Source organism: Triplophysa dalaica, chromosome 4 (assembly GCF_015846415.1).
Source record: "Triplophysa dalaica isolate WHDGS20190420 chromosome 4, ASM1584641v1, whole genome shotgun sequence".
NCBI lineage: Eukaryota > Metazoa > Chordata > Actinopteri > Cypriniformes > Nemacheilidae > Triplophysa > Triplophysa dalaica.
Window position 1 is genome coordinate 7,460,215 of NC_079545.1, and position 72,089 is coordinate 7,532,303.

Here is a 72,089-nt window from a genome sequence, read left to right on the forward strand (position 1 = left end):
AATTTAGATATGAAGTTATAATAGCAGTAATAGCAGACATATCATCAACAAGCCATAGAATTTGAGGTATCATTCATTGCATAGCACAGACATGTTGTGCACAGACATTTGATCCTTAGAGTTAGGGCTTTAAAAGAACAAGAGCCACTAATAGTTTTTCTTCACTTTCATCTATAGTGCCTCTGAGAGCAGCAGTGTTCGCCATCACATTCATGAGCATTATAACCATCATGACTCCAAAAGCAATCATCGTCATTCCTCTGCACACCATCAGGATAGACGTCAGGCTAAAAGGCACGCAGAGTTAAAGAAATGCCATTCTAAAACTTCTGTCAATTCTTCAAACTCCTCTGGGTCTTCCGCTAGTTCCTCATCTTCAATCTCATTGAGCTCATCCAGTACTGAGACTTTATCGTCATCCTCTAATTCCTCTTCTTCCTCTAAATCATATTCTTCTAGTTCTAGCTTTTCCTCTTCCTCTGGTTCATCTTCTTCTGGGTCATCTGAAACCAGTCTGGAAAATGTCCCTGCTGATTCCCAGTCCAGGCAACGTATTCAACGGCCACAGCACACACAGTCATGTATGGATATCCCCAGAGAAAGGAAAGCTTTTGAGGATGATGAAGACGAGGCAGACAGTATGCCATTATTAGAATCTGAAGGTAATTTCCAGAAATCCACAGCCATGGACAATAATTTGGCTGGAAAAGAAAAAAGAAGGGGTTCTGCAAGGAAAGCAAAACATTCTCACCAGCAATGTGAAAAGCGGGTTCAAAAGGAACAAAGTCGACTTAAAGGGCAGGTAATGGCTGCAAACATTAGAAAGACCAAGTCTATGGAAGTTCTGTCCAGACAGACTGATCATTCCGGTGTGGGAGCCTTGAATGAACAAGAGGTGGAGAAAAAGAAAAAAGAGGCCCATACAAACTTTATGAAGGAAAAGACAAAGTTTTCTGCCTTTTTAAATGAAATCACAAGGCAAGTGCTTAGCCCATCAAGACTTACATCCCTTGGGGTAACAAATGTCCATAGGCCATCCAGCCCTGGGCAGACCTCAGGAAAATCTCCAAAGCCTGAAAACAAACAAGCCAGGAAATCAAAAAGCACCACAAGCCGGCGTGGAAGCGGGGCCAGTTCTGTTTCATCGACTGCACATTCCCAAATCAGCAAGCACTCCCATTCCAGTAAGCGCTCTCATTCCCATAAGCAATCCCATTGCAGACGGCCCTCACATTCCAGCAAGATTTCCCGCTCACACAAGCGGTCTCATTCTGCAAAGGACTTTGTCATTGAACAACAGCACCAGGCTGTTCCAAAGCTTGACCACAACAGTGCTACAAGCAATAGCTCTTCCTCAAAAAGTCTTACATCTGGGACAGAGCAAGTTCACATGAGTCAGAAGAAGCAACACATTACACCCAATGAACAACATTTTCACTCATCAGCTCATAGACATTCGCATAACGCACACCTTCCATCAACACACTTTTGCAATGAAGATTCTCATAGTCCACCTTCAGGTCCTTGTTCTCCAGAAACAGAAAATGCCCATCATCATTTCCAATCAGAATCTCACCAACAACACACCGATCATGAATCACATCAACATCATTCACCATCATCTCTTCGCCACCATGGAACTTATCGTAGCCCATCTCCACCCCATCATTCTCTTCACTCAGATTCACTTCCACATTCCACTCCTCCATCAGATCATCATCATGGAACTTTTCGTAGCCCATCTCCAACCCATCATTCCCTTCATTCAGATTCCCATCAACATTCCCCCCTTCCATCACACAATCATCATGGAGGGCACCGCAGCCCATCTCCACACCATTATTCCCTTCATTCAGATTCTCATCAACAGTCCACTCCTCCATCACATCATCATCATGTAACTCATGGTAGCTCATCTCCACACCATCATTCCCTTCATTCAGATTCCCATCAACATTCCCCCCTTTCATCACATCACTGTCATGGAGCTCACCGCAGCCCATCTCCAAACCATCACCCAGGGACCCACCATCATTCTTCCCATGAAGATTCACACCATCTTCACTCCACCTCACCATCCCATCACCATAGAGATCACTACACATCACATCCTCACCACCATTTCACCCATTCAGAAACATCCCATCCAGAATCTCTCCAAAATTTCTCACCACCCATATCACCGAACCAATGTGAAAAACATGGCACCAGATCTCATCGTTCTTCCCACTCAGAAACTCACCATCATCATTCCTGTATAAAACAGCATCATTATCATTCTGAATGTGAATCCTCTCACCCTACACCCAGCCAACACTGTCAACTCCACCATGAGAATTCCCACCTTCATCATTCCCATCCAGAATCTTCTCATAATCACTCATCCCTCCTTGATTACAACCATCACACTTCACTTTCAGAAAAGCAGCACCATCATTTACATAATAACTCACACACTGAAACACACCAACTCTCTCAGTCTCATGACCCTACACCAGATCATCATTTTTCACAGACTGACACATACCATCATCGTCATCACCATCACAAGTCTGAGAGTTATCCAAAAAGCCATGCTAACACACAACTACCCCATCATAAAGAAATTCACTCTATTTTACACTCAGATTCCCAAGATCACAGCCCATCACATTCAAAAGGACACCCTCACCATTCCCATCCAAAATCCCACCACAATTCTGACCCACAGTCCCAACACAAAAATAATTCAGACCATCCAGAGTCTTATCATCATCACCACCACTCCCATTTTGAACCCGGACAACACAATGATCACGAGCCCCTGGAATCTAACCATTTCCATTCAGAATTTCATGATGATCACTGTGTTGAATCTGGTCATCACCATTTTCACAAGCCTCAAGATACACGTCATCATTGCCCTTCAGATTTCCATCAGCATTTAAATTCCGAATCTAATCGCCATTCCCCAAATCAACATTGTGACAATGATGATCCTGATACCCATAGTCAGTTTTCCCCTTCAGTTCACCACTCAGATTCTGAATTGAACCACTGTCATTCCCATTTTAAAGAAGAAATTCACAACAACAATCACCCAACCCCTCTCCGTCACTCTCCAGTTGGCCAGCGGTCTACTTCTCCACATTCTAATGAGTATGATTCATCTGATAGTTCCATTACTCATGGTGACCCATCCCCAGTGAGCTTACAACGATCATCCTCATTCCCAAAGGTGGGTATTTAAATATTATTATTTTAGAATCAAAATGGCAAAGACTTCATTAACAAATCGTATTGTAACCATTTCCATACAAAGGTTTTGGTACAACCTCATCTGTTAATGCAGTTACTCTTATTTGTATAGTTTCTTTATCTTTAGTCAGCACAATTAATCCTTATATTCTATGTTTTCTTATTATTTGTGTTTGCTTTCATTATTGCACAGAAAAAGGATTCAGAACTGGCCAGGTTAATGTGAGTTCTGTTTGCATGTTTTTTCTGTTTGTTTGTTTGTTTGTTTGTTGTTGTTGTGTGTATATTGGTATCCTTATGCTGGAAACATTTTTAAAGTTTTTAAAATATCGGTTAAGTTAGAATTCATTCAGGAGAAGCAATTTGTCAGCAGAAGTCTGCTGTTGTGCGTAAGTCTGCTATTTACCCTGTTTACCTTGTTTTTACTGACAAGACTGTTGCCTGTTGGTAGTTAAGATTATTTGACACTCTCTTTCGCTCAACACGTTTTGGTCTAGCTGTTGTTGAAACTAGGAACTTTGCATTGGGACCTATTGTATTATTGCTGCTGCATGACATATTGCTTTATTGCACGCTGAACTCTCTGTAAGTCACTTTCGATAAAAGCGTCTGCTGAATGACTAAATGTGAATTGCACAGATCTTTTACAAAGCTCATCGCTCTGTAGAGCGAGGTGTGCTATGATTGGCCGGTTAACCAGTGCGTAGTGATTGGTCAAATACTGCAAGCATGTGATGTAAATGTAACCCCTCTTACCATATTTGGAACATCAGGTTCCAAAGCAATTGTATTGACAGGTACGCCCACCTTACTTGCATAAACATTTGGTAGGTCTTAGTCAAATAACACGACAAACTGAAGTAGAATTGTGGGGGTGTGGTTACACAAGGCGTTTCAGCCAGGTCCACTAGGTGAGCATTTGGTTTTAGAAAGAATGCATGTTTTGTACCGACAATTCAATTTTTGCAATTTCACATGTCTAATACATGCATGGGCAACTTATAACACACCAAAGACACAGAAAAAAACACATATTGTGGCATATGACCCCTTTAAACAATTTTCTCAGAGATAATATCCATACAGGCTGGTATAGTGTTAAATATGTTCATAAATATTGTCGACTTAATAGATATCTATTTGTCTCACAACCGCTCCTGTCTAGGATGCTACAGGAACAGAATGAGGTTCTACACCATAGCTTGCTGAAGACCACTAAGAAAATGGAATGTATGGGAGCTGAGTTCAAAACTGGCCATCAGCTCCTTGACTCTGAGTTACAAAGAACACGCATAGAACTTACCAGCTTAATGGACCGGTTTACTAGGTAAAGCATTAGATCAGAATTATAATGTTTTAACTTAAACTAGAGTGTACCATGTATCATAATACATGCGCCATATAATACAGTATTAGCTAAATAAATTATTATTATTATTAGCTGATGAATTTCCATAATTTGCAGCATGGAAATTAAGGATTTCCTTATGTTTGAGATGCAATCAATTTTATACCGATAAATAATTTTGTTGGTGGGAACAATAGAAAGAAAACTACTTGCGCTTCTGACAGATGAATTTACAATTTATTTTATGGACAAAACAAAACATGTGTTCCCTCAGCTTGTCACATACAGTAACAACAACATTTATGATTAAAAGTGCTACATTGCAACATTAAATATTCAGATGAACTCAAATAGATATATAAACAAATCTTTACATTATGTGACCTTCTTTGATTCTATTTCAACAGACTTCAAGATAAGTGCTCCAGCACGCAACAAACCAACCATCTTCTGGAGAACGAATTGAATTGTGTGGTAAAGTTCACAAAGTCTGCATTGTTTTTTAACCTAAATAATTTATCCCATTTATTTGACAGGTCATTTTGAGCACATTTGAGCAAAAACGTTTCAGTTAAAGAAGACAAAGCTGATACATTGATTTACTTAAGTAAGACTTTTTTTCTTTCAAATTGTATTATTGTTGCTAATTCAGGCACGTATGGATGGAGAGCGTGAAAGACTGAACCAGCGAATCTCAGAGCTCACAGAACAGCTGTCTGATGCAAAGACAACCATCCAAAGTCTAGAGACTATTAATGTGAGAGAATTTCCTTTTAAACTAAATGAAAACATTACTTTTATTATTGCAATTGAACCCACAATTATTGTGCTCTTGGTTTTGGATTGTTCATGATTTCTAAGATTGTTGTTAATGAGGATCAGATTGTTAATTGCTTAATTCAGTGATGTTGCTCTATACCAGGTGACTTCAATACTACAAGACGCCCTGGTGAAACATTTGAAGTCTGATGCTCCTATAACTCCACTCCCAGCTGCACACCCACCAGCTCAGTTCATGGATAATGACCATTATGACAAAGTCTCAATGACAGGGGATGACCAATCATTGGGCACGCTTCCAGAAGAGGAGGAATCTGATTGGTCAGAAATGGGGGAGGATGCACAGACCAATTTACCGAGGGGCTCACATGGAATTCATGAAAATTCATCATACGTGCAGTGGTTGCAGAGGCAAGCCTGCTGGGAGGGGACCCATCAGTTTGAGAAGGGGAATGGTGACACAGAGAGCGAATCCGGTGGCGAGGAGAACAACGATCACAATCATTCACATCCCCTACGGATTCCACATCTCAAGTTTACTGTTCACCCCGAAACCCTACCAGTTCCTGTTGCAGACGTCAGCCTAGCTCGCTTTAGGCAGAGCCCAGATGGCCCAGCTTCGGAGGTCTACCAGATCGTAGATGTGTGTAATCTAGGCTCCCCCATTCGCGTCCTTTCTGCTAGTCTAGAAGAGATTCATTCGATAGGATTACTAAAGCAGCAGCATCAAGAAGATCATCATGGTCAGTTGAGGAGCAATAAATCCTTGATGGACCTCCACCAATCACAAGTTAGTACCAGACATGCCTCATATGAGGATAACATTGTTTGCAATTGGAAAGATGCCAATAGCCAGAGTTCTGGAGAAGATGTTAATTGTGTGGTAGGTCTGGAGTCTGCTCAAAAAATGCTGAACCACTTTATTCATGATGGAGAGAGTACACACTTGTAACACGAGCATATGGGGTCGTGGAACACTGGGGTTATGAAGCTGTTTCAGGTGAACAATATTGCAATGTTAGCTAGACAGCTTTGCTGTTCGCAGAAAATACATCACACCAATGTATTTTTTCAAGCAAAATTTATTCTTAAGTACATTGTAATTATTAATGATTAGCAAGGTTAAGCAGTAATGTCTGACCTTGCTTTTTTATGTATAACCATAACAAAAATAGTATGTAGGTGGCTTCATTTAAGGTCAAAAAAAATATTTTAAGAGATCATTTCAGAGACCCCTTATCTGATTTGAAAGTTTACTATTATAGGTCTGTGTTTAGGTAAAATTATAATTTTGTTTTATTCATCAGATGTTGATTTGAAATGAAAATTTAGAGTGGTCTCTTAATTTATTCCGCAGCTGTATATTTTATATACACAGTATATTATAAAATAATAACAATAAGATCCTTCTCCAGCACCGCAGGGAGATCTGCTTTAATCTATTCCAGAAGAACAGCAATGTTCTTGACATGTTTGCTTTCAAAAAACTATTCAGACATATATTTTGTAATAGAAAGACGAAATTCATAAATCAATCAAGTTTGCCCAGTATTACATCAATTTAGAATAGAAATAACTGAAGCTTGAGTAAACTCATATTTCTTCAACATTTAGTGTTATAATATTTTATTGCTTCGCTGTTGGCTGTCGTTATACTCTGTTCTAAATTCTAAAGCTTTATGCAGCATGCATGATTGTACAAAGGCAGTAATAAGGGATAAATATGAAACGCAAATTTTAGATAAAGAAGAGATAGTGAGTAACTACTGGAGGCGAAGATTTATGGAGTTAACTATTTACAAAAAACGTTAAGCACTGCCAAATATTGTATATATAACTGTTAGAAAAGCAAAATATTGATCTAATATCAGTTGTGTTTAATGTTAAATGTTAGGATGTCAGCTTCCGTAGGATGGCAACCTGTGTAAAATGTATTGCTATGTTAATTAATAATGGAACAATTCTAAACACTGAGAAAAGTAAACATTATGGAATAGTTTCCTGGTGTTGCAGTATGTTTAATTGAATAAAATGGTACACTAGTATTTATTACCTGTATAATGCCTCTTATAGTACATGTATTACCTGTTGGACTGTATTATTTTTTTTGTTTATATAAATAAAAGTAAAGGTCAAAAAACATATTTCTCATCTCCTTGACAATAAATAAAAGTACAACAAACCAATTTCAGTCATTTTTAATTAACCAAGTACTATTTTATCAAATGATTTAAATCTATGTTGGAAACACACACACAGGTAGCACAGTTTCTCTGGAAAAGGACATGTTGCCTTTTTCAATTTTCTATAAATTCTATTAATTATTAAATAATTCATTTAACAACGTCATTTAACAAAGTCACATGCATTTATATTCATGGTTGCTGCAGCCAACAAACTGGATGTTTCTGAAAAGATGTTCTCTTATCGATCACATAATAGAGTAATTTACCTTCAACCTCAGCAGTGACAACAGACACTAGGAAAAAACTGAACTTCCCTTGGGTTCCAATTCATTGTAATACAAGTGGTATGTATGTCTTATAAAGCTTTCTGGTCGAAATAAACCAATTCTTCACTGTGTTTCGAACCATTTTGCTTGATGGTGGAAAAGCACATCTATAGACGTATTTTGAGCAGACGTTACGATTACATCACTGCCTTAGCTGGAGGGAAAACAAGGGGAGAACTTGAGTCATAGAAAAATCAGCGTAGAGTCGGCTACAGGTGTTTATAATATCATCTTGCTGTGTTTTTTAGTACCAGAATCTACAGATTGAAGGCTCTTATCTGACATTTTATCACATACCATTGCCAAATAAACGACGACAGTTGTAGTTCAACACAATTTAACTAGGGGACTTCACAGAAACGATCACCAAAGATGCTTGCATTTACAGCGCACACATCAGTAGCGAACCGTGACGTTTGAGCCTTGGCCCTCTGTGTACGCGCACCACCCCGCACAAGGTATTTTACCTTACTGTGCTTTCCTATAGAAGTGTGAATATATTATTATACCATCACACGTACCAGATAATACATTTACAATGCTACTCCAGACTTGAAACTCAACAAGCCGAAAACAGCAAGACAGTTATCCTCAAAATAACATGCAATACAAATACAAATCATTATTAAACATGTGCCTTATGATCAAAGTGTCAAGTGTATGTGCTCTTCAACTGAATAATGGACCATATGACAGACACTGCCTCCCAGTCTGATCATAAAACCAACACAGACTAACGTGCAAAATGCCATTTTAAAAAGCGACACCTCATGAGAGCGCTCTCAGCAAAGAAAACCGGTACTACAATAGCAGACAGTAAACAGAGAACCAGCAAATAAACTATGATTATAATAAATCTAATTATTAAAGAGGCTACGTTACAGTGAACTAAATGTATCTGACCTTTAATTTACCTTTTATCTGATAAAACTGTTATGCAGTCTAACACAATTCACAATATGTTAAATTTAAGACGGACCACAGTCAAAATTACTTGTCTCAAATAAATCTAATGTTAAACAACATAAACAAATGTGCACATCAGCAACTAGAATGAATTTAGGCACGAGGCCTTATAAATCCTTAATAACTTAAAATTTGACGATCAAATTACTTACATTTACATTAATGCATTTGGCAGAAGTGACTTACATTGCATTATCCTATACATTTATACTTAGGTATGTGCAATCCCCTGGTATCGAACCCACAAACCTGCGTTGTTAACGCAATGCTCTTTTCACTGATCTACAGGAAAGCTTGTTACTTGATAACAAAGTTTATCTACATGCTGTTTTGAATGACCTTTTCCGCATTTCTGCTTATTTTGCAGTTCTTGGCGATGTGCGAAACCAACTTTGTGTGCTTCTTCCGCTTTACGAGACTGTTGGGGAACAACCCCCCAGATGGCGGAAAGTTAGAAAAAAATAAAGCGCCTATTTAGAAAATGATATGATTGGTCAGTTTTACAGTCACTCAAAATGAATCTAAATCAAAATTAATTTTACCCAAAGTTAAAGAGTGAAAACGTCTTGGTTACGTATGTAACCTCAGTTCCCTGATGGAGGGAACGAGACGTTGTGTCGAGAACGACAGATGGGGTTCGCCCTTGAGAACCAATCAACTCTGACTACTATAGAAAAGGCCAATGAAATTTGGCGAATGCAATTTGCATGCGGGACTCCGCCCCCGGAAATCCGGTATAAAAGGAGGCCGGCGTGCAGCATTCACTTACCTTTTGTTCTGAAGAGCCTGAGACCTCTCAAACTGCAGCAGAATACGATACGTGTTCGTGGCATAAGGGACACAACGTCTCGTTCCCTCCATCAGGGAACTGAGGTTACATACGTAACCAAGACGTTCCCTTTCTGTCGGTCTCTCGACGTTGTGTCGAGAAAGACAGATGGGGTTGCCTATGGAAAACGCCACAACGCTGTATCGCGTCACAATCTCTAGCGAAGCGACGGTAACAAGCCTGGGCTGTGTCATCTCGAAGCTTTCGTGAGACTGTAACCTTCCAGTGTGGTGGTCGGGGGGTTCCAGAGCTTTCTTGGAGAAAGATGGGTACAGCCCTGACCGGTAACTTTCACGGACGGGGCCTTAGCTCTCTATAGGCGAGAGGCCGTCCGGATCAGTTTACACCGGGTAAGCGCGACTCTTAATCAGAGAAGCGCTACAGAGGCCACCTCCTACCCGTGGGGAGGAATATGGTGGATAAAAGTATGGTCTCGTCCTTGGAGGAGAACGCATGGAATGTGCGGACTGGGTAGTTAACCGCGAGGTGGAGGTCCACCTGGGGAAGTTCATGGGTTACCATGTGTGGGAACCATAGTCATGAGAGTATAGCAGACGGAACAACCCACGGTGGGGGTGTTGCTGCGTCTGACAGCACCAGGCCGGTTAGAACTATCTGTGATAGGTCATATGGTATCCCAGCCTAAGGGAAAGGTTGCTCTGCCCAACCAATCCGCAGGGGGTGCTTTGCTTAGTGATGGATGGAATGCCTGTTCTTAACCAGAGTCTGGGTAAGAAGGGAGGCTGGTGAAGTACCAATTTCCTTAGCCATGTGATAGGGTAAGAAGAAAAGGTATATATAGCACACTGACCCAACCTGCTAGAGGGTGGGATGATGCTTTCGCAGGCATACGCCCTCCCAGATGCCAGTCCTACATGTCGCCACGTAGGACGTGGGCTGACACCGGGTTTACGCGAAGATTGTAAAACCTTGCGAAGGTGGTGGGCGTAGCCCAACCCGCAGCCCTACAAATGTCTGCTAGAGACGCGCCTCTGGCCCATGAGGAGGCCAGACCCCGTGTGGAGTGAGCCGTAACCGACAGTGGGCATGGGAGATTCTGTGATCGGTATGCCGTCGTAACGGCATCCACGATCCAGTGCGCTAATCTCTGCTTGGAGACAGCCTTCCCCTTCTGCTGTCCTCCAAAACAGACAAAGCGCTGGTCAGAGCTGCGGAAGCTCTGTGTGCGGTCTAAGTAGAGGCGGAGTGCGCGTACTGGACACAACACGGACCGGGTTGGGTCTTCCTCCCCGATGGGGAGCGCCTGCAAGTTCACCACTTGGTCCCGAAAGGGAGTAGTGGGAACTTTGGGCACGTATCCGAGCCTGGGTCTCAGGACAACGTGAGAGTTACCAGGCCCGAATTCAAGGCAATCCGGGGACACAGAGAATGCTTGGAGGTCCCCTACCCTCTTGAAGGAGGCGAGCGCCAACAGAAGGGCCGTCTTACTCGTCAGGTGAGGAAGATCGGAAGCTTCAAGGGGCTCGAAGGGAGGCCTGGATAGGCCCCCCAGGACCACGTTAAGGTCCCAAGAGGGTACGGAGCGGAGACGAGGCGGGTTCCGCCTTCTCGCGCCCCTTAGGAACCTGGTGATCAGGTCGTGTTGTCCTAGAGACCTTCCATCTACTGAGTCGTGATGAGAGGCAATTGCGGCTACATACACTTTCAGCGTGGAAGGGGAGATGTTAGTCTCCAATTTCTCTTGTAGGAAGGACAACACGATACCGATCGAGCATCTCTGTGGGTCTGCTCCTTGGGAGAGACACCAGGATGAGAAGAGGCGCCATTTGTAAGCGTATAACCGCCTAGTGGATGGCACTCTGGCCTGTGCAATGGTTTCAGCCACAGCGGGGTGTAACCTGCTCAGGATCTCCTCGTCCCGTCCAGAGACCAGACATGGAGGTTCCAGAGGTCTGGTCTGGGATGCCATAACGTGCCCATCCCCTGAGAGAGCAGGTCCTCTGTCAGGGGAATGGGCCAGGGGGGAGCTGTTGTCAAGAGCATCAGCTCCGAGAACCAAGTGCGGTTGGGCCAGTACGGCGCAACCATTAACACTTGTTGCTCCTCTTCCCTGACCTTGCACAGTGTGTGTGCAAGGAGGCTCACTGGGGGGAAGGCGTACTTCCGCTTGTCCCGCGGCCAGCTGTGCGCAAGGGCATCCGTGCCGAGGGGAGCCTCGGTCAGGGCGTACCAAAGCGGACAATGGGTGTTGTCTCGGGAGGCAAAGAGGTCTATCTGTGCCTGGCCGAACTGTACCCAAATGAGCTGAACTGCGCGGGGGTGGAGTCGCCACTCTCCGCAGGGCGTGTACTGGCGAGAGAGCGCGTCGGCTGTCTCGTTTAGTACGCCTGGGATGTGTGTGGCCCGCAGGGAGCGGATCACCTGCTGACTCCAGAGGAGGAGGCGTCGGGCAAGTTGTGTTAGCTGCCGAGAGCGTACGCCACCCTGGCGATTGATATACGCTACGGCTGCCGTACTGTCCAGGCGGACCAGTACGTGCTGGCCCTGCACCAGAGGCCGGAGCCTTCTCAGTGCAAGCAGCCCCGCCCACAACTCTAGGCAATTGATATGCCAGCGCAGCCGGGGGCCCGTCCAGCGCCCCGCTACTTCGTGCCCGTTGCACACTGCACCCCAACCCTGCAGCGAGGCATCTGTTGTCACCACAACGTGCCTCGTAATCTGCCCGAGGGGAACTCCCGCTCGGAGAAAGGTCATGGAAGACCATGGGTTTAGAGTGCGTCGGCAGACAGGAGTTACCACCATACGCCTGTTGCCGGTGTGCCACGCCGTCCTCGGAACTCGACTCTGTAGCCAATGCTGAAGCGGTCGCATGTGCATCAATCCGAGGGGTATTACCCCCGCGGAAGACGCCATGTGTCCCAGGAGCCTCTGAAATTGTTTCAGGGGGACCGCCGACTGCCTGAAGTGTTCCAGGCAGTTCAACATTGACTGGGCGCGTGCTGCGGACAGCTGCGCCGTCATGGTGACAGAGTTGAGTTCCATACCGAGAAAGAGGATGCTCTGCACTGGGGAGAGTTTGCTCTTTTCTCGGTTGACCTGAAAGCCCAATCGATCTAGGTGCCGGAGCACCATGTCCCTCTGCGTACACAACAGATCTCGCGAGTGCGCCAAGATAAGCCAGTCGTCGAGATAGTTGAGTATTCGCACGCCCCTCTCCCGGAGAGGAGAAAGGGCGGCCTCCACGATCTTCGTAAAGACTCGTGGAGACAGGGACAGACCGAAGGGGAGGACTCTGTACTGATATGCCCGACCCTCGAAAGCGAACCGTAGGAACGGTCGGTGTCGAGGAAGAATCGAGACATGAAAGTAAGCGTCCTTCAGGTCGATTGCCACAAACCAATCCTGACACCTGATAGATGTCAGGATGCGCCTCTGGGTTAGCATCCTGAAAGGCAGCTTGTGAAGGTGCCTGTTCAGGGTACGTAAGTCCAGAATGGGGCGCAACCCTCCGTCTTTCTTTGGAACGATGAAGTACGGGCTGTAAAACCCGCTGTACATCTCGGCTTGTGGGACGGACTCGATCGCCTGTTTCGCCAGGAGGGTGGAGACCTCTGCCCGAAGCACGGAGGCGTCTCTGCCTCTGAGAGAGGGGGAGATGATGCCCCGGAACTTGGGAGGGGCCCTGGCGAACTGGATCGAGTAGCCGAGACGGACCGTCCGCATTAGCCACCGAGACAGTGTGGGCAACTTTTGCCAAGCTCCCATGGACTGTGACAGGGGGACCAAGGGGACGGTCTGCTTCATCATTCCGACCGAGGGTGGTTCGTTGGCAGGCAGAGCCAACCGCATGTCGCGGAGGTTTCCCCGGAGGGATGGTTGACTCCGCCTTTTTGCCTGCCTGGCGGGACAACGGCACGCACTGTCGGTTTGAGAGTGGTGACAGTTGTCGCATGTGTACGGCCTCACACCTCGCCAGGGTGTGAGGTCGGTTCGCCGAGCACAGTCCGGTGGAGTGTGCGATCGGCTGGAATGAACGCCCGGGGAAAGCAACTCTCTTTGTGAGTAAGTGGGCGCCAGGCCCTGAAAAGGGGAGCAGGTGGTGCGCGGGAACTCGGAGGCCTGGGGGCGGCCGAGTCGCGACGCGGTAAGATATGGCTTATAGCCTCCGTCTGCTCCTTCACCGCCGAGAACTGCTGTGCGAAGCTCTCGACGGTGTCACCAAACAGCCCACCCTGCGAGATGGGTGCGTCGAGAAAGCGGACTTTCTCGGCGTCACTCATTCTCGCAAGGTTGAGCCAGAGGTGTCTCTCCTGGACCACCAGAGTGGACATCGTCCGACCCAGGGCCCGCGCCGTCACCTTAGTCGCCCGTAGAGCGAGGTCAGTGGCGGCACGGAGTTCCTGCATAACACCTGGGTCGGCCCTGCCCTCGTGGAGCTCTATCAACGCCTTAGCCTGGTGGACCTGCAGGATGGCCATGGCGTGGAGAGAGGAGGCGGCCTGGCCCGCAGCACTGTAAGCCTTCGCCACCAGGGATGCCGAAGTCTTACAGGCTTTGGACGGAAGGCGAGGCCGGGTCCTCCAGGTGGCGGCCGTCTGCGGGCACAGGTGCACCGCAATCGCCCGTTCCACCTGGGGGACATCGACGTAGCCCTTGGCCGCCCCACCATCGAGGGAGGTGAGGGAGGCGGAGCTGGACTGAGAGGAGCGAGCCGTGAGTGGGGCGCTCCATGTCCGACACAGCTCCTCATGCACCTCCGGGAAGAATGGAACCGGGGGTGGGCGTGGCTTGACACCACGATCCGACCCCAGAAACCATGTGTCCAACCGCGAGCGTTGGGGTAGAGGCAGTGTCGTACACTGCAACCCAATGCTCGCGGCAGCCCGGGTTAGCATGGCCGACATCTCAACGTCTGCTTCCTCCAGAGCTTGGCCCCCCGTAGGGGGAAGCTCGGATTCGTCATTGTCGGATGCCAGCAAATCTCCCTCCGATGCTGGGATAGACATCTCATCTTCGCCACGCCCCGTTTCCGAGTGCGTGGATGAGGATCCGGACGGTATGCCACCGCCGGTTGGGGAACGGTCAGAAGAGCGTGCTGGGGTGTGAACGGCCCGTGAGCGCTTGGCTGGCGGGTTGACGCTCACAGTAGCCCCCGAATCACTAACGCTGCTAACACGAGAGGACATCGGGGCCGTAGCCACAGATGCCACAACCCTGGTAGCAGACGAAATGTTGGCTGGTTCCCGGAGGAAGACAGCCAACCGTGACCGCAACTTCTGCATGACAATCTGCCCGCAGTGCGGGCAAGATGTGTCAACGAACGCTGCTTCAGCGTGCTGGACGCCCAGACACCTAACACAGCGATCGTGTCCATCCCCCTCCTCGATGAGGGTACCGCACCCAAGAGAACAGCGGGACATGCTGCGCTGTAGAGTGCCGAGTCCTGAAAAGGACTTTTTGGAAATAGCTCTGACACCACTGGAACCACCGAGACGCCCAGGGGAAGGTCGCTGCAGGAAGGGACGATCCGCTGCAACACGTCGAAGATCCGGTAGTGAAGTTTGAAGAGGATTTGAGAATCCTGAGATGTAATCATGAGCGATGGCTCTGAAGAACAAAAGGTAAGTGAATGCTGCACGCCGGCCTCCTTTTATACCGGATTTCCGGGGGCGGAGTCCCGCATGCAAATTGCATTCGCCAAATTTCATTGGCCTTTTCTATAGTAGTCAGAGTTGATTGGTTCTCAAGGGCGAACCCCATCTGTCGTTCTCGACACAACGTCGAGAGACCGACAGAAAGGGAACTGGGGAAGAAACAGAGCAAAAGAATTCATGAAATATCATAATGTTACACAGTGCATCAAAATGCAAAGTCATCAGTTTGTCTAAACGAATACTGAACGTTTGAATATTTTACGCACCATTTACACGTGGTAAGGAGCAGGTGCAAATGTCTTTGATACCAACTAACATTTTGAAAATACAAACATTTTCAGGACTCCGACAATTTACGTCAGAACAACTTCACGAACGATTTACACAATTTCTCAGATTCACTCAGAAATTTCTCAGAGTCTGGCTATCATAACCCTTGCAATAGCTTCCTTGTTGTTCATCGTCTTTTTCCTTAATTTCTGTGACGCAGTGCAAGGATGCTTGCTTTGCTGAGCAGACAGTGGCCTTGTTTCCCATTGGAGAGAGCAGTTGTAATAGGATAGGTTGGGATTACAGGTAAGATGTCCAAGACCTCAAACTTTGGCTAAATCCAGTGTGTCTCACCAAACCACGGAGATGGAGGTATAAGGGCACCATTCTCACCTTGAGTGGCCATCTGACTTTTATCATCTCTTTGGGAATCACCATTAAAACATCTGGACTGACCTTTGCTAACGGTTTTAGTGACCGCAAAATAAAACACAATAAAGACTGCGTTGTTTGGATGAAATCGTTCTGATCTCATATTCGCAAAAGGAAAGCCACGGACTGCACAACGTTATTTCCTTTGTCAAGGAACATCTGAAGCTCTGACAGTTTCAATTTCTTAACAAGCAGCCTAAATCTCAAGACATCTTTTACAGTCTGACCACATTTGAAGCCTTTGAGTTCTTCTTTCCCTCACTTTCAGAGGTTACTTTACTTCAACTGTCCTTCAAAATATTTTTTCAACATGGTCGTGGGCAAGATGAAGTTAACTTTCCAGAAAAGGGTAAAGCTGGTCCAGGGTTTGGGGTTGCTGTCATGGCTGGCAACACTGTGTGGAGCAATTACCTTCACTTTAGGATGCTTCCTAAAGACTGAGTTTCGAAGAAGAAGCGAGGTATTCTTTCACATTTACCTAAATTATAAGCATAAAATCTATATGTACTACAAATGCAATAAATGTTTTACAAGGGTTGTTATTATCTGTAGAAATATCTGAGTGGGATTAACCTATGTGAATATAAATATCATCTAAGTAGGTCATAATAGGCTTAAGGAATTGTTCTTTGGAACTGAGCTCCTCAACATTCTAGATGTGTCATTATCAACCTTCTGAATATATGCTGCTTTCCTGTAGCTCATTTGATAGAGCATTGTGTTAGAAACGCAAAGTTGTGAATTCAATCGCAGGAATCTACAAAGTGATAAAAGAGATGTATAGACTAAATACACTGTGTTTTTTTGAAGCAATACTGTTTGTTTTCACGTTTCAAGGAGGAAAAAACTCAGCCCGGTTCACATTACAAGCGACAAATCGAAATGATCCCGTTAATTTTAATGGAGAGCTGGTGACTTCCAGTGAGAGGAGTAGTAGCAAGTTAGCAATGACTGACCATATTGCCATATGACTGACAGGTAAAGCAACCAATCACGTTTCGTCTTGTGCCAAGTCATGTATAGATTTATTGTAATCTCTCCGAAGTAACACACAGGTGTAGATCTACAAATGTGTAAATGTTGATTAGAACTTTATGCCGTGAACCTCACATACATTTAAGATTTAATTGTTTAGTAGATCGTGATGAATTCTTATAGGAACCATTGTAAACACAACAGCTTTTTTCGTAGTTCAAACGGCTTCATGTTGTGTCCCGGCTGAGCGTTTAAGAATGCAACACGCATGTCTCCTTGAAATCCTGTGAAATTCAACCAATCAGAAGACGACTTTAAATGTGCTGAAGTGTTTCCAGAAAAGTGTGCCTTATGCATTAGACGTTTAGCCAACGCTCCGTGGGCGTCACGTCTGAGGCTGAGACTAAGCGACGCACAGTGACTAAGTCTCTGCAGGCTATCACTGCAAGTAAACGTTTTCTCTAGCTCTCAATGAGACTTTTGCACCTGTTATCAGGTAGTTTGGCCCAACTGCTCCAGCTGTCTCAGGTTTCATGGGTGCCTTCTCCAGACTGCAAGTTTCTGCTCTTTCCATAAATGTTCGATAGGATTCAGATCAGAAAGCTACTTCAGAATAGTCCAATGCTCTGTTCTTATCCATTCTTGGGTGATTTTAGCTGTGTGTTTTGGGTCATCACCCTGTTGGAGGACCCATGACCTGCGACTGAGACAGAGCTTTCTGACACTGGGCAGTACCCTTCACTTGAGAATGCCTTGATAGTCTTGAGATTTCATTGTGCCCTGCTCAGGCAACCTGTGCCAGATGCAGCAAAGCAGTCCTTAAACATAACCAAGCCTTTACTGCATTTATGGGTAACACTTTATAATAACTGCACGCTATGAATCATTAGTTAAGCATCAGTATATAGTTAATTAATCATTTATGAAGCATTGGCCCCACATTAATAGACATAAGTAAGCAGTTTATAAATACAGCTATAAATGCTTTGTTCTTGATTTATAAGCATGTATATAATATGCTTAATAATCAAATTTTCATACTTTATTAAGGATGAATTCATCATTTCTAAACTAAGGATTACATTACTTACAAACCAGTTAGTTAGGAGTTGTCAGTGGTTCATGAGATCATTTAGAAAGTGTAAGTAAATGATTAATAAACTCTTTGAATGCACATGTATACATCTTATTATTCTGACATATAGTAACAGTTATACTTAATTTGTTAATAAATGCTTTTTTAACACACATTCCTGCTGTAATTCATGATTAATTAAGATAGTTATAAAACATTTACTAGTTGTCAGTTAACTATTTTTGTGAGCTCATCTAAAGTGAGGACTATGTATGCCTTGTAGAGCATTTACAAATGACAGTTAAAGGCTCAGTTATCTTCTAAACAGAAATAGGAAAAACACAACACAGAGGGATTCAGAACATAGAAATATTTATTTCAAGATGCGAAAGAAATTAATCTGTACAACTGTAAATATTAATGAATATAAAACGATTTAATATAAAATAAAAAATAAACCTCTGCAAAATTAAAATTGTACAACCGAACATATAAATTAACATTAAATGAATTTATATAAGATGAAAAATAATCTTCTGAATTTTTTTTAATTCCTGCACACCTCCAGAAAAAATATAACCGTGAAGTGATATGCAACTCTCATTTGTAAACGCTTTACAAGGCATACATAGTCCTCACTTTAGATGAGCTCACAAAAAATAGTTATCTAACAACTAGTAAATGTTTTATAACTACCTTAATTAATCATGAATTACAGCAGGAATGTGTGTTAAAAAAACATTTATTAACAAATTAAGTAACTGTTACTATATGTCAGAATAATAAGATGTATAAATGTGCATTCAAAGAGTTTATTAATCATTTACTTACACTTTCTAAATGATCTCATGAACCACTGACAACTCCTAACTAACTGGTTTGTAAGTAATGTAATCCTTAGTTTAGAAATGATGAATTCATCCTTAATAAAGTATGAAAATTTGATTATTAAGCATATTATATACATGCTTATAAATCAAGAACAAAGCATTTATAGCTGTATTTATAAACTGCTTACTAATGTCTATTAATGTGGGGCCAATGCTTCATAAATGATTAATTAACTATGTACTGATGCTTAACTAATGATTCATAGCGTGCAGTTATTATAAAGTGTTACCCATTTATGGTGTTCACTGCTTTGAAAGCTTGTTTTTTTCATCTGTGAACATAGAGTTGATTTGACAAATTGTTTTATAAAACTCTAAAACTGTTCAAAACATACATTTGTATCATGTAATATATAAAAAAGCATTAAATTTTTATTTTGCTCTTGATAAGCGTAATTGTTAAAGAAAAAGGCTTTTCAGTTAGATAGAAATATTACCAATTTCCATTAAAAGCGTTTAAATATAAAGTGTATCTTTTATATATATAAATACACATACATACGTATTACATACTGTATATATTTATATAAACTTTATATACACTATGTAAAAATACGTACTGTATATATATGGGATTTCCAAATCCAGAACATTCTGATGCAGATCAACTTTTCAAACAACTGGGCCCTGATGGTGGCATTTTTAATGCAGGTTAAAGATCAGGTTGGACCATATAATAAATCTAGCATGTTTTCAGCTTTAATTAATCAAATAATTTATCAAGTTTACAGGTTTGAGTCAACAAACTCAATAAGCCAGACGTCATGTAGACACTGGGTATAATGCAAACTTCAAATAGTTTGACATCAACAAACTCATGTCTTTTAGGTAATGGACAACACAGATATCCACTGTGTACCCAACACCTTAATGATTGTGGGCCTGGCATCGATGGGCATTAATTACTTTGCTGGTCGGATTTGCCAGGATGCCCTAGATGCTGGTCGTTTTCCACGATGGAAGACCTTCCTAAAGCCCTTTTATGGATGCTCAATATTCGTCACCACCCTTATGTTGATAGCAGTTATCCTGAGTTACGTCATGAAGGGCAGCCTTGAGTCTTCACTGAAGATCGGGTTAAAGAATGGCATCCGCTTCTACAAGGACACTGACACCCCAGGTCGCTGCTTCCAAAAGCAGACCATTGACCACCTTCAAATGGAGTTCCAGTGCTGTGGTAACAATGACTATAAGGATTGGTTTGAGGTGCAGTGGATAAGCAACCGCTACTTGGACTTCAGCTCAAAGGAAGTCAAGGAGTGAGTCAAAGCCAGTGCCAGTTAAAAGTCATCTGTCTTAACATCCATAGTTCAGTTTATAAAATTTTCTGATTTGGGTATGTGCTTTGGGTAAGTGCCAAGGAAACACATTTGTGATGCATTTGTAATATCAGAGGTAGGATGTTATCAGGATTCCTGTGTCTATTGTAAAAAATATTACAGTTGTTTGTCTCAACATTTTGTGAGAGCACAATACATTTAAATCTTTAAAGCGATCACAAGGAACTGTAGAGATTTTAAAGGTTCCATTGATGACTTTGTGAGTAGTTGCCTAACTTAGAACCAACCCATACAATTTATAGTTTGAAATTTGTTTTCATCTTATTTTTTTCATTTTTTGATTCCCCAGCCGCATTAAGAGCAATGTGGATGGCCGCTACTTGGTTGATGGTGTGCCTTTCAGTTGCTGTAATCCTAGATCCCCCAGACCTTGTATCCAATACAAAATCACCAACAACACTGCCCACTACAACTATGACCATCACACCGAGGAACTCAACATCTTCATTGGTGGTTGCAGAGAAGCCCTGGTCAACTATTACATGGGGCTGATGAATACAATTGGTGGTGTAGTACTGTCTGTCTTTCTCATCCAGGTGAACTGCTGATTCTGAGAAACAAGATAGTATTTTCTTACTATATTTACTAGCTTTTTTTGGAGTTACTTGTATTATAATGTATGCTGCACAATTTTTAATTCATACAACACCATCATTCATTAAACTATACAGATAGACATGCTGAAATACATTTGTACTAGGTGTAAAAGTTCCATTTAAACTTTAAAAAACCTTAAAATCTTGGTGAACTGCTACTAGCTGTATTTCTGTTTATCTGTGAATGTTAATAGTTACATTTTGGAGTATTATTCTCTTACCACCTCAATGACCTCTCGTTTACAGAGCTCAGTTCTGGCTAGTTTACGCCTACTGCAGACTTCTATGGAGGCCGTTGCAGGACAGGAGAATGTAGAGATCGAAACCGAAGGCTACTTGCTAGAAAAGGGAGTGAAGGAGACCCTCATGGAGTATTTGGATCCTGTGCTGAAACTTATGTGGCTGAACCAGGTAACCTCTCCTGAGGACACTGGAACAAAAAACGCCGACAGCTAAAGAGCCAGATATATCTCAAATTCTTTCAAGTGTGAGCTGATATGAGTCCTCTGTGCTGTCAACTATATAACACTTTAGTCTTACATAATAAAACCTGAATATTTAAAACATTTCTATAATTGTTACCCTTATGAATTTGTTATTTTCAGCATATCAGTCTCAGTGATATCAATTCTGAAACACATTACCTCTCACTCCACATTGGTCAAGGCATATATGCGATTCCTATACTTGGGGTGGGTAAATTATATTTTGATCATACATCTAAAGCAGAGCCAAACTCAGTCCTTGAGGTCCACTGTCCTCCAGATTTTAGCTTCAACCCTCATCAAACACACACGAACCAGCTTATCAAGGTCTCAATTTATAGTTTCCAGGGAGGTGATGAATCAAATTGAAGCCAAAATCTGTACGATAGTGCCAGTGGCCCCCCAGGACTGGATTTAGGCACCCCAATCCTTAATGTCCTTATGCTTTTAATGTATGAGTGAGCAGTCGTCTTCATGACTGAAGGTCCCATTACATTTATACCCAAATTACGTCATATCTTAAAAAGTATCTGACTTTGTAATAAAGCATGTTTTGTAGTACTTCCACTGGATATTTCAAAAACAAGCAAAAAAATATTATTATTTTCCATGTGTAATTGGCTGATTGTATCGCACAATATTTTCACTTTTATTGTCATACAATCTCCATGAATGTTGCATCAAGGACACAATATTAAACAAATGATTCTGTATTAAACACATCAATTTTTTTATCAGCATAAATGTATAGTAAATGTCAAGATGATGTAGACAATGCTCAATGCTCTGCTAAAAAACAAAATTGCAATTGTGATAAATCTGACCTAAATCTAATAAATCTGTTGTTTCAAACACCTTTGTTGTGACTTGCCATTTGTGGAAATAGATGCATGTTGTATGTATCCTGCTTCGATCTTTTTATTGACTGTCTTGCACAATTTCTGATGCACACATCCACATATTCACATGATCAGACAATCAGGTAGCGCACACACACACAATTAGTTTCTATCTTTTATGGGGTTTCCATAGACACTTTTTTTCTACTGTACAACCTGTATATTCTATCCCCTAACCCCTCACCCTACCCATACAAACATTTAACCTTTCTGCATTTTTACCTTTTCAAATAAATATGATTTAATTTGATTTATAGTGTTTATAGCCCCCACAAGGTCTGCTTTTACTATCTTTGTGGAGACATTTGACCCCCACACCAGGACCACACACACGCACACAAAGGTAGCCTAGGTACAAAGAGGCAGGTAACAGATACTGGAGGATATAACTGGAAGCCCTGTGTTGCTATGTCCTCTGACCTGACACATCTCAATCTGCACTAATCTGTTAATTCACAAACTGCTGTACAAGCACTTGCACTCATTGTATCCGATTAATCTTAACCCCGAGTTGGGATTTTAGATAAACCATAATATACTGTATGTTGATCAATATATTTCCGTCCTTTCTAATAGTTCTGCAATAAAATCTCATGTACAAACATCTATGTGCCTCATAAACCACACAATTGCTTAATTACCCAACTTTTGGTTAAGGGTGGTTATCTATTCAGTTAGACATCTTTTCCTTTTGCAGTGAGAGTCAAAAGGTGGTTAACAAACAAAATACAACTTGAGCGGTTAAGAGGTTGTCAGTTAAAATCGGGCTTGGTCAAGTTGTATTGCATCATTTTTTCTCTTTTGACACCTACGCATGGAGAACCAACCCACAGCTGATATACTTCAAATCCGACTTAAACAGTGACACCGCATTGAATGGTCCGATTCATTTGAGTGACTCGGTTCCTTCGAATAGTGATGTAAAGAAACCACCGGTTCACTAAAACAGTACACTCATAATTAGAATGCAAGCTAATTTATATAGCTGAAAAGGTGTTTTACATAAACCTCGATCTAGTATTCCGTATCAGTTCAAGGATAATCATACAATCGACTGATGTCAAATGCATTGCGATTATTGAATCAATAAAAAGAACCGGTTCAAAAAACGATTCACTTGCTATCGGACGTCACTCCTTCGGCTTCCGTAGCCGAAGTGATCCCTACACTTTCTTCCAAACAGTTATTGTTAAATTAATCTCTTTTACATAGCAAACGCATATTTTTAAGCGAGTCAGAGATAACTTCATCCGGAAGACAGGAGGAAAGGACAACACTAAAACATACCCATCGAGCTTTTATAAAATTAGCTACGAGGGACATTTTTAATATTTTCTGTCATGGTTGATAGTTAGCAAGTACGCTATTAGCGCATAGCTCTATTGACGGACCGATATACTCAATACTTTAAGTGTGTTGCAGGTATTACAGCTGTAAAGAGATTACCGCACTGTGCTCGACGGTCTCTGACAGATCGGCGAGTTTTTTTGCAGTTCCGTATAAGATCACGACAGTTGTGTCGAAGTTGGAAATACGGAAATAACAGCCATTTTTGGCCGACATTATAAACAATTAACTGCGGGTGAAGTGTTGCCGATAGCATGCAATGTGCTTTGGAAATATAGAATATGTTTAAATGTATTGTTGTTTCCAAAGGTAAGGTTAATATTTAGGTAGTTCATGAGGATTAGTGTCAACGACATGATGTCAAAGGGATTTGTTAGCTGAGATGCATAACAAAAACATGTCATCCTTATTGTCATAACCCGTTTGTAAAGTTTTGCTTTACAAATCCTTACCATTTCCCGGGGAGTTTGTGGGACTCTTTGGATTCCTGTAAATGGTTGTTCGTTGAACGTGTATTCTGTCAAACTCACTTTCCTGACCAAATACCCAATAAATAGATCGCAATATGTCAGGGGATAGTAGTGATAGCGGTGAAGACTCGGATCGAGAAACCCACCGTAAAGTCTGCACCGTAAAGCACGAGATCACTAATGGTAGGTGACTGCATTCTCGCGAAACTAATTCATTTACGTTACCCTATTGTGTTTGTATTATTTTACAACTTCGGTTTTATTAGGTGGTAACTCGATACAAGCATTGATGTTGATTATGAAATAAACATGGTAGTTAAAGAATACGGTACAATGCTACTGCATTGCCTAAAAACCCAGTTGTACTTTTTGGTAGTGAAAATATGTATACTTGTATATGTGTCACAAAAAGTATTGTGGTGTGGAAACATGGTAGCAAAGTTGTATCAGTTTATAATGTAGTGTACTATTAATGCATCATTTTAAAATGAATGATTTATTCAAAATGAAATTGATGTACAGGCTTGTTTGAAGTGTGAATTGTTGTCTTCATTTCATTGATCATCTTTTCTCAGCTAATCTTACAGGATACACTGAGAAAGTTGGGATGGAGAACTTTGAACTTCTCAAAGTGCTTGGCACTGGAGGTGAGAAAGTTCATACTCTGATTAAACTCCAGTACATAAAACCCATTAAATGTCATTTTGCCCAGTTGGGCTGCTCAAACAAATAGATTGATGTTCTGTTCTATATACTAGAAGCATAGAAAATACACTTTCACTATTATGTGCACTGCACGGGTCTCGGAGGTAATAAAATTTACTGTAACTGGTATATTATTTATATGTTCTTAAAGGTTTTGTTGATACACTAGAACCTTACCCGGAGCCTAACGGCCGGTTTACAAAAAACGGGCAGAATTTCCATAAAGAGATTATATAAAGCTTCTTTTCCATCTCTCTCTTTTTTCACCAGCTTATGGAAAAGTATTCCTGATCAGAAAAATAAGTGGTCATGATAAAGGCAAACTCTATGCCATGAAGGTTTGTGTTTTTTTCATTGTTTTTCCTAAAAGATATCTAGAATAAGATTTGATTTATAGACAAATACAGTTGATGAGTGGGCAAGTTTTGTAAAGCCTATAGACGGTACCATCGGATGCACTCGCTGGTCTTGTTTGGTTATCGTTCTGGCTAGTGGCAAGTAATATAACTTTTTTATTTATTTATTGATATTAATATTTTTTATTTTAATTGTATTAAATGAATTTAGAACTACTCAACATTGATTGATATTTTGCAGTCTACCAGTCTACCGGAAGTTAAGTTTGCGCTACATAACGTTTGTTTATGTTGTTGCCGCTGAAACTTTCTAGACCATTCGAGAGATGTAAACAACACTGGTCCAAAAGCACTTCCTGTTTCAGTTTTTTAAACATTTCTTTAATTCACATATATAAGTAAGACGATGGGCCATTGTATTCTTTGAAAATAACGCATACATCATTTTTGAAGAATTAAAGGTATCAGAGTCAATTATTCTGCTTATACCATGGTTACCATACCACAAGACGATGTTCAGGGTCCGTATTCATGAAAAATCTTTGCACAAAGACTTGCTCCTATTGACAAAATTCTAAGAACATTGTTAGAAATGTGGGCGTTTCCCCTTAAAATTACAGAAAAGGTCCTAGTAAAGAAAAAGTAATTTATAAGGCATCTTATCCCTTAAAGAGCTCTTAAGGTCCAAAATTGTTAGGAGTAGCGAGGAAGACTTGTAAGAGACTTAAGAGTTTCTTTAACAGCTATGAAAATGGACGAAACATGAAAAGTGAAAAGAAGTGTGTTGCAATGCATGACAATTTCCATATTACTTTTAAGGTTAAGTTTTTTGTGTTCAACTTTAGTTTTTCTTGGTTTTGGTTTTCTTTTACAGCTGCTTTGATACCATGCAAATTGTAAAACACTATAGAATTAAATTGAATGACAGTGAGTTAATAAGACACAACACATGCCATGTTTGTGACCAATCTTATTAGAGACACGCTAACATCTCCAAGACAGCCTAGAAATACTATAGTGGCAGAAATAGAAGTAATCACTACATTTAAATATTTGTCAACTAGAGAAATGCAACTATGCAGGAGAGATGATTTGGTTCTGTCACAACTGTCACAATCTCATAACACAAACAATTACAGCACTTACAGAAATGTATTGTGTCCCTGTGCATTTTCTATCAAATACGTTGATATTAACAGCATGGAAATACGAATATATATATATGCAATGATATGCAATTTAAAATAACAACCCTATACTTAAAATAGCTCTTTTCCTCTTTTTGGCAAATCAGCCAATCACAATCTTTAAAAAATGTGTCATACACAGCAACATGGTAAGCCGATAACCACTGAAAACAATAGCTGTTTAGAAATGACTTAGGATTTGTGGATTTTTATGTACATTATGGCAATATCAAAGAAGATTTATTTTCAACTTTTAGATATTTTTGGTTTGATAAGCACTAAGTTTTGCATTATGATTAGTCAAACATAAGAATTTAGCTATCATTAATTTAGTTACAATAGTTGTTTTGTGATAATTAAGATTTCTAACAAAATAAGGAATGGATAGTGATATATAAATGAAAGTTTTTGATTTATTTTATTTAACATAAATTAGCTCTGTTGCAGCCTTAGGTCCGATTCATTTTGCGCGTCCAAAACCGCACGGAAAATGCAAGCTGCACTGCGTTCTCCTTTTTTTCAAAAGCGCCTGGACTTTGCGCTATCCTAACGTCTGTTGTTGCTACGCATCCATGGGCCACGATAACCGTTGAGAGGAGGTATAAACAAGGGATATATAGATTATATGCACTGAAAATACCTTGCAATAAATCTGCTACTAGATTTATTTATCCTACGATCATCTGGGTCTCCATTTTCATTGAGCTTGTCTAAATTGGCTGCTTGGTTCTTGTCACATGACCTGTGGTGCGCTTGCACCTTTTTGAAAAGTTGAGATTTTTTCATCTCCATCCGGCGCTCCTGAAAAAAGACTGCGTCACCCTCTATTTCTGTGCAGCTGCCTCGCGTCTACATTTGAAATTACGAATATGTGTGCGGAAAAAGACGCAAAATGTGAATTGGGCCTTACCGGTTAATTTTTTTGAGTGTGCGTGGGTGACTATTTTTCATATTTTTTTCATATTTTCGATTCTTCTTGTATGTCTGTCATTTTTGACCGTGAAGGAGCCAAGTGTGACTTTTATTTTGTGATCCTTTAAATTATTCAAATCATATCCATATTTGTGTTGTGTGTTCACAGAGCTTAAATGAAAAAAGTATTCAAATGTCTCTCATTCCGATGAAGCTACGATTTATAACATTTCAAAACGTTAAATTTATTGGTCAAAAAGACCGAAGAGCCCCATCAGGTTAAGATGCTTGATCAATGGCTTTTTTCTTTACTAAAATCTTTTCTGCAAATTTTAGGGGAAATGCCCACATTTCTCAGTATTCTATTAGAATTTTGTCACTAGGAGCAACACTCTGTGCTAAGATTATACAGGAATACGGGTATCTATTTTTGTTTCTGTTGTATTCAACTGCTCTGTCATTTATAGTGCGACAAAACCTCCCCTTTCAGCAACTTTCTACCTCACTGTCGTTTCTGAAAAATGCCATTAAAATGGGCGTGAGGCATTGAGAAGAAGAGCCGCTCCAATCACAAGGCGCTGTAATGAATAATGAGGAGAAATGTCTTCTCATTGGTCAAGAAAATACAGTCTCATGAATAACAATGAGAGACTGACGTGTCATAGATGTACCACAGTACATGGCCACGTCACATCCTTTGATGTCTTGACCAGTGTATTGTCTCTTTCAAAATAGTGTTTAAAAGTAGTTACAGTTTTTTCAAGCTATTTCGTAATATTTAAATTGAATATTTCAAGGCTAATCAAGGTAGGCACATATCTTTAATCGTTTTTTGATCTTTTCTCCTGTAGGTTCTGAAGAAAGCAGCCATTGTTCAGAAAGCAAAGACTGCTGAGCACACTCGGACAGAGCGGCAGGTTCTAGAACACATTCGCCAGTCACCTTTTCTTGTCACCCTTCATTACGCCTTTCAGACCCAAACCAAACTGCACCTTATACTAGGTAAAAGAAGGCATAATTGTTGTTATTGTATGGTCACAGATTTAGAGCTTTAGAAATATACATACAGAATAATAAATTAGGGCCATATACTTTTTAATTTACATAATTGATTTTTTTTCAGTTTAATCTTTTCTTCCTTAATTTTTAAGTTCTGTGTTTTCCTTTTTTTACTATAATAATACTGTAATATTTACTATAGTAAACTGCAGTAAAATTCCTAAATACTGTGTTTGTGAATCTTACTACAGTAAATATTTTATAAGTATACTATTGTATTTACTACAGTTTATTAATTTACTACCAGAACACTACATTGAGCTATAGTTAATTCTATAGTACATTTCAGTATTTTTTTATCTGAGCGTTCATTTGGCAGGTCGTCGCACAGAGGTTTGAATTTCACAGTATGTTTGAGGATAGCTTTTCTTGAACCGTGATAAGCTGGTGAAATAAACTCTAAGAGCAACTTGGGAGATGAAGTTAATGTGTTCATGTTCTTATATAGTGAGAGGCTGACAAATCCATGAGCATCACGCGTGCAGCAAGTGCACCTCATTCAGTCATACAGGTGCAGAACAGGCAGATCACATATTTAAATACAAGGATTCCGCCACATTGTCACTAAAATTTAGTGCAGTTTACTTGACTAATTTAAAAAAAATTATTTAATATTAATAAAATATATTTTATAAACCCCTTTAAAGTACCTTATTTATTTATGTTACGCAAGTCAAAAGAACAAATGTACAACAGGGCCACTTTATTAATATGTCTTGTTTACCACAAACTGCACTATTTTTTACAGAATGCAGTTGTATATGATTTTTAATTTCAATTAAATGATTCCTGGCTAAATAAATATAAAATAAAGCAAAAAAATAAGTAAAAACACAACACAGGCGGACATCAGTGGTTATATATAAATAGATGAATTGTGTTGATGAATTGTGTGATTGAAACTATAGGTAGGGATAATTTAGTTTTCCTTTAGACACGCCCTACACAAATCTATGCCCTTTGATAAAAGTGTCTGCTAATGTCAATAAATCCTACCTCTAATTCTTAGGTATGTGTCCCTCAGGAAATCCATGTTTTTTGACCCATGTTTATTTTGGCAGACTATGTGAGTGGAGGGGAGATGTTTACTCATTTATATCAGAGAGATCATTTCTCAGAAGATGAAGTGAGGATCTATGTCGGAGAAATTATCCTAGCCCTGGAGCACTTGCACAAGGTAAAAATGTTTTGTCTTTTAATAATGTTTACATTTAGATAAAACTGAGATATATTACAGTAAAAGGTCATATATGTGAAAGTTACATTCTGTCTAAAAAGATGCATTCTATCCTAGCTTGAGAGAGGACAGAGACAACTAGTGGTCGATCAATACTATTTTTAGACATATTCTGATATCTAAAGAACACAATAGGCTGACAGCCTCTACAATGTGTATTCAATACTGACCACTTTATTAGGTACCTCTTTCTAGCAAAGGGTAGGATCAACTCAGGTTGATAGGTTCAATTGCATTAAATCTTTGTGACAGTAGATTTACTGAAATACTGAAAAATGTTGGTCCAGAATAATCTTGATGGTAGAGGTGGGAATGACAGGGTACCTCATGATACGATACGGTACATTGGTAACAATACGAAAATATCACAGTGCAACAATTCTGCGCTCATAACTTCTCTCTGCATCCGTGAGTGCAGTATAAATGAAAGCGTATTCTTGTATATTATTAACTTAAATAGTTTTTTTTATTAACTTAAATGTTAATAAACTCATACTATAAATTAATATAAATCAAATAAATGCAAATGCATGAAATAAATAAATAGTAACAAACTAAATAGTATAATAAAATAAATATTTTCAATTTCATTTTTCAATATGTTCAACCACACGCAACAAATAATTTAGAAATAACACATTCAAATACCACTAACGAGCGAATTCTGATTGGTCGAGAGGACATATCGCATTTAGGCTAAAAACAGGTTCGTTTTGGAAAGAAACTGCATCTTGCATTACATTTTAAACAAGAAAATATAGCGATTTGGCATGGAACAATGATGGAGCAGTGAATAGGTTTAGTACACAGCAAAATGGAATTTTTTTATTTGGCGTTTAATGTGTTTTGGAAACGAGCTCTTCATATATTGGGGAGATATTTGGTGTGCCGGGATACCACTGCAAAATGAATATAGCAGAAACGCTGTCGTTCTCCATCTGATAGGTAGTTAAGAATATATTGTATATTTGACCATATATAAAACATAGTATATTTTGCTCTAAATCTGTAGTTTTACAACAATAGTTAAAAAAAAACCTTTCCGATATTTTATGCTCTGCTGGCAAAGTCGCGCTTGCAAAGTTGATTAATCCGCTTGTTCAAATGCATTTCCTGGATTGTATTCGGGCTTGAACTCTCACGGTACCGGTGACATTATCTGTTGTCAATATGCTTTTTATGGCTGATGTTCCCAATATGGTAAGGAGCATTAAATTTCCCCCACATGCTTAAGGTATTCAGCCAATCACAACGCACTGGGTAGTTGGCCAATCAGAGCACACATCTCTTTTCACAACGATGAGCTTTGTTAAAAATCGAGGCGTTTCAGTAAGGCTTGCACCATTCCTGCTCCTTAAAGCGCTAGGTATAGTGCATAGGACCTACGCTGTAGCCTCTACGCCAGGGTTACTCAAATCTTACCCTGGAGGTCCGGAGCACTGCAGAGTTTAGCTCCAACCCTGATCAAACTTGCATACTAGCTAAACTCTGCAGTGCTCCGGACCTCCAGGGTAAGATTTGAGTAACCCTGCTCTACGCCATAGGTTACGTGTCGGTTTTCATTTACACTTCTGCATCATTGTCAGCGTCGACAGGCAATGACCACTATGCGTCAGTGCCGACGCACGTGTTACTTGTGTAAGCACAAGTATTTTTCTTTCAAAAATGCTTTTAAGTAAACATGATGCTATCGCGGAGGTTTTTTACTTGTGGGAGGGGTTCGAACAGACCGATCACAGTTCATGCGGTCCGCGTAGGATTTACGCGTTGTGCTACGGTGTAGGGTACGCATATGTTACGCGGCTCGACTATAAACTTCGCTTAAGGCTCATCCAAACAGAAAAGGGCATTGGGCATGAAACACTATGCCGCCTGGTCCGAGCCAGCAGAAGGTTTAAACAAGTCACACAGATGTCTGCAGTACTTTAAGTGCATTTAGGGATCTTAAAGAGGCCTTGCCTTGGCTGCTTGGACCAACAGCATAGATTGTCATAATCTTTTGGCTTATCCGTGTATATCTACCTTGGCAGTATATCGGTTGACCACTAGAGGCAGTTATAAGTAAAGTGTAAACTTTTTCCATTTATTAAACATTAACTTTTGCTGATGAAAAAAGATAGTTTTTATTTCTGTGATTCAATCAAACTGAGCTCAAAAACTTCTGATACTCATACTTTATTATGTTACCTTTCATTTATATGCGTAGTGTTAAGTTCAATGAGGTCTATAAATATATTAACATGTGATTTTGTGTTTTAGCTTGGGATTGTGTATCGGGACATTAAGCTGGAGAACATTTTATTGGACAGTGATGGTCATGTGGTCCTGACAGACTTCGGGCTGAGTAAGGAGTTTCTGGAAGAGGAGGTGAGAAAATAAAAACAATGTTTTGAACCGCTTATGTGTTTAATAAAGCTGCCACCCTCAGCATCCATCAAAAATTAGGGATTAGAGAACCAAAGGGGATGTCACAAGCTGATGATCATAATGGAAGGGCTCTAAAGTCACACATTCATTCACCATAAGACACTTATGCCTGAGTGTAAGACACTCATTTCAGCCTGTTCACACGCCACACCTTGAGCGAATGGATATGTAAAATGACTAAAGTGGTGTATATACGCTTTTGAATAAAGCTGTGACACTCGAGCAATTAAAATTTGTTCGAATAATGAATAGTTGACTGTAAGGGGGCAGACCTACTAAATAGTGTGGTTACAGCAACCTATGATTGCTACAGATTGTCGACACCATACCAACTTGCTTTTAACACGTAGCCTAATGATTAGAATGTTTTATCAGTTTTTCCTAATGATTAGATTAAGTGCTCAGTTTTCAGCTACCTGCATTAGAGTGCTGTTCCTGCTCACAAAATAAAGGCTATTCGATAAACTTCAGTTAGAATTTTCAGTGTGCCCACACTATGTCCTGGGTGCAGTTCTTATATGGTGCTCTGCTTCTTTGTTCACCTGTAGAAAGGGAGAACATACTCATTCTGCGGCACTATAGAGTACATGGCGCCTGAGATCATCAGAGGTAAAGCTGGTCATGGCAAGGTGAGAAGAGAGATCATTTATTGGTTGAATTTAACAAAGTTTTTTGGGAACATATTTAACCCTAAAAAATAAGAAATTCTATTTTTTACTTAGTTTTAGAATGCGAAGTCTAAAAAGACTATTTAAAACTAAGGCAAAAGCAAAATCTGCATTTTTTTGTATCAGTTACTCTGTATACCCTTTTGAAGGGTTGCAATGTTAATTATAAGGGGGACTGTAACAAATCTCAATAAAATGGAAGGAAGGAGTCGGGAACCGGCAAACATTTAAACATTTAATAAAGTAATATAACAGCCGGCGGCCCCTCACGGACGACCGCCGGCGAACAAAACATGAACATAATATAAATACAAACATAACATAAGTTCGGGCCCGGTCCTCTCTCTTCGACGGTCCGGTCGCTCGTTCCTTTAATGCTCCCATCTCCTACGTGATTCGAGCCCGGTGTGCGCACAGCTGGCGCTAATTCACAATTACTCACCGGACTCGAACCACGGTCTCGCCCCGCCTACTCTACTACAGGGACCTTTAATTATTAATAAAATAAACTTTTTTTTTAAATAAGATTTTGTGAGATATGAAACTTTTATTCTTAACTGTTATAGTTGAATAGTGACAATACTAAGAAGTTAAAATAAAATATGATACATTTTCTTTTAATAGGATTGCCTTCTCTTTAAATTTTGGGGTTAAATATGACCTCTCCATGTTATTAACATGCTTCAGTAAATGCAGACCACTATGACTGATGGGTATAAAGACTGACAAGTGAAGTATGATCTTTCTGTCTGTATGCAGGTAGTGGATTGGTGGAGTTTGGGAATTCTGATGTTTGAGCTGCTGACAGGAGCATCTCCGTTCACTCTGGAGGGAGAGAGAAATTCCCAGAGTGAAGTGTCCAAGTGAGTTTTGACTCTACACAGACAACCCTGAGTTGTTCTAATGACCTTCTCCTCACAAGCAGTGTTTACTCTCGCAGTCTGTTTAAACTCCCAGTGATAACAGTTGTTGTTATGTTTGCATCAGTTAAATCATTTCCCAGAATGAAATGAGCTCTTGCGGTCTTTCTTTCAGACGCATCCTGCGCTGTGAACCTCCTTTCCCCTCTATTATCGGCCCTTTGGCTCAGGACCTTTTGCGGAAATTATTGGTTAAAGACCCTCATAAGAGACTGGGCTCTGGGCCTCGAGGAGCAGAAGAGATCAAGTCTCATCCATTCTTCAAGGTTCTTGCAATCATTTTATTATTTTGTATATGTCTCTGTCTGATCTTTCTCTCTCTGCAGTGTTCTGCATGCTTTATACATGATATCTTGAGCAAGAACAGTTGCATCCAATGAAATCATTTAAAATATTATCATTTAAAATACTTTTTTACAATTTTATTTCATTTTATTGTTTTAATACGGAATTAAAACAATTAAATATATAACGCTGATGTGTAACTACATGCGTGATGCTCATAGAGTTTTTAATGTCTACATCTTACTATATAAAGACGTAAACACATGAACATCTCCAAATCTGCTCTGGAGTACCATATTATTTTCATTAAAAATTAAGACTTTTAAAGAAAATGTAAGTGATTTATTTATTTATTTAAAAAACTGCATTCTTTTCTATTTCTTAATTTCTTACTTCAGTTATTTGATAACAGACTGATTGGAAAGACTACATGATATTAAATGTCCCACTATTTATAGGAGTGGGCAGTGGGGGGCCCACATTAATGTCTTTTTTAGGGGGCCCAGAATTCTGTAGCTACGGCCTAGCTAGGGCTACATAATTAATGTTTGAAAGGGTAAAATGCATTCCATTATTTTCAGTATTAATTTTAAGACAAAATAAGTTTCACCCACTGATGGCAATTCGTCAGGCACTTTTTTGTTACATTGTTTGTCCTCAATGCTCAATGTAATTTTGTCTGATTCTCACATTTAAAATGACTGCTCTGTTTTTTAGGGGTTAAACTGGTCTGACTTGGCAGAGAAAAAAGTTGCGAGTCCATTTCGACCAGAACTGCGCAATGAGTTGGATGTGGGAAACTTTGCCGAAGAGTTTACAGGAATGGAGCCAGTATATTCCCCCGCCAGCACACCACCTAGTACAGACAGGCTGTTTCAGGTATGTTCATGCACCTGCCCCTGTGAGCCTTGCATAGGCATACATATGTGCCTACTATAACCTTAATCCAATTTCCTGCCACTCCACTTTATCAACACACAGAAATATTTGTTGGGCCAGTCCATTGACGTAATGAATTGTATACTGTATGAACTGTATATTTTATCCCCTAAACCATCATAGAACACGTTTTGCATTTTTTGATTTTCAAAAAATATTGTTCCGTCGATTGATAAGCCATGTCGCCATGGGTTTGTGTGCATTCAGGTTTAAGTCCCCACCGCAAGGTCTCACACAAACACAAGGTATAGCAGAGACCGTAATGCTAGGTCACTCTAAACAAGTCACAGCTCCACAGATTTGTTATTGTAACACCATCTCAGTCATGTATATCCTGTTCCGCAATGTTCTCACTTGCAATCTTGACACATCTTACTATTGGCAGTGCAACCAAAACACTTACTAAAATGAACTTTGTATTCTCTTGGTTTCAGGGATATTCTTTTGTTGCTCCTTCTATCTTGTTTAATAAAAATGTTGTAATGGGGGATGTTCTAAATGCTGAGGTGAACATTGACAGGCCCGGTTCTGCTGCCGTCCAGCGCAGTGCTATGCTGAAGGTACATAGTATCAAATAAAAAAAAACGATCTTTTGGTGGTTTTGTGAAACGTTCAAATGCCTCTCTCTTTATTTTTTCAGGAGTCACAGTTTTTTCAGCTCTATGAGCTGTGCCTGCAGGGTCCGCCACTGGGGGAGGGCAGTTTTTCTGTATGCAGGAAGTGCAGACACAGGCAGAGTGGCCAAGAATATGCCGTGAAAATTGTCAGCCGAAGGTAGAGATACAGTTGTTTAATTTTTTTTCAATCTGAGCAAACCTAATTCTAATGGGCAGAGCACTATGGCCATTTGAGCAGATTAAATGAATAAATTTGGTATAAATTATAACATGTGAATGATTTGTTTTCTTGAAAAAAAGTTTGCTTTGTTTGGAAAAACAAATAATCTGCAAAAAGCATTGTGGTCTCCATTTGATCCTCTATTTGTGCCTTTATCACATGTAATTTGTTCTAGGTCGGATATGATCCCAAACTTAATAATAACACGAGTAAATGTGTCGCTGTCAGGCATAACCAAGGCTTGATTTAACACATTTTAGTTCTGGATTAAAAAAACATTATGTGCTACAACGTGTGGATGCACTTCATTTATTTGACATTTTCAGTTAATAAAACAATTATTAAAGCGGCACTAACACACGTGGTTTCTGCCAATCTCATATTAATCTTGAGTACCTATAGAGTAGTATTGCATACTTTGTATCTTCGAAGAGTATTTAGTTTGATCACATTTATAAAAGATAGAAACAGCTTTACAAATTGTTTCCGAAAACGCCGCGTGTGGGGGGAGGGGGAGGCTGAACGGTAGGCATACATTTATACTTGTATTTTGGCTGTAAATTGAGATTACAGCCCTGAAAGATTGTTTGGTTTTAGCAAAATACCCAATCTGGCCATAACACACATAGATGTTGCTGCATTTTTGACACTGTGGGGACCCAGTGTAAATTTAAAGGCATAGTTCACCCAGAAATGAGAATTCATTTTTCTCACCTTCATATCATTTTAAATCTTCATGATTTTTTTTCTTCTAAAGAACACAAAAGAAGATATTTTGCAAGACGTTAAAACAAAATAACCTATTGACTTGCATTGAATAGACATAAAACCCCAAAGACATCTCTTAATGTATTTTTTGTGTTTGACAGAAGAAAGAGTCATATACAGGCTTTAACGCATGTGTGTTCAGTTGTTGTCAAACAGAATGCCTATAAAGGAGTCTATTTTATCCCATTTTAGGATGGAGGCTATGAGTCAGAGAGAGATTGCAGCACTGAGACAGTGTGAATCTCATCCTAACATTGTCACACTCCATGAGGTCCATACTGATCAGGTAGTGATCACCCTACATACTTTTAACTAGCCTTTTAGAATTTTTTGTCTCGATGGTGTTTTTATACATGGAGCTTTTTTCTGCTTTCCATTCACTCTTTTACACAAAAATGCTTTCTTAACCAGTATCATACGTACCTGGTCATGGAGCTGTTGCGAGGCGGAGAGCTGTTGGAGCGGATAAGGAAAAAGAAGATGTTTGCGGAATGGGAGGCCAGCCAGCTAATGAAGAGCTTGGTGTCCTCTGTCAGCTACATGCATGAGGCTGGAGTTGTACACAGAGACCTCAAACCAGAGGTAAAGAGACACGGAGAGAAGAAAACTCTTTCCACATACACGAATGGTGTCTGCTTCAAATCGGGCTGTTTGATGGGGAAAGTCGTTGGACTACTTTTCAAAAGCCTAAAAAAATCTAGCGATTTTGACTTTGTATGGCAATTTATGTGTGAACAACTGAATTGCAAACAGGTAAATAGTAACAAGGATGGCAATGTTTCATTAAACAAAACGTGGCTACGGAAGTATAAAGGAAAGGCTGGAAGGTTTGGAAAATAAGTGTACAGCTTCAATGCATTTTTTATTGATTCTCACAGCTCTCTAATAGTATAAAAGCATGCTATTATGTGCCGACAGATGCATTTTTCTCGCATCTGTTGTGCCAGTTACTGGCCATGCCAGCTTTTTTTCAGCTTCGTCAGTCTCTCGTTCTCCCATTTAAATCTCCCGTAAACTGTGATTACCCCCTCACAGTTTTCACTGATTTCACCTCTGTGATATTATGCATTGAACATTGGCTTTGTGCTCAGTGTGCTGTGCTCATGTGCTGAATTTGTCACTGTGAAGTGGAATCTTAATGTCCTGTCCATAAGCAAGAAAAACTTAAACGTACTGTAGAGAAGTAAACTTGAAGCTTTCCTTGATTGTTTAGATTTTCCAGAAGGGTTTATTATCCAGATATGACTGCCAAACGGAAATCTTAAGGTGAGAATAGTGTTCAAAGCCAAATCATTGCCCCATGTGACTGCACTTAAGTTGAATCCAGTATTCAAGTGACGGTGTATAAACATCACCTATAGTTTGGCGGTCACACTGCACTTTTTTTTCATTGACTTTCATTAGACAGAAATGAACAGTGCAATTCAACTTTATGTACAGAGAGACAATAAAACCTAACGTATAATACAACTTTTAGAATAACAAGGACAATAATAGTTCAAATACATCGATTTGTTGATAAAAAACAATGCCTTATCACATGATGTCATAACTTGTTGCCTCCCATACACATACTTTCTGAAAGTCTATTGTGACCACGGCCACAAGAATTTGTTGTTTTTGATTTCTGCTTGTTAAGTCTGGCGTCACGCAACACCGGTTCCCAGCGCTTCCCAGGCAACCAGCAAAAAATGCTAATATACACTCATGATGTACTGTAAGCCTAAGAACACAACTCAAACCTTTACTTTGTAACGAAATCCCAGATGACCAGACAGCAATTCATGTGTTAAGAATTATTAAAAAATTGATGTAAGATATGAAGAAAAGTTAAATAATAGCCTCACTTGAAACGAGTGAAGATTTGGACCCGAAAGGGTAGTCATTACATCATGACTTAACCGGTGGATTGCTACTGTAAAAAAAGCGACTGTGCCATGTATTACAGTAATGTTTAGCATGGTGTCACATCTCCTAAATTTATGTGACGTGACTTTTTTTTCTTTTTCTTTCACCTTTATCGGCAGAACGTGCTGTTTGCTGATGAATCGGATGACTCCGTTTTGAAGGTTATTGATTTTGGCTTTGCACGGTTGTTTCCCGCGGGAAGTGGCAGTGCCCCCCTGCAGACCCCCTGCTTTACTTTGCAGTACGCCGCACCTGAGCTGTTCCACAGCTCCGGATATGACCAAGCGTGTGACCTCTGGAGCCTGGGGGTTATCTTGGTAAGTCTGCGAGTGTGATGCTGACTGTGTGAGACTATGTTTGTGTGTAAGTGGAACAGATCAGACTGCGCATCTAGACAAAATGGGAAATGTTATTTTGGTAACACTTTTGTTCTTGTAAAGGAGTATAAATAAGCGCAGGGTTATTACTGTAAAGTTAGTGTTAGCTTTAGGGTTAGCAGCTTAAATTACACTTAAAACAATAGAGAAGTACATGATACATGTAAAATTGTTTTCAAAAATAGTTGTAACATTAAAAGTTATCATATGCATACAAGTTATTCATTTAATGATAATTAAAATGTGCATTTACAAAAAAAATTATTGTACCACAAATAAAAACAAAAAGACGAATCTTGAATTGATTTTGGTAAAAATTGTGGCTTTTATCATCATTTTATTAAATCCCAAAACAGCTTTAGAGCTGATAGCGGTACTTAAGGGTGAGTTTTTTTGCGATATTATATTTTTTAAAAATTCTTTCAATGCAACTGCCATATATGTAAAGACTTTATACAGATTTTTTGTTTAAAGAATAAAGGCCAACATGTCTACATTATGAGGAAGGAAAGTTGCAGTTGCATTCCTCTCTAAATAAAAAAAAGAATAGTAATGTACGTCACTAATTTTTTAAAACTTGGATATTACTAATCTATATACCTATATCTATATAAAACCAGGATTAATTTAACACTTAACTTCATAAAGTAATCTGGTTTCAAATAATCGTTTGCATCTGTGTTAATTTTATTTCAGTTATTTATTTACATCTCAGCCAATTGTATCAAATGGTCGACAGTTTTATCTCCACTTAAATAATAAAGTAAATTATCCGTTTAATTTTTAAAAATTAATATATATATTAATCACTTTTCCAGATGACAAATAGGCAATAGAAATTGCTATTTAATTTATGTTTGTAAATGTATTTAAATTAAACAAAGCATTTTTTACAAATGTAGGGAACGACATTGAGTATTGACTTAATTCATGATTCCTTTGGTTGCCATTGCAATTGTTAATTCTATTCTTTTATTTGTAAAGGAGTGATGAGGAGGATGAGGATCAAAAATACATTTAGTGTAGTAGCAATAACAAAGCACGTGAAGCATGTTGGGTTTAACAGAGTCAAATTGAACCCAGGGTTGACACTTTATACAGTTCCTTAAAAATATAGTTTTGTTTGACCTTTCTCACGTTAATTTGTTAATTCGTCATAAAAGGTGTGCCTAACTGAATGATGGGGTGATATGATGTTTGACTGTAATTTATTTACCAAACCGTTTCTTACCAAATCTTACTTCATTCCACAGACCTTCACAATCACAAGCATTAATTGATATTGTGATTTTATTTTGGCAGTACACCATGCTCTCCGGCCAAGTTCCATTCCAGAGTGACCAAAAAGGAATGACATCATCACACGCAGCTGACATCATGCACAAAATTAAAGAGGGAGATTTCTCTTTGGATGGAGAAGCCTGGAGGGGTGTGTCAGAAGAGGCCAAAGATCTAGTGAGAGGTAATGATAAAAAAATTATGAATCAAAACTGGTGAACATGTATTGCCTGAGGGTAAATACGAGCACAAATTGGAAAGAAAATCAGGTTGTGGATTTAAAAATAAATTGTATAATTTTAATTTGTTGTACAATAAGGTTCGAAGTGAGCATTTTCTTAAAAAACAATTACTAATAATACTGTATAGTCTTCTGTAAAATATTATTAAAATGAAATTCTAATGGGTTTAGTGTATGCGATTCTATCTTTACATTTTTCTGATAATATGCATAATTACCAATAATTTCGTCGACATTTATATTTAATAATTGTTTATATTCTTAAATGTTAAATACTATAAGATGTGTTCATATTAGTGTTTTGCACCAATGTAAGTCTTTGGTAAGCGGTCCACATTGGGAATCCACTCGGGCTCTCAAGATTTTTTTATTCATGTTAGGTAATGTTACAGTAACATTCTAAATCAACTCAATATCTTTAAATCTGTATTTTGCTGCTTTAGATAAAAAAAACTTGATTTGTTAAAGAGAAAATGTATAATAATGAAAAATTAACCTATTATTTACTCGTCCTCAATATTAAATACTATCCTGGCTTTTCTCAGCTTTGTAATGCCATTGAATAGTGTCCAAGAACTCTAGTATTCGAAGCTTTACGAAGCGAATAGTAAGAAAAGCATTTATATTTCAAACCTACAAATTTTGTCTTTTTGTATGTTACGCACATATGAAATGTGATGCATAGAGCCATTTCCAGGTGGTGTATCAGTAGCCTTAACCAGTGAATTGGGCACGTCACTTTGGCACGGTTCGATTGAAATATGGACTCAACACGGACCAAAAACACGAAGTGATAAGATACAACCTGAAAATCAAGTGATTTGGTAATATAAAAGTGTTTATTAGATTTGTGCTTTCGCATGAAACGAAGGATTTTCTTGCGCCGTATTGACTGCTTTGAACATTTTATGAGGTCAGTTACTGGCTTGCCAAAAAAAAAATCAAATGCGCAGGCATACACTGAGCATAATATAACCCATCACGCAACATGTTTTAAAGGGGCGCTAATCCAGGTGTTTTCTGCAATGTAAAAATAGTCAGTGGTATCCCCAGAATGTCTCTGTAAAGTTTCAGCTGAAAATACACCACATATATTTTATTGCAATATGTTGAACATGGCCATTAATGTCTGCATCTTTAAATGCAAATGAGCTTCTGATCCCCTCCCCATATGCAAAATATGAGGAAGTCACTAACACTTGTGCTTTGGATGACATTAAGACAAGCAATATGCCGGAAAGCGCAGATACGTCTGTTAAGCTTGCCCAACCAAAACCATACACTCATTGCAATAAAAATCACATTAATGCCTTGTTCATAAATACGAATTAAATGGAAAAGACAAAAACATAGATAGAACAACATATGCTGACCATTTGCTGTATGAAATGTTGGTCATTGAAATTAATCATGTGCATGCATATTACTAACAGACATAAACACGGATATAGGCAAAAACATGCTTCCAGAGTACATGTGTATGTCAGACAGGTATGTAAAGATCAGCAAGCAGGTGATATTACATTTCCAGCGAGTCCTGTAAGGACTGGTGAATGTTGCTCCTCCCGGCCTTCTTTTATTTTACATTTTACATCCAACAACAGCACACATATGTTGTTTCGTAGACATTTTTGTTGCTGGCTAGTGGCTACATCTGCTCTTGCCTTAAAATGGCTGACAGCGTGTCTCTGGCAGAAGGTGGACCTAAGTGCTCATAAGGTGGAGTCTGTAAGCGGTCATGGGCAGGCGTAAACAATGTGTCATCAGATTGTTGGGGGATCACCAACAGCCTGTTTTGTCTCACTGTTGTGGTTTAAAGGAGATAACAAAACGAAGAATAGATGGATTTGTATAATTACAGGGTGTTTCTGCACACATGCTGGGGACTCAATTTCTGGTAGATAAACATTTAAAAGAGCTTTTTCTGGGATTGTGGCCCTTTAAAATATAAATCACACAAGCTGTCCAATCACGATGCGACTTTACACGTAAGCTGTTAGGTTCGGTATCATTAGGTTCGCTGTTAAAATGCCAGTCCGAACGCGGAGCGAACCAGGACTAAATTCGTTTTTTTCTTTCTGCTCCGACCAAAACAACCAAAAGAAAATTAAAATGCAGTTTCTGCCAATCTCATATTCTCTTGAGTACCTATAGAGTAGTATCGCACACGTCATATCTTCAAAGAGTATTTTACATTTATAAGAGACAGTTACAGCTGTACGATTATTTCCGAAAACAGTTGAGCTCATAGAGGCATGCAAATGCACAGAACTAAAGCAAGAGCAGACAATGCATCATTTTATTATCTCTGCATATCTGTTGATTCACTGCAAGTTTATGTTTTTTCATTATGCACGTATGCGCTGATTGTTAACAAATCACCGCTTGTGGTTCATCACCAGCATTTTTTAGCGCTGGGGCCGCTCTATCCTTCATTTTCAAACGATCTGCAAATCCATCTTATCAGCGAAATGCAGTGAACAAACAAACAGAGCTAAACTTCCGTAACCCAAAGTTTGATGTGGACGTGCTTTTCCGGGAGAATGGTCCAATAAGGGACTAGAAGTTTTCTTTTTACTAAATGAAATACTATGTCATACATCCAACTCGTTTTTTTGGCAAGTTGACCATGTTAAGGATCAGAAGCCTTTATGGACCTGCAGGCACTCAAACACATTTCAGTCCAATTTCAGTACACGTGCAAGCTGTCATCTAATCATCTTAATTGAGATATATGGGGATTGGAGGTCTGGTGAAGAGAAAGGGGGAGTGGGTGATGGCCCTGGGGGATTTTTTTTAGTGGATGAAGGATTTTTTGTATTTGCAGCTCCCAAATTAGCTTCCTATCTGAAGTTTTCTCTTCTCTTTTCTATTCTTCGCTTTATCTCTCTATTCATAGGTTTGTTAACCGTTGACCCTGTGCGACGTCTGAAACTCTCTGCTCTGAAAGAAAATGCATGGCTTCAGGGAGGGGGCGTCATGTCTTCTACCCCTCTCTGCACCCCAGATGTTTTGGAGTCCTGTGGTCCAACTGTCCGGACCTACGTCAATGCCACCTACAAGGTCACTGGAAATGTCACTGAAATTTGCTGTCATTGGTTGTAGTATTTACATGTAGCTGTGCTTCGCAATATTTTCAAACAATATTTTGAATTCCCTTTTCTTACACCCAGGCATTCAACCGGGGGAAACGTGAAGGGTTTTTCCTTAAAAGTGTGGATAATGCTCCGTTAGCAAAACGTCGAAAGATGAAAATGACCAGCACTGGCGTGGAGACCAGACGAAGCTCGTCCTCGTCTTCATCATCTTCCTCTTCATCGTCAGCTTCCCTTTCCAAGAAGCCAACCTGCCAGTCATTGACTCCCCCAGAAGACTCCAAACTGTGATGTTGCATTACTGTGGTGAGAGAATATGTTGCGGAAGCCTTTCGCAGTTTTGCAGAAAAAATACAGAAAGACTAAACAAAACAATATATCCTCGCGATGGAAGAGTAACGCAACAAATTCAGCATTAGCTGTAGAAGTCTTCTTTGAGAGAGATTAACAATGTCAATGGATGTGAAGAAATTATGACATTATGGTTTTTAATCATGATGGCTCTGTGTCAACTCGATGCCAAGGAAATGATCTCCATAATAATATACTTTAATTGAATGTAGGGTTATATGTGGTGGTAGATTTAAAAAGATGTTTAAATACTGAAACTGAGATCAGGAAACGGCAGATTTTTTGGGTGGGGTGGACAAGGGGGCCACAAAAGAGCAAAGCCATATGTTAGCAGTAGAGAGGACTATTTTAATGGATTTCAATGTTTTAATGATGCTCTAAGAAAAGCTTTATGTCTATCATGTACAGGCTCTTTACATTTGTCTCACTGCTTCCAGAATTTCCCCCACCATATGCATGGTTATAGTATTTTTAACATTTGCATTTTCAAAAGCCATCCAGAAGAGTGATGAAACTCGATCCTGTTCAAACACAATCCTTAATAGATTCGTATTGGGAGTCAAATCTTGTGTAAATAATACCAAAAAATCTTAATTTTGCCCCTAAACATATATTTTTTATCTGGGTAAAAATATGCCATTTTATACGATTCTCCCTGTCATGACGCTGCCTTGTGTGTTTTCATCGTTAGTTATCATGTGATGTTTGTACAGATTAATTTATATGCTGTCAACATTTTACTTGACTGATTTAATAGGTATGGCTTACATTATTAATTGGTGGCTTTCATTATCAGCAGCTTTTGCCACCTTTATTAGACTATTTTAGTGTATTTGAAATGTTGCGTTTTTTAAAAGCCAGCACACTCTTTATTTCTTCTACTGACCTTAGGGATCCAAGCATTTACTGCCTGATCAACTCTGCTACTGACTTTAAAGGGCTGAGGTTCACAAGACAGCAATCAATCCCTCAGAGTTTCAAGGGCTTTCACAATCACACGCTTGTCACCCTGTCCGTGTTGTAATTGAGCTACCCTCTTGCACTGTGACAAGAGCCAGAGTAAGGGAAAAATACAGTTCTGTCATTTCATCACCCTTGTGTCGTTCCAAAATGTGTATGGTTTTCTTTATTCCTTGGAGACTGTTAGGCAGAATATTAGTATTCTCATTTACATGATAAAAGCAAATGGATGTCAAGCTCCGAAAAAGACAACAAAATGTACTGTAGTCTATATGACTTGTGGGCTATTTTCCAACAGTAATAGCTTTGTGTGTGGAAGAGATCAATTAAGATCAAGTCTGTAATTCTCTGCCTTTCCCCCCGTACAGTAACTCCTTATATGTTTTTCATGGTGGAAAGTCATGGATTGAGAATGAACTGCAACAGAGAATTTTGTAATATGTGAACTATCTTAGCCTCAATATAGTTTTTAGAGGTTTGTTTATATTTAGAATATTTTTGTCTTTCTGCTTTATGAAACAACCAAGCAACACTTAAGATTTAGACCTGATGGTTTTATTAAGATGTGAGCAGATGGAAAGTCACAGTAAAATCCCTCCATTTTTAAATAAATAGCACTTTTCTTCTAAAAGGTGTGAATATGGCAGGTGACAAATTAAATTAAATGGATTGATTATTGAAATAATATAGCATTCATAATTTTTCTGTGCCAAAATAATCTATAATATAGTATAATATTGTGTTTTAAAATGTTTTCAGCATTACTTGCACATTTTCTTTATGATACAGACGCACTATTCTTTATCATGTTAATTTTTGTGCACAAGCAATGCTTTTCATTGCAACGATTCGTGATAAGAATGGAACAAATTATGCACTCGAGATACATCTTAACTTTGCATAATGTACTCCAAGGGGCAAAAAGGTGTAATTTTGCTTGCCGTCTGTGATCAAAGTATCTTTCAGATGTGATCAGCACTGTTATTCCAGCCGTATGATGAAAATTATTTTGAGTTTAGGGATTTTAAGGAACTTTTAATAAGGAACACACATATTTTACACTATCATTTTAAGTTTCTGTAAATTAGAATTCTGTCAATTCTGTCGCACAAGTTTTGTCATGTTGGCGTAATATTGGCTTTAAAAATATTTTTATTTATTTGTATTTGCGCTCTATATCTTAAAAATAGTGATTTCACAGTGTTATGGCTTTCTGCTACATTTATTTAGTGTTTGACTGGTATTCTTTTTTTTATGTGGCAAATGAATTTGTAAGTTGTAATAAGTTGTCTTGTGCACTGCATCATATTTTTGTGGAAGTTAAAGAAATATACATTTTTGATTGAGAAATGTTTTATTAGATTTTATTTCTACAGTTTGAGGTTGAGTAAGCCTGTCTCTTTTCATTACTTGGTCTTTCTGTGTACGTTATGTTAAGGGTTCTGACTTGCATGTTTTGATATTTTCTTTTCTATTCTTTTTTTAAATGTTTAAGTGTTATGTCTCTGCGAAAAAAGTTTTCAAGAAATTTTTTTGGGTCTGATATTAAATGTAAGAAGACGTTTTGATTATTTTAAGATGATGTAAGGTATGCCTTTTTTTGCATTGAGAACATTGTTGAATCCAAAGCAAAAAATACAACATTGTACCACAACTCTTATTTGATACTTGTGTTTGTCATAGGTTTACATTTTCTTTGCTTTTACTGTATACCCTTGATGTTTGCCAGAGGTGCTTAGTGTAGTTTTTTTAATCTCTTAAAAGACATTTCAATTATGCTGTGCCTCAACGTTATATAGTTTAATAGAATTAGGGATGTTAATGATTAATCGAATATGTGTCAAGAATAATTTATTCAAAATAACTATGATCAAGTTTGTGGTCGTGCATGTGAATAAGCCACATGCACATACACATACAGCAGATATGAGGAAAAACAAATTGAGGTACCGGGAGTTATGTATGGGACCAATAAGAGACTGAGCGCATTTAGGCCACACCCACACTGGAGAGAAAACAACCCAACCCACTCCATTGACTTTCTCTAGCAGGAAGCTGCCTCCTTGTCATTTCTGACTTATAACAAAAAACAGAACAATGCATAAAAGCTGCTGTAGGACAGGGCGTACTGCAAACAAGCTAACATAGCCAGAACTAAGTTTTTATAAGCTACCGAACTGTAAAAGCCAGCCTTTAAAGGTTCGCGAACGCAACTCTCAAATGTTACAAGAGTTTCAATGATAAATAAACAAACGGGAGACTCCTGGTAACTTATGGGTATATCACAGCACCCGAAATAATACCAAAACACTTCAAAGCAGCCTCCATTTTTCAAACGGTGTATAAAGCCCTGGAAAAAGTATATATGAGCCCACCAAATCACAGAGATGGCGATTTGCACAGGCTTAATATCTCAAATGACTAGAGGTCCTCAGGTAATACTTATGTTGTGCGAATTGTGCTCAGGGCACATCAAGCGATCTCTAACAAAGCAATAGTGATGCATAGTACAAAAATGTTTTACTCACATAAGATTGCTGCGCCATTCCTATCGGATCCAATTGAAGGCACAGCACTGCTTTTTAATTTTCAACTCTCCACAAATTCAGTGTCGACCTGTCACAAAGGAATCCTCGAAGAAATGAAACAAACAAACGCACATGAGCTGGAACGTCTTTAAAATAAACTTTAACCCTGCATTCCTAATATCGGAATCGGAAGGAAGGTTATGCAGCGACCGTATTCTTCCACAACCAGGGATGGCACAATATTTAGATATCTTTAACAGCATGTTTGTTTATTGGTTGCTCGCTCTATCTGGTTACGCCGCGTGCATGACAGAAGTAAGTGTGGAGGTGGTGTTCAACCTATCAATGTCATCATAGATAGGTGCATTCCAGAACCTGCCGTTCGCTGGGCCTGGTGTCAATAACAGATGTAATCTCAGTAACTAGGGCGTTTTCAGTTCTGACACTTACATGATATTCATGTGAATACGATTAGCTCTTATAGCAAAAGCTCTGATTAAAATTGTGATTTTAATTGATACCTCCTTTAAAGGTCCATTCAGTGAAATCTGGCGGAAAGGTTGCAAATTGCAAACCAACAGCTCACTCCACCCCTCGGTTTCAAAAACACTACGACAGATGACAGAACATGGCGAATAACATGCATGCGGACCCGTGGTGTTTGTAGATGGAAAGAGATTATTCTAAGGTAATAAAAACATACAACGCTTCATAGTGTACGCTCTTGATACACCTCTAGCTATGTATTCTGTAGTGTATTTCTATCAATAGATCATCCCACTCGAACATATGACCAAAACAATTTAATTTCTCTATATATCTCCTCTTCTCAGGCTCACAAAGGGTGGTAAAATCATCCTTGTTGAAAATAATGAATATTTCCTGTCGCCAATTACATTTTCCTCCTACACTCTTTTTTTCGGGTGGACAGCTTCTAAAAAACTTTATGGGTTTTTTAGCTTTTTTGCTATACACCTTGTCACAGCAGTTTTTAGACATTGTTCTGTTATTTTTTGTTTATACATATGTCAGAAATTACAAGTAGGCAGCTTTCCCCAATACAACATCAATGGAGAGGGTTGGACAAACATCAAACCCACGTATTTCACTGTGGTCAAGCCAGCCATCACTCCCAAATACGAAGGTCAAACTAACTGTTAGCCCTCATGCTGTTTGGATGCAAAATGACAAAATGCACAGCTGAAAACAAGTGCTTCACAGAACAATTGTAACAGACACTGTAACCAAAACACTCAGTTAACTGTTCATGTTGTGGAAAACGTATTTGTCTGTCGTAACGTTTGAGCTGTAGATTCAGGAGCTTCCACTCCAAGTGCTTGCTCTGTACCTGTATTTCCATCTGGTCCAAGGTGTCTGATCCGGGCAATAAGGAGCCAGCAGCCTATTCCATAGGAGTCACTCTGATAATGGTTGCTATTGCTAGCTAGCAATGTTTAGTCAAAGATACTCCATTTGTTTAGAATGCCCAGAAGAAGTCTCCAAAGATGATAGGGTCACGTCAAAGTTAGTAGGTGTTTGCAGATTGGTTGGCAGTCCGAATGCCAGCAGACTTTTTTAAAGAAAATAATTGAAAATTCTAATTACATTTTAAATTAAACAAACAAAGTATGTAAACAACAAAAGCAGAAGTTATCAAAAAATATTATGAGGACTATAAAAAGTATTCTGCATCTATTTTTTGTGGCTACGCCACTACTTGGGAGTCATCTGACAATGCTTTTATCAAGTGTTTCTACTTTGAATTCTGATTTAATTTTCAGTCATGAAGTTCCACTGGCAGTGTGTTGATGTGTACCAAAATAATTTTTGTACCATGCTTCTGCATTCTTTACTTAGTACAGTTGTGTTCAAAATTATTCAACCCCCACTGAAATTGATTGTTTTGGTCGGTTTGACATTGATTATGATCATTCAGTCATCCTGCTTACAATTAAATCAAAGAGGCACATGTAGGTCAGACAAATATAACATAACATTTATAATGAAATAACCACAAATGTCTTTTCTGAGCTCACATCATTATCAGTTTTATTCAACCCCCAAGTGACATTCAATCTTAGTACTTAGTACAACATCCTTTTACAGTTATAACAGCTTTTAAACGTGAAGCATAGCTTGACACAAGTGTCTTGCAGCGATCTACGGGTATCTTCGCCCATTCATCATGGGCAAAAGCCTCCAGTTCAGTCACATTCTTAGGCTTGCGCACTGCAACTGCTTTCTTTAAGTCCCACCAGAGGTTCTCAATCGGATTTAAGTCTGGTGACTGCGATGGCCACTTCAAAATGTTCCAGCCTATAATCTGCAACCATGCTCTATTGGACTTGGAGGTATGCTTGGTATCATTGTCCTGTTGAAAGGTCCAACGTCTTCCAAGCCTCAGGTTTGTGACGGACTGCATCACATTGTCATCCAATATCTCCTGGTACTGAAGAGAATTCATGGTACCTTGCACACGCTGAAGCTTCCCAGTACCTGCAGAAGCAAAACAGCCCCAAAGCATGATTGACCCCCCGCCATGCTTCACAGTAGGCAAGGTGTTCTTTTCATCATAGGCCTTATTCTACCTCCTCCTAACATAGCGTTGATCCATGGGCCCAAACAGTTCTAATTTTGTTTCATCAGTCCACAGAACACTATCCCAAAACTTCTGTGGTTTGTCCACATGACTTTTGGCATACTGCAGTCGACTCTTCTTATTCTTTGGGGACAGCAAGGGGGTGCGCCTGGGAGTTCTGGCATGGAGGCCTTCATTACGCAGGGTGCGCCGTATTGTCTGAGCAGAAACTTCAGTACCCACATCTGACAAATCTTTTCTCAGTTCCTCAGCAGTTACACGGGGACTTTTCTCCACTCTACGCTTCAGGTAGCGCACAGCAGTCGAGTCAGCATCTTCTTTCTGCCACGACCAGGTAGCGTTTCAACAGTGCCCTTTGCCTTGAATTTGCGAATGATGCTTCCTATGGTGTCTCTTGGTATGTTTAACATCTTTGCAATCTTATTATAGCCATTGCCCTTCCTGTGAAGAGTAATCACCTGTTCTCTTGTCTTCCTGGACCATTCACTTGACCTCACCATGTTTGTAACCACACCAGTAAATGTCTAGAAGGAGCTGAGTATCACAGTCATTTTAAAGCTGCCTAATTGGCGCTTATTAGGCTTTATTGCTGCTCCCTGATATCCACAGGTGTTTTCAATACCTGATTGAAAACACTTCATTGAACCTCTGTTCTTCAGAGTGGTAGTCTTTAAGGGGTTGAATAATTATGTCAATGAAGAATTCACAAAAGAAACATTTACTACTGTATTACAAAACTAATTGATGTCATTTTAATTGCATATGGTTCTTTAAGAAGTCCTTGTAGGATTTCATTCTGAATACAATTACAAATGTACACTAAATTCCCTAAAACCATTTACAGCATTGGGGGTTGAATAATTTTGAACACAACTGTATGTACAAAGATTTGACTAAGGACAGAACTATAGCAGTTTTAAATTAAGATTTTAAATATTTAATTTCATTGGACAGCAAATTTAAGAAGCTAAAGTGCAGAATGATGTTATCAGACTTGAAGATTGAATTTTGGTGCACACAGACTCCTCATATCTACTAGAGGTGAATTGTGTCATTGTTTTGAAACACACTAGCTTAAAGATAACTTTTTTTTTTAATTTTATTTAATTTTAAATTCCATTTCATTTTATGCAGTTCAATTATGTTTTTAGCTCCCTAACCCTAATGGAAATTAACCATGTTTTACTACAAAAAAATTGTTAAACCATGGTTAGCTCATAGAGGTTAGATCATGTTTTTTTATTGTGAATTCTAATTAATATCAATCAAACTGCAGTTGGTTTGTTTTGATTTTAGCCATAATAACTAAGCTAACTAACACAATAAAACACAATGACACATTAAAAAAAGAGATGAGTTATCTAGTTCTGGTACTAAACTCTTCAAATATTAATCAATGCGCCATGGTTACGATATGGTTAAAAAAAATGTAAGATAACTTGGCAAACTTAAATAATCATTTCCACAATGAGTTTCTTTAGTGGGTACAGGGTTGACAGCATAAAGGGTCGGTGCACTGCACAAGATGGACTTTTGACAGTTGATTTTCTTTTTTTAAGTTTAAACAAAAATAATTCTCACTTGTATAGTAATGCAGAGGGGCAAAACATTATTTAGGTCTTGTACTAGCCTGTAAAGCGCACCAGATGTCAGTGCAATCTCCTTTGCCTCTCAGCAGCCTGCTGTACACTGTGCACAACGTGTAAAATGGCCCTAATGTGACTGTCAAAGCGCCATTTATCAAAATGATGTTTAAGCGGATCATTTGCATAGCACATTGTGATATATCGAGCATGACACAAATGGATATGAATGGAAGAGTTAATCAAACAGATTCCATCAATTATAGTTGGCCCCTTCTGGCTGTCACCCAAGGTCTTAGTGTCGACTACGAACACACTTTACTTATTGTTTCACAGAGAATTCTTACAATATGAGAGATTGGTTAAGGATTAAGACACAGTAGTTTTTATTAGATGTAATCCTAAATATATTTTGGCTGATTGCTATTTCTTTTCATAGGAATTGCAATGTTTGTAGACATTTTTTAACATTTGGCATTTTAAGTACAGCCAAACCTGTACTAACATAAACAGACACACAAAAGGGTTCATATCCATGCCTGCCAAGAGTAAACGAAAGTGACCTGTATGATTGGCCTGTAGTACATTAAAGTGTCTCACACTTTCAGGCCTAGTATCTTCTCTCACAAGTGCTTTTGAATTATTGAGCTCTGTGCGAGTAAGTGTTGCCCCACTAGTGCTGGTAAGAGCGCTGAGCTCGATTTCATGGCATATCTGCAGATTTCTGCATCAATTTTTCATCTCTCCTTTCCAAAAATGTTTCATTATTAAAAAGTCAAATATTAGAACAGCACTAATGCCCATCAAGGCACCAATGACTTCTCAAGCCTAAGTCTTATGGGGGTAAAGGGCTATCTAATACTTCCAGGAAGACATTACTGGGTAAAACAGAGCTGAGATATCTTTGATGAACACCAACTGAAGGCTGTTCCTTAAAGAAAAGCGGCGATTAAATGAATCAAACTCATCAGTCAGGCTTAATTCGGTTCCATAATGGTAAATTGAAGATCATGTAATCTGACTATTGAGTCATATTCACCTAGTTCAGATAATTGACTGTGCATGCTAAAATGCAGCAGCACTACAAGTCAAGACTTTATCAAATCAATCAGCTAACTTCTTATGTGTTTAATGGCTGTTAACATCCACCGTATCGGTGCATTACCACCACCTTCTGCAAAATGTGTGAAGAATTTAAACCTCAAAGGTACGAAACTGTGAGACTGCCGCTGCAAATAACGAAACCAGAGGGAAAGATTGGCAAGAAATTCCTAAATGACTCCATGAATGCAAGTAATTAGTGTTCACCTATTATATAGCCTTTTTAATACAAATCAACTAAATAATACTATCTAATAATTTTTGCTACAATTTATTCAAACAGTAAGCAGGGAAAAGGGTTATAAAAATATATTTTACAAAAATGTTAAACCCACATTACTGGTTTTTATTTTGTATAAAATGAGTTATAATACAGTGCTGTGTAAATGTCTTGTTTAAATCTTGATTTCAGACAACCATCTACAATTCAGAATAATGTGTTTGTATGTTCACAGGTTAGTCTAGGTACATAAATCAATGTTTGCACATTAGATTTGAAGGCCCACTTGTGTGTAGAGGTACTCACATTGTGTATTTTGCAAATATGATTGTCTGCAGGACACAGTAGACTGGGACCACATGTGACAAAGGGAATATTGAGTCATTGCAACAAAATGCCAATATTACCCCATCAAATCATGTTTTCTGTACCTACAGAATAATGCAATTAAGATAAAGATGGTGTACAAGCTCTACCTCCGCACCAAAAGGAATATAACTGAAAAGTTAATAAAGTTGAAAGTTTAACCTGAAAATCCAACAATTTGAAAAAGATGCAAGAAAACCTGCCATAAGACAGTGATTCAGGCAGGGCCGGATAAAGAACCCTTGGGCCCTGGGGCTGTAGCAAATCCAAGGGCCCCCTTCATTTTACTGCCACGCCATGGTGTCTCATGCAGTGTTTATAACAATTTATTGCAATTTTAATTGCAACTGTTTGAATTTAATTTTATATTTATTCCTTATATTTACTTTTCTAAATATTTCAAAGTAATTTCATTTTACATTTAATACTTATCTTTAATTTCTATTTTATATAAACACAAGTTTGCATATTAAACTTTCCAGGCTATTTAAAAAACACAACATTAATTCAATATTTATTTCTTATATATACTTTTCTAATTATTTTATCTAATTAAATTAATTATAGCCGTTCAACAGTATCATTGAGAGCTATCATGTCTAACAGGAAAGAAATATAAAGAAGTTGAATGTTCTCAAAAAGTTTTCAAACACTAAATTCTGGCCAATTGTCGCATGACATGCAACAGTATGCAAATACTGACGAACCCTTGGCAGTATAAATACAGTGCATGGCGCTATACCTCAGAATCCACGAAAGAACACCTGTATGGTTGATGAGCGGTGAACACGGCGGGCTACACAATGCCTCGTTTCCGCTTCTCAGGGAACCTAGGTTACGAAAGTAGCCGGAGACGTATACAATCCCTCCATGAGAGCTAGCAAATCAGCCTGACAACCGGGGTAAAAACACACCATGGGGTAAAGCACACAATTTTAACCAATTGCGAAGTCACCCTGAGCGCCTACAGCTGATTGGCTGAGACAGACCAATGAGTTGCCAGATCGGGCTCTTGACAAATTTTCATATCCAAACCCAAGAAATGTAGTGGGCTGCACTATGATAGGGCAGACACCATAACGGTAAGTGCCAGCAGGGAACCCTGGTGGCGATATCAATGAACATATAACAACGCGGTAAAAACATTGTGACATAACCAATTAACAAGTAGAAGAAAAAGAGAGATCAGCACTCACGGAGAGGATTTGAGACGCCAAAGAGGACACGTCCAATCTGTAGAACCTGGCGAAAGTGTTCTGCGAAGACCAGCCAGCCACACAGCATACAGCGGGGAAAATAAGTAGGCATCAGCGACACATCAGCATTTTTATCAGTAAGGGGATTTCTAAGTGGGCTATTGACACAAAATTTCCACCAGATGTAGCCATCAAGCCAAATATTAAATTCATACAAAGAAATCAGAACATTTAAGTATACAAGTTCAGTTATAATAAATAAAGTGAAATGACACAGGGAATAAGTATTGAACACATGAAGGTAACAAGGTGCAAAATGGCATAGAAAGCAAGGAGATCACCTGAAATCTGTCAGTATTGAGAGAGAAACCCTGCCCCCTATCAGTACTAATTGATATCAGCTGCTTTAGTCCTAATTGATGGCCTATAAAGGCTTCTCATTACCTAGGAGGCACACAGGAAAGACTTCATGATGGGTAAATGCAAAGAACTCTCTGTAGATCTTCGTAATCGTATCGTTGAAAAGCATTTTGATGGGAATGGTTATAGGCGCATTTCCAGAATGCTGAATGTTCCTGTGAGCACTGTGGGGGCCATTATCCGGAAATGGAAAGAGATCAGTTAACCATAAACCGGCCACGATCAGGTGCTCCACGTAAGATCCCTGTCCGAGGAGTCCAAAGAATAATCAGGAGAGTTCTCCAAGAGCCAAGAACCACTCGGGCAGAACTTCAGGAAGACCTTGATTCAAGAGGTACTATTGTTTCAAAGAAAACTATAAGCAGTGCACTGAACCACCATGGCATCCATGCACGCTCACCACGCAAGACTCCATTGCTGAACAAAAAGCATGTTGAGGCTCGGTTAAAGTTTTTGAAAGACCATTTTGAGAAGCCTGTGGATTATTGAGAGACTATAGTATGGTCAGATGAAAGCAAAATTGAACTTTTTGGACTTCATTCTACACACCATACCAGAAGAACACCATACCAACAGTTAAGTTTGGGGGTGGAAGCATCATGGTTTGGGGCTGCTTTTCAGCAAGGGGTCCTGGCAGACTTCATATTATTGAAGGCAGGATGAATGGAGAAATGTACCGGGACATTCTGGATAAAAATCTGCTGCCATCTACCAGAAAGCTGAAAATGAGGGTGAACATTTCAGCAAGACAATGATCCCAAACACAAGGCCAAGGACACAATGAAGTGGTTGCAAAGAAAGAAAATCAAGCTGCTTGAATGGCCCAGTCAATCACCTGACCTAAATCCCATAGAAAATCTATGGAGAGAACTGAAGATCAAAGTTCATAAAAGAGGCCCAAGGAACCTTCAAGATTTAAAGACCATTTGTGTGAAAAAATGGGCCAGAATCACTCCTGAGCAATGCAGACGACTGGTCTCTCCATACAAGAGGTGTCTAGAAGCTGTAATCACCAACAAAGGATTTTCTACAAAGTATTAAATAAAGTGTGTTCAATACTTATTCCCTGTGTCATTTCACTTTATTTATTATGACTGAACTTGTACACTTAAATGTTCTGATTTCTTTGTATGAATTCAATATTTGTATACTCGTGGGTATACGGAAGGTCAATGAGAACCGCAGAAAGACAACAGAATGCAGCCATCGGATGCGGTGAAAGAAGTATCCAGTTGCGTCTTCAACGATGGTAGCGTGAAAAAGAAGATTCTGAGGTATTGTCGCCATGCACTGTATTTATACTGCCAAGGGTTTGTATGTATTTGCATACTGTTGCATGTCTTGCGACAATTGGCCAGTTTTTTTACTGCCGTTATCCAATAAGACTTCTGGAAAAGGGCAAAAAAGGAAGCGCTTCATATGTCGAGCACCGCAATGTCGAGAGACCTCTCTCGAAAGGGAACTACACTGAACTCATCAAAGAAACTATTTCAAATCGCGCTTAAGTGGTTTAAAAGCCTTTACATGAATAAGAGCGTAATTATATAATGTAACGTTAGACAAAGGATGACAAAACAAACGCATTCTGCGTTAATTGCGTTAAATATTTTTCCTTAAATAAAATTATTTGCATGCTTCAACGCTTTATCATTGAAAGCCTTCTAATTTTCTATTATTGTAGAAAAGGACCTTATATTAGAATTCTATTTTCAATAAGCACAAGTTTGCAAAGCCTACAAAACTTTTTAGGCTATTTAAAAAACATTAACATTAACTCCAGATATGAACTTCAAACAAAAAGGTTTCCAAAATCAGCAAGAACATTTGCAATCACTTCCTTAATGATTACTTTACCATACATACTTTATATAGGGTCTTAACGATAAAAAGTCTGATTTCGAACTCATATTATATATATTGTTAAAATCCATGCTTTTAACCATGTGACATATCTCATTTCCGAGAAAATCTGTGTTAAATGGTTCCGTCATTCTTGATGACTGCAAATGAGATTTGATAAAAGATAACTTTGACAAGAAGCACTGTTCACTCCCTCGCATTTTTTACCGATCAGATTTTTCGCTGCACTATTACTGGTGTTTGCATCTAAAGGGGCAAAGTAAACATTCATAAAACCCTTGCTTTCTGACTGGATGTTTATAAGAACAATAAAATTTGTTTAAAAGGTTAATTGTCATCAAAAATCAGCTTAGTGAACCATTAGTCTTTCTCTTTAACCATCATTGGCAGCCTCTCTCTCATCAGGCAGACAATATACAACACACACAAGGCATCCCATTTTATCTTGCCAGTTTTTTAAACTGTAGGTCTCTATGAATGTTTTGGATTTACATCTTTTTATCCAATAAAACTGTGTGAAATTTAGTAAAATTTATTTTAAACATTTACATTATATCAAATCGATATAATCTAACACATGTGTATGAAAACAGACAAAATATTCATATATTATTGTTTTCTATAATTTATTTAATTTATTTCTTTACATTTTTATTTATAATGTTTATTTAAGTGATGTAATATTGCATCAAGACAGCCTGTCCCGGACCAAGCTAATTTCCCAGCACAAGTTGCCATAGTAACTGAGATCGAACTTTTTTAAGTTTCCTTCATGAAACCGAATCTAATGGCAATAAGTCTGATTTACCAAAATAAGCCTGGCTTATTTCGTAATCTTGTTTATGGAACAGCCCTCTGGTCCTCATCTCCTTCTCCAAAAATATATTTAGCAAATAATAATAAAACTAGAATGGTTAGTTGCTTATGCTTACTATCACAAAAAGTCAACACATAGATGCAAAGGTAGTCAAAATTCATACAGTATCTGAAACTATTGTTCGTACAAGTAACCAAGTTACAAGTCTTAAGTAGCACCGGAACATTTTTAGTAATACCCAAAAATACATTGGAAAAAGTTGTCTGGTTGAAGAATTGTAATTTCAGCTATGACATTCAGATGGTAGGATCATCATTTTTTGTAAACAACATCAAAGCATGGATCCTTACTGCCTTGTATCAATGGTTCAGGCTACTGGTGGTGGCGTATTGGTGTGGCAGATAGTCACACTTCGGGTCCCTTAGTACCAACTCAGCATTGTTTAAAAGCCATTGCCTATCTGAGTATAGTTGCTTACCATTTAAATCCCACAGTGTACCCATCTTCTGATGCCATTTTCTAGCAGGATAATGGACCATGTCACAAAACTAAAATAATCTCAAACTCGTTTCTTGAACATGACAATGAATTCAATGTACTCCAATGGTTTCCACAGTTACCAGATCTCAATCCAATGAGCACATTTGAGATGTGGTGTAATGGGATATTTGCATCATGGATGTGCAGCAGACAAATCTGCTGCAAATGCGTGATGCTATGTTGTCAGCAAGGACCAAAATCTGTGAGGAATGTTTCCAACACCTTTTTGAATCTATGCCATGAAGAATTAAGGCAGTAAAGAAGGCAAAGGGGATCCAACCCGGTACTATCAAGGTACCTAATAAAGTGGCCGGGGAGTGTAAATATACTATAAACATATATTCTGCTTCATTATTCTTTGTTTGACTGGACCAACAAAATTAAGGACATTTGAACCCACAACTAACTAAATAAATACATGTTTGCTGAATTGTGTTCAATAAATTTGAATTAAATGTGATTTCATGACTACAATTAAGCATGTTTATTATTTTTTATTGGGTCCGGCATAATTTAACATATGCTTTAAATAAGCATTATCCAGAATATACTGCACAGCATGCAGTCAGCAGTACATTAGTATTCCATTCTGAACATAACCATCTATCTCACCTACCTCTGTATTCCTCTTAAACATTCACTCGCACTCTGTTCCTCTTCTCACTCTCTTTTACCGCGCTCAGTGACATTTACACAAGATACTTTAATATTGCAACAGTCAACATCTGGGAGTGGATCTAAGACATCTATCTCTGCTAAAGTGCACACAAGCGCACACATTACAGTTTCCTGATCTCACTGCGGTGTTGTACTGTGCAGCTTATTTTACAGTCATAAAATCATAAGTTTCAACAAAAGAACCTTTTCAACAATCTCTCTTTTAAAGGGGTCCTTTGACACAGCTAAAACTAATATTATCGTTTGTTTTAGATGTAATGCAATGTGTATACACGATTAAAGTTTCAAAAACGTTGTAATTTCCACACACCGGGCATGTGTGTATCTCCACAGATTTTTTACAAAGCTCATCTCTCTGAAATGCGAGGTGTGTTATGATTGGCCAGTTAACCAGTGCGTGGTGATTGGTCAAATACTGCAAGCGTGTGATGGAAATGTTACACCTCTTATTATATTAGGAACATCAGGTTCCAAAGCAATTGTACTGACAGATACGCCCACCTTACTTGCGCATACATTTGGGCGGTCTTAGACAAATCATATCACGGACTGACGTAGATTGTGTTTATACAAGCCGTTTCAGGCAGGTCTCTGTAAGCAATCGCTTTAAGATAGAATGCATCTTTGTTCCGACATTTTCATTTTTGCAATTTTAGGTGTCTAATATATGCATGGGCTATTTATAACACACAAAAGACATAGAAAAACACATATAAAGCACCATTTGTACCCTTTAAGGATTTTGAAACATCAGGGATGCTTCAGGTTAGATGTTTAACTGTAACTTGTAAAGTTTCATCACTAGAACTTCAAAAAAAAATGTGTTTAGTTTTTTACTGACATGCCCTTAACTGAAGAATTTGGGACTTAAAGTAAATCCTGAACCTACTAATTGGGATTGCTTGTAAATACGATCAATTAGACATAACTTGAAAGCACTATATGAAACAGAACGATAGAACCAGCTTTGGTCTGGTTTCACACTACTTGATTCAGACACAAAAGTGCATAAAGTAAAGGGTCAGTTTTGATTTCATATTGACTGTTTTTAAAACGTTCAAGATAACATCAAGTTACAAGAACAAATGCTATCGCTATGGCATAGTTTCAATGATCAGTTGTCTTGAGAGGAAAGGAAATCTGGAGAACTTTTATTTATGTCTTGAGCTTCTCAACCAGCACACATCACACTCTACGATGAGTGGCTGTGGCTTTCAGTTGGGTGCATTGATTCAGTGATGGCTGGGAAAAAAAGCCATTTTCAGTTTCAGTGTGCCATTATCCAACCCCCAACACAACCCTCCCCCCACTATTCTTCAATTCCATTAACCTCTGTTTCACTGGTTCTATTCCTTGTTCCCATCTTCTCATCTCACATCTGTGTTTTCACCCTGGCTCCTCTAATCTCACTCCTCCATTCATTTCTGGTTCATTTCAGTGATCTGACCCTGTCAAGCTATTTCGTCTCATCTCTGCCATTACATTTTTACAGCCAAACATTCTAATTATCATTTTATCCAACACTTATCCATTCTCCTGTTATTATCCATTTTCACTTTATTTTACTGCACTATTACCATTTACGTGCTAAGCTTGCAAACACAGATTTAGAGTTTGTTCACCCAGAAATAAAAGTTCTGTCATTTTTCCCTACTCTCATGTCTTTTATTTACGTTCTTTGTTTGGAATACAAAGGTGATTTTTTTCCTGTCCACTTTTTCCAGAATTATGGTTGACAAACCTATAAAACAAAACTATCATACAAGTTCTTTTGAAGGAAAAGAAAAGCAATGGATGATTTCAAAATTATTTAAATTACAACATATCGTGCACTCAGATATAGCTGGACACATTACTGTAATAAGATTTTCGGCAGAATCTGCTATAAAATACCAAAATAAAGAATTCCTGTGTTGTGCAAGCTAGAAAACACAATAACAGTGGTGTGAAAAAATATTTGCCCCCGTTCGGACATATAACTCAAAGAAAACCAGAGTAAATACAAAATGCAGTTTTTAAATGATGCTTTTATTTATTAAGGGAAAAAACAATCCAAACATTTCTAACCCTTTGTGAAAAAGTAATTGCCCCCTTGGTAAATCATGAATTAACTCTGATGACTTAAATAACTGAGTTAAATTTCACTGGCCACGCTCAAGCCTAATCACTGCCAGACGTGTTGAATCAAGACTTCACTTAAGAAGAACCTGTCTGACAAATTGAAATAGTCTAAAAGATCTCAGATAGCAAGACATCATGTTGCGATCTAAAGAAATTTAAGAACAGATGAAAAACAAAGTAATTGAAATGTATCAGTCTAGAAAGGGTTACAAAGCCATTTCTAAGGCTTTGGGACTCAAGTGAACCACAGTGAGAGCCATTATCCATAAATGGAGAAAGCATGAAACCGTGGTAAACCGTCATAGGAGTGGCCGGCCTACCAAAATGTCTCCAAGAGCACAGCGACAACTAGTCCAGGAGGTCATAAGAGATCCCAGAACAACATCTAAAGAACTGCAGGCCTCTCTTGCTTTAGTTGAGGTCAGTATTCATGACTATACAATAAGAAAGAGACTGTGCAAAAATGCCATCTATGGGAGAGTTCCAAGGCGAAAACCACTGCAGACCAAAAATAACGCACGCTCGTCTCACATTTGCTAAAAAACATCTTGATGATCCGCAAAAACTTTTGTGCAAATATTCTGTGGACTGATGAGACAAAGGTTGACCTTGTTGGAATGGTGTGCGTCCTGTTACATCTGGTGTAAAACTAACACAGTATTCATAAAAAAGGACCTCATACCAACAGTCAAAAATGGTGGAGGTAGCGTGATGGTCTGGGGCTGCTTTGCAGCTTCAGGATCTGGACGACTGGTCATAATTGATGAAACCATGAATTCTGCGCTCTACCAGAAAATCCTAAAAGAGAATGTCCGGCAATCGGTTTGTGACCTCAAACTTAAACGTACTTGGGTTATGCAGCAGGACAATGATACAAAAGACACCAGCAATTCCACCTCTGAATGGCTAAAGAAAATCAAAATAAAGGTTTTGGAGTGGCCAAGTCAAATTCCGGACTTAAATCCAATTTAAATGCTGTGGCATGACCTTTAAAAGGCTGTTCATGCTAGAAGACCCTCCAATGTGCCTGAATTAAAACTATTCTGCAAAGAAGAGTGGGCCAAAAGTCCTCCACAGCAATGTGAAAGACTTTCGCAAATGCTTGCAGTTGTTGACGCCAAGGGTGGCACAACTATTATTTGGTTTAGGGGGCAATTACTTTTTCACATAGGGTCAGAAATGTTTGGATTGTTAATTCCCTTAATAAATAAAACCATCATATAAAGACCGCATATTCTATTTACTCTAGTTTTCTTTGTGTAATATTAAAATGTGTTTGATGATCTGGATCATTTAAGCATGACAAATATGCAAAAAATCAGAAGGGGGGCATATACTTTTTCACACCACTGTATTTATGAATTATGTTTTTTTTTTCATTATTACTGCCATGATGTTTCAATGATTTTTTTGAGAAGGACTCCTGATCTACACTGACCAAAATTATAATCGCAACACTTATTTTTGCCTCCATTTTTCATGATATGAACTCAAAGATCTAAGACTTTTTGTATGTGCACAAAAGGCCTATTTCTAAATCGGTGTTAGAGAACACTTCTCCTTTGCCGAGATTATCCATCCACCTCACTTGTGTGGCACATTAAAATGCTGATTACACAGCATGATTATTGCACAGGTGTGCATTAGGCTGGCCAGAATAAAATGTGCAGTTTTACTGTTTTGAGGGGTCCGAAAACCATTCAGTATCTGGTGTGAAAACCATTTGCCTCACGCAGTGCAACACATCTCATTCGCATAAAGTTGATCAGGTTGTTGATTGTGGTTTGTGGAATGTTGGTCCACTCCTCTTCAATGGCTGTGCGAAGTTGCTGGATATTGGGAGGAAGTGGAACAAGCTGTCGTACAGCTTGTTCCACGTACCAATCCATAGCATCCCAAACACGCTCAATGGGTGACATGTCCGATGAGTATGCTGGCCATGCAAGAACAGAGATGTTTTCAGCTTCTAGGAATTGTGTACAGATCGTTGCAACATGGGGCCATGTATTATCATGCTTCAACATCTCGTCACGCTATCTCTGTGCATCCAAAATGCCATCAATAAAATGCACCTGTGTTCGTTGTTCATAATATACACCTGCCCATACCATAACCCCTCCGCCACCATGGGCCACTCGATCCACAACATTGACTTCAGCAAACCGTTCACCCACACAACGCCTACACATTCGCTGCCATCTGCCCAGTATAGTGAAAACCGGGATTCATCAGTTAAGAGAACACCTCTCCAAAGTGTCAGACGCCATCAAATGTGAGTATTTGCCCACTCAAGTCAAGTTAAACTCAAGTTACGACGACGAACTGCAGTCAGGTCGAGACCCCGACGAGGACGTCGAGCATGCAGATGAGCTTCCCTGAAACTGTTTCTGACAGTTTGTTCAGAAATTCTTTGGTTATGCAAACCGATTGTTGCAGCAGCTGTCCAGTGGCTGGTCTCAGACGATCGTGGAGCTGAAGATGCTGGATGTGGAGCTCATGGGCTGGTGTGGTTACACGTGGTCTGCGGTTGTGAGGCCGGTTAGATGTACTGCCAAATTCTCTGAAATGCCTTTGGAGATGGCTTATGGAAGAGAAATTAACATTCAATTCACAGGCAACAGCTCTGATGGACATTCCTTCAGTTGATGTGGCAAAAGTTGATTTTGCCGTTCAAAAAAATCTCTCAGACAAAGAAGATCCAGGTGTCAAAGAGTTAACTTTATTTGTTCGAATCAAACAAAGTGAGATGTTCCCCAGAGCATCTGAATAGCCAATACGCAAACCGATTGTTGCAGCAGCTGTCCAGTGGCTGGTCTCAGACGATCGTGGAGCTGAAGATGCTGGATGTGGAGCTCATGGGCTGGTGTGGTTACACGTGGTCTGCGGTTGTGAGGCCGGTTAGATGTACTGCCAAATTCTCTGAAATGCCTTTGGAGATGGCTTATGGAAGAGAAATTAACATTCAATTCACAGGCAACAGCTCTGATGGACATTCCTGCAGTTGATGTGGCAAAAGTTGATTTTGCCGTTCAAAAAAATCTCTCAGACAAAGAAGATCCAGGTGTCAAAGAGTTAACTTTATTTGTTCGAATCAAACAAAGTGAGATGTTCCCCAGAGCATCTGAAAAGCCAATACCTTCCAGCCTACCGTTATAGCAAAACTTCTTAGAGGAGTACTCCTCAAAAAGCAATCAGGTAAATTCACGTTATCTCTTATTTCGTCATCCAATGCTTTTGATCTGCCACTTTATTTCATAGGCAACAAGGTACGTATCTAATGGTGGCTCGCTCGTTGTTGTCTTATTTTCAAAACATATTTAAATTCAGTGGGCAAAATTTAAATACTTATGAAGTCAATCAAAAAGTGCTGGATCATGCCCAATTAACAGTGGAAAAGTACCCAAGGTTACGAGAGAACAACATGTCACAAACTTTCAGGCCTCTGCCTTTTAGGCCTCAGAAACATCACTGGATTTTACATTGTAACAAGTGCTCCAAATGTGGTCTAAACATGCTTAAAATGACATATAGTGCATTTATGTGAATAATCATTGAAAAGATATACCGATTATAGCATCAAATCATTAAATCATCATTTTAATGCAAAGCAATTATTTTAAGTTAATTATGTTCTCCGATGTTTTGTGATAAATTGAAAATTTTAGAGTGCCCTTTTATTGTGGCCAGCCTAAGGCACACCTGTGCAATAATCATGCTGTCTAACCAGCATCTTGATATGCCACACCTGTGAGGTGGAAGAATTATTTTGACGAAGGAGAAGTGCTCACTAACACAGTTTAAGATAAAATTGTGAACAATATTTGAGAGAAATAGGCCTTTTTAGGAGAAAAAGTCTTAGATCTTTGTGTTGCGTTTATAATTTTGTTCAGTGTATGAACATGGGATAACAAGTGGGCAAACAAGAAACACCTGACAATAATTAACACTGAACCAATAACCAAAGAAACTGCCAAGAACTAAAAAATGACATGGGGAAACAGGCACCAAGGAAAACAACAAAAAGTCCACACAACACAGGAAAATTATCAACACATCATAACAGCTTCATCTTTGTATTTTTGTTTGGCCACTTTTTACGGTCTATGAATACAGGTTGCCTTGTATTCAGAGCTGAACACAGCCCTGTATGCATGGAAAGCAGCACAACCCTTTTTGTTTATCCAAGTCTTCTGGTTTGTGAAAATTTTAATTGTTTCACTTACTGATAAATTTGTAGACTGCATTGTCATACCAACATTGCCATTGAAAGAAACACAAAATGTGATACAGTCCACATTATCACAACAGTTCTTAAACAAAGCATCCGATTCATCCATCCAGCGCTGGGTAATCTTGATGACGAGTATATCAGCTTATGTCAGTAGGCAAGCAAACGCAGAATGAAGTCATTGGAATGAAATGAGTTTGGAAAGTCGGTTATTCACTCTTCTGTTTTTTTCTCACACAAAGAAACCTTGTCTGTACCACATGCCAGATGTTTTTGAAACAACTAATTCACCATACAAACAATAAAAGTTATGCTGATATGCTTCCAGGAAGGAATACTACAGGTGCATGTCAAATTTTTTTTATATCAAAAACATGTTATTTTTCTTTTGTAATTTAAAAAAGCAATAAGCACACTTTCTTATATTCTAGATTAATTACACACAAAGCAAAATATTTAAAGAGTTTTTTGTTTTAATTCTTATGGCTACGACTTATAGCTAAGTTATATTTTCTCATAGATAACTCAAAAAATTATTTACAAACCAGAAATGTTTAATATCACCAAAGTATGTTAAATTATGCTCTGAATACTTGGTTGGGGCTCCTTTTGCACAAATTTCTGCTTTAATATGGAATGGCATGAGGGCAGTCAGCCTGTAGCAGTGGCTGGACGTTATTGAAGCTTAAGTTGCTTTGATAGCGGCCTTCAGCTCATCTCTGTTGTTGGATTGTCATTTGTCAACCGCATACGTCATCAAGGTTTGTTATTTCAGATTTTGTTTTAGCCGTTAAGGCAGCCGTTATATTTCAAGGTAAGAATGACTACAATGAACTACAATGATTATACATCTTAAGCGATGATATAGGTTATTTTTTTATGCTTTTTTTAACTGAAATGTGAGAACCTCGATGACGTATGTGGTTGACAAATGCGACTCCCGGAAGACGCACCCAAATCCTGTCAAGGACGCTTCCTGCCGAAATGGCTCATATGGTCACCCTAGACCAGGGTTGTCCAAAGTCAGTCCTGGAGGGCCTGTGTCCCGCAAAGTTTAGCTTCAACCCCAATCAAACACACCTGAACAGCTAATCAAGGTCTCACAAAGCAGACTAGAAACTTCCAAACAGCTGTGTTAAGCCAAGTAGGAGCTAAACTCTGCAGGACTGTGGCCCTTCAGGACCGACATTGAACAACCCTGCCCATACACCATAGATTCTCTATAGGGTTCAGGTCAGATGAGTTGGCTGGCCAATATAGCACAGTAATATTATGGTCAGCAAACCAGTTAGAAGTAGATTTGGCACTTTGAGCAAGTGCTAAGTCTGGCTGCAAAAGGAAATCAGCATCTTCAAAAAAGCTTAGCAACATACGGAAACATGAAGCACTCTAAAATCTCCTGGTAGACGGTGCATTGACTTCGGACTTGATAAAGCACAAAGGACCAACACCAGCAGATGACATGGCACCCCAAATCATCACAAACGTTACACTGGACTTCAAGCAACTTGGATTCTATGCCTCTCCCACTTTTCCTCCAAACTCTGGGACCTTGATTTTCAAGTTAATGCAAAACTTACTTTCATATGAAAAGAGAACTTTGGACCACTCAGCAAGTCTAGTCCATTTATTTTTCTCTTTAGCCCAGGTGAGATGCTTCTGACGTTGTTTCATTCTGGTTCAGGATTGGCTTGGTTCCAGGAATATGACAGCTGTAGGATATTTTCTTAGGACTTCTATATTTTTGAGAAACTGTATTTTTTTTAATATTTCACCTTGTGTGTAATGTATCTAGAATATAAGAAAGTTTGTTTTTGTAGTAAAATTACAAAAGAAAAACAAATTGCTAAGGTCACGCACACTCCTGCTCACTCATTCATACACACGCACAGGCACGCAGCACACACACACGCACACACACACACACAGGTTTGTATTGCTATACTCAGCCTATGATATATTATATCTATTCTAACCATACCCCAACACCTGATCCTAATAATCACACAAACATGTGCAACATAAGACTAAAAACACAATGTGACTGAATTATGAGTCTTTTCATTTAGTGAGGACCAATATAATGTCCTCACAAGTGGGTTGTAATGATAATTCACTGTATTACTGATGATATTTAAAACCTGCTAAACCCATACACAAATACACACATATACACACTGACACACACACACAAATAAAGCTGATAGATCCTGCATTTGCCACCATATGTATCTATGGCAACTCCTTTATTGCACCCCACCTCTGCTCTGTGACCAGCAGTGTGAGGGGAGGACAGAAGCATGAGCCAGCGGAGGGGAAAATTAGCCCACTGATTGGGAGTCCTAAAGAAGGTTTTTGTGATTGGTAATTTCACAGGTCTCTGGAGGTCAGGGATAGGAGATGAAATTCACACTACCTTCTGTAGCTTCAGTTTGTGATTAAGACTCGGCTATCGTCAACCTATACAATGAATCAAAATCATATCTCCATACTTGTTTGGGTGTACTATGTTTTGCATTCTGGATTCCAGGACTTCTTAACCAGCCATATTCCCCAGAATGACCACGCTGGATGAAAGTAACCTATTTGTCAGATATGGTGACCATACCAGAAATTTGACCTTTGCATTTCACCCATCCAGAGAGTAGTGAACACCGGCACAGCAAGTCGTGTGGACATGTACACCCGGAGAAGTGGGCAGCTATCACTGCAAGTAGGGGTAAGGTCAGTATTCAAGTTGAGGGGGGATGGCATCCCCCTTTGAAATGAAGATGGTCAAAAACATCCCCCTTCTAAAACGACTATCCCCCCTTCCCATCCCCTGTTATTTGATCAATGTGTAAATATTAGCACTATTACAACATTTAGATTTTGCGAATATTGAATAGGCTAAAATGCAGTGGACGAGGGGAACGTGCACATATGACACAACGATTTGTTTTAAATTGATGTCACGTCAGTAAGCGACATGGTGGTGCCGGTGATTTCAGCATCATGGCCAAGCGACATGGACAGCTTGACCTGAGGGACTTCGGCTTTAAGATGGCAAGAAGTAGCACTTAATGTAAGTCAAGAGCCAGGAATACTTTTGATATGTCACCAAAGGCGGAATCTCTGGACAGAGGCGATAACAGCACAGTTAAAGGTGTTAATTAGTTTGGAGCTTTTTTTCTTGTTAGCTAACGCCAGCTAGCTAGCTAACGTCAGGTTAGACTTTACATTCACAAAGTTAATATTAGGTTTCTGTTTCATCTGGAATATCTTACTGCATGGTTTCTCACAGCACTTTCCAGCGCACACCTAAGAAACACACGCCTGCTTCCATTACTAAATAAGTAGAAGAGGAAATAATTTTTTTAGAGCGTTATCGGCCGTGTTACTCTGTCCTGTCCGATCAGCGGCTTCTGGTGTAATGTCATCGCGCTATCTATCATCATTCGACAAACATTCTACAACATATAAATGGCAAGTGCAAGGAAAGGCATTACAAGCAATTACTTTTTCTTGCATGAAATTAAATACAAACAAAGACTAGCATTGAACTGATCAGTTATTAATTTTGTTTCCCCTTTTTTGTCTTTTGTTTGGCCACCTCAAGTTTAGGAAATATCAGATAGTTCTATGTATTTGTATTATATGTATTATTTTCAGATTTTGTAAATGCTACAATTGTTTAATCCATTTGTTCATGCATTTCAATAAAAATATACTTGACTTGAGAAGATTCATGTTCATTCATTCATTTAGTGAGGTTTTGTTTCAACATTTAATAGATGAATTCCAAATAGATTTATAGGTATCATGAGTATGAAGAGTATGTTTTTACAACTCGAGTACTGGTTAAGGTGCTCTGGTCAAGGGCACCTCAGCCGTTACCCGCCGCCCCTTAGTTTCAAACCGGCAACCTTCTGGTCATGAGTCCGACTCTTTAACCATTAGGCCTCGACTGAGAAGTATCTTCAGCATTTTGCTGGTGAACAGCAAGTTTAAGCTGGTCAGGGAGATCATCACCAAACCATCACTTTTCAGCATGATAATTCCTGCTGATCAAAGATGCTTTTGCCAACAGAAAAACTATAATGGACTACTTGCTCTTGGCTTTGTGACGTACTTCTGACTTGATATCGGCTCACTGGGGCCGTTTTGCGCATAGGGAATTTACAATACTTGAGTGTTGGCTCGGTGACAGTATGTCCACGTAGACAGCATGGTTATGTGCCCAAATGAGAGAAGAGGACCCGGGCGCTCCTAGCGGCTTCGCTATTGGACGGAATTGTGTGCTTTTTACCCATGCTTTGTGTGGTTTCTAGCCCATGTGGTGCGAGCTAATCTTGCTGTTACGAAAGTTACCGGAACCGGAACCGTAAATATGTCAACAATATAGGCAAAATATGTTCTTTTCCCCACGGAATATCGTAAAAAATGTTGTTTCTACATTTTAATGGGAAATCTTTAATTTTGTGGCTTTATTTTATTTTACAAAACTAAAACACTAATTCAATTAATAATTATTTTAAAGGTGATAAATTTTTTTTTTTAAAAACAATAACAGCATGGTGCACCTGGACAACATCCCATGAAATGCCGGATTGGCTAATCAGGAAGACCTGGTGGGCCATTCAGTTTTTGGGCCACGAGGGCCAGTGTAGCTATGTTACTGCAGGGGGGGACCGGGACGAATCACAAACGCATGGGCCGCAACACAAATGTGGACAGATGGATTAGACAGATTAGATTAGAAACGCGATTCCTAATGACAACCCCCCCAACCGTTTTCAGTCCATTGCAATTAAACCACTGACAGGTAAATGGGATATTAGGATGGAAAATAAAGCAATGAACTCTCTCTGTCGTTCATCTGTCTTTCCAAAGCTGCCAACGTCTATGTTTATTTACTGCCTGTTTACAGCATTGATTGCGCCTTTGTTTGTTTTACCTGTCACCCAATCCATACATCAACTCTCTGGAATGGAAGAGACAAACGAAGACATGCAAATAGACAGCAAAAAGATGGGGTGAACAGAGAGAAAATAAAGAATGAGTGGATTGAAGCTCAGGCTTGTCATTAGTGAACATGTGCTTAAGCATGCACGTGAGATACTGAAACTGTCTTGTAACGATAGACTATATGCACACAAGGTGATAATGTTCACTAAAATCTCAGGCAGCTAAAACACTTCTCCTCTCATAGGGCTGAGGAAACTCGTCACCAAGAAATAATGAAATGTTTAGAAAAAAACTGTGCAACATTGTCGAAAAATGTGCTTTTATTATATTTGTGGATGTAGCTTAAAACGGATTGCCTGAAGCCTTTACCGCTTTATTGTTGTGGATGTGTGATGCAGTTTTTGGATAATTTGATTCACGTCATACACCGTTATCCTACGGTAACATTTATAAAACGTTCTGATTTTTGCCTGCTATATATTATCTAAGTTGGCAATTTCAGATTCAGCCTTTTTTTAGCAACTTATACTTTGAAACATGAAAAAGAATTGCTCATGTGTAACCATTTGTTTTAATCTTTCGCATATTAATGTAATTATGTAATTTCATCTAGTTTTGGTAAAGTTAAAAGTAGCTTCAGCTACCCCAGCCTATTTCATCGATTTAACAAGTTAATCTTTCATTTAATCTGTCTCAGTGTGGCAAAACTTTTTTGCAATATTGTGTAATTTTTGTGTCTATGGATACACCCCTGTGTACATTGTATTATAGTTTTACGGTAATATCTTCAATTGGATGTCTGCAATAGCCTGCAGACCCAGACTCATTCACTTACTGTAATGTCTTTAATACTTATCCCAGTCTATGTGATCTAATTACAGTCTGGATTCCCTACATTAACATCATTTACAGCAGATGCAGGGGGGAGGAGGTTAGAGGATAAGAGGGAACACAAGAGCTGGTTGTATGTTCCGTAACAGTGGGATTTTAGGGCATCATAATTGAACCTGCTTATAGAAGAGAAAATTCACAAATGATGGCTTTGTGATATCTCAGATGTATTTGCCCCCCCGTTCAAAGCTAATTTCTTAAAGAAATGGTTTGCTATGTATGATGACATGCACCTTAACTTAACTAGTCACAAAGCCCACTCTGAGTCTGACCCATCAGCAGCTATCCTCACTTGTGCATTGGTGTCTTAGTTAGTTTACACAATGAAAAACAGAAAAAAAAAAATTTTCATTTGGCTTTTCCTGTGCACATACGCTTACCCTTTTTAAGCTAAAAGCACTTTCAATACACTTTGTTGGCTTGTATGTGTGTTTGTAGTTTGTGTATGTGCCATTCTACAGAGTTGGAAACATTTTGAAATATTTTTTTGTATGCAAAAAGGTACACATTTTTAGTAATTTTAAAGTTTCTAAATGTTCTTCCTCTCCCTGAAATTTTTCACTACCAAAACACAATAATATATAATTTAAAAAGAATGATTATATTGACCTATGGAGATTTTATTTACATCTACATACAAATACATTTTTTGCATTTTTTTTTAAGTTCCCTTTCTATTGTTCTATTGACGTTGTGTCAAGACAGAATGGGGTTTGAACTTGACAACGTATCATCTCTGATTGTACTTTTATAAGGTCAATGAACTTGGCGAATAGAATGGCATGCCAGTCTCCGCCCCATGCATACGGGTATAAAAGGAAGATGGCTTGCCCATTCATTCACCTTTTGTTCTTTGGAACCAGCGAGGCATCACATGCTGAGCTTTATCTCACTACCGGATTCTACGAAGCAGAACAGCAGACTCGTCCACTTGTGTGCGACTGTAACAGAGTTAAAAAGAACAGTGATTCTATTGTTATTCACAGTGTTGAATTACATGATATTAGAGGGTTAACTAAATTAAATGGTGTTTTAGAACCCCCTAGCGGTCAATACATTGCAGATGTCAGAGCATCTGAGCGGGGCTAAGCGATGAGAATTTCCGCTCCCCGCATATGAATTTGTTAGCCTCCCCCGCTCCACTGCTCAAAGTCACACCAGACCGCTTAGTCTATTTTTGATGGACGCCGCGTTTCTTCTAGGAAAGGAGAGCAACCTTTCCCCTTTCACCCTCAAGGTGTATGTTGAGCACTGCACGCAGAAGGACTTCCACTTAAGAAGCTCTGAGCAGCTCTTTGTCAGCTTTGGAGGACAGCAGAAGGGAAGAGCTGTCTCCAAACAGAGACTGGTGCACTGGATCGTGGACGCCATCACTCTGGCGTACTGGACCCAAGTCGGGACTGGGGATTGCAGCTGTT

General features: G+C 39.2%; 3 protein-coding genes across 3 annotated transcripts; all 3 read left to right on the plus strand.

The window, feature by feature from the left end:
* The first annotated feature begins 3,130 nt into the window (after window positions 1-3,130).
* si:dkey-273o13.3 (uncharacterized) lies at window positions 3,131-6,317 on the plus strand. The gene is made up of 6 exons (XM_056746509.1): window positions 3,131-3,217; window positions 3,431-3,459; window positions 4,403-4,564; window positions 4,993-5,059; window positions 5,238-5,342; window positions 5,508-6,317. Coding segments are annotated over exons 2-6 (1,146 nt in total). The 5' UTR covers window positions 3,131-3,217; window positions 3,431-3,457.
* A 9,982-nt stretch (window positions 6,318-16,299) lies between these two features.
* On the plus strand, window positions 16,300-21,321 carry rom1a (retinal outer segment membrane protein 1a). The gene is made up of 4 exons (XM_056746515.1): window positions 16,300-16,449; window positions 19,758-20,188; window positions 20,559-20,805; window positions 21,112-21,321. Exons 1-4 carry the CDS (start codon window positions 16,300-16,302, stop codon window positions 21,319-21,321), a joined length of 1,038 nt encoding a protein of 345 aa, XP_056602493.1.
* Window positions 21,322-23,394: 2,073 nt separating this feature from the next.
* On the plus strand, window positions 23,395-46,230 carry rps6ka4 (ribosomal protein S6 kinase, polypeptide 4). The gene is made up of 18 exons (XM_056745356.1): window positions 23,395-24,249; window positions 24,642-24,713; window positions 25,042-25,109; window positions 28,078-28,228; window positions 29,347-29,462; window positions 31,782-31,889; window positions 32,498-32,578; window positions 33,377-33,480; window positions 33,653-33,803; window positions 34,540-34,701; window positions 35,196-35,321; window positions 35,402-35,535; window positions 36,559-36,652; window positions 36,778-36,948; window positions 38,394-38,591; window positions 39,954-40,113; window positions 43,070-43,233; window positions 43,344-46,230. The coding sequence occupies exons 1-18, from the start codon at window positions 24,162-24,164 to the stop codon at window positions 43,554-43,556; spliced, it is 2,361 nt and encodes a 786-aa protein (XP_056601334.1). The 5' UTR covers window positions 23,395-24,161; the 3' UTR covers window positions 43,557-46,230.
* The last annotated feature ends 25,859 nt before the right edge of the window (window positions 46,231-72,089 follow it).

What these genes read in the sequence shown, in the direction of transcription:
- si:dkey-273o13.3 (XM_056746509.1), top strand. An exon ending in TTAATGGACCGGTTTACTAG is followed by an intron (nt 4,565 to 4,992) that starts GTAAAGCATTAG and finishes CTATTTCAACAG; the next exon opens with ACTTCAAGATAAGTGCTCCA. An exon ending in AAAGTCTAGAGACTATTAAT is followed by an intron (nt 5,343 to 5,507) that starts GTGAGAGAATTT and finishes GCTCTATACCAG; the next exon opens with GTGACTTCAATACTACAAGA.
- rom1a (XM_056746515.1), top strand. Translation starts at nt 16,300, where the DNA reads ATGGTCGTGGGCAAGATGAAGTTAACTTTCCAGAAAAGGGTAAAGCTG. An exon ending in AGTTTCGAAGAAGAAGCGAG is followed by an intron (nt 16,450 to 19,757) that starts GTATTCTTTCAC and finishes CATGTCTTTTAG; the next exon opens with GTAATGGACAACACAGATAT. An exon ending in TGTCTGTCTTTCTCATCCAG is followed by an intron (nt 20,806 to 21,111) that starts GTGAACTGCTGA and finishes TCTCGTTTACAG; the next exon opens with AGCTCAGTTCTGGCTAGTTT.
- rps6ka4 (XM_056745356.1), top strand. Translation starts at nt 24,162, where the DNA reads ATGTCAGGGGATAGTAGTGATAGCGGTGAAGACTCGGATCGAGAAACC. An exon ending in GTAAAGCTGGTCATGGCAAG is followed by an intron (nt 32,579 to 33,376) that starts GTGAGAAGAGAG and finishes GTCTGTATGCAG; the next exon opens with GTAGTGGATTGGTGGAGTTT. An exon ending in GGAGCCTGGGGGTTATCTTG is followed by an intron (nt 38,592 to 39,953) that starts GTAAGTCTGCGA and finishes TTATTTTGGCAG; the next exon opens with TACACCATGCTCTCCGGCCA.